Below are 60,948 nucleotides of genomic sequence, written 5' to 3'. Positions count from 1 at the left end.
GTTATGAAGAGAAATTTGTTTTTGTTTTTAACTAGAGCTCATTTCCAAATGTGAGGACAAGAGCTGTCATTAATGTGGTCTACACTTGACCATGGTGCAAGATCAAATTTAAAACCTTTAAAATTTGCTTATAATGAGATAGCTTAAGAAGGAAACCTGTAACACATACCTTAATATTCACATTCAGTTTGCAAGTTCTGGGAAGGCAGACCTGAAAGTTCAGGGTCAAACCCTAAGATTGGACTTCTGGCAGGGTTCCCAGTTGCCTTTCACAGAGGAGTAAAAGCAGAATCTTCATAGGCAAAAGACCATGGCTCAAGCTATCTTTATAACTCTTTAGTGCCTGGGCAGGCTTAGCTCTCAGGACTTCTGGAGGAATAAGCCTCAGCCAACAAAGAGGGCCATGTCAGGTGCCAGTTACCTTGTGTGTTGTAACGAAATGTTTCTTTGTGCTCCTTCTCAGTCCCCATTACATCTCTGTGTTGCAAAAAGTCCCCTGACTCTGAGAATGTGATGACTGAGCCACATGACAACTTTATCATTCTCTTAGTCACTCCCTTGGTGGCTCAGCCAGTCTCTGACGTGGGCCATTGATTAGGCTTTGTTTCCTAAGCTTTTCAGAAACTTTGGTGTAACAAGCACATGGTCTAAATTTGAGGGAAAACCTTAACCGATACCTACAAATGTAGCAAACAAAAGAAAACAAAACCCCTCAACTATTGAATCTTTACGTGAAAGCCATAGCCTTTCAGAGCTGACATTAGCAACCCTCTTAATTATAGGAAGTAGATATAGAATGTGTAAAGTGATTTGACCAGGAATCTATCCTACACCCCAAAGGTTAGGTCACTACTGTGGTGCACAGGAGAGATGGTGGGAATAGAAGGAGCGGGAGGGGACGTGGTTAAATAGATTTGGCAAAAATAATTTGGTGGTAGTGGCGGCCTTGATTCTTCACTTCTTTTTTTAAAGATCCTATTTCCTAGACAAAGGCAACATAATCTAATTCAGTATTTCTTGAAATTGCCAGATACTAAGAACAGCACACGACCACTTGTTACACACACATTCCCAAGACCCTCCACTGACGTTTGCTATGTCTAGGACGGGATCTGGGAATATGTGTTTCACAATCACAGCAATTCTTACAAATTAGGGTGTTCTGATAAAAATAGAATTCAGGATACCGTTTAGTGCAGTCGCTAGCTACAAGGTAGTATCCCACCCCCGCTGTAAACAGACGGTCAAGTTAAAAAACCCTGCCCTTGCGATGCATAAGTAGCTCCTTTTGTAAGGAACTGTCCCTTTCCCTCCTCTTCCTTCGGTCATTTGACTGGCACCATCCCAAACCTACAGCTGGAGTGGCTTTCTCCAGGCCCAGCTAGGCGGGAGACACACACTACCCTAAGCCGGGCGGTCGGGGAGCCCCGTCTCCGTCCGGCGTCCGGCTGGTGCAGCCGTGCCGCTCTCCCATTGGCTGGAAGTTTCCTCGCCAGTAGCCCGAGCGGCCCCTACTCGCCACGCCAGCCCTTCTGGGCTCCGACCGCCCAGGGGGCGGGGCGGAGGCAGGGGCGGGGCCCAGAGGGCGGGGCAGGAAGATGGGGCGGGGCCTCGCGGCGCTGCGGAAGTCTGGGCGGCCTATGGCGCGGGAGGGAGTCCCCGGCCGCGCCCCACGAGGCCGGGCCGGGCCGGGCCAATCCCGGGCGACTGGGCGGGCGAACGCGGGGCCCGGCCGGCCGGCCCGAGGGACTGGGGGTGGGGGACAATGGGCCGGTTCCTGGTGCGTCACGGGGGAGTTCCTTAAAGGGGAAGTGAGCGGGGCTACGGGCGGGTGCGGGGTGCGGTGGTCCGCGGGGGAGGCCCCCCGCGCTTTAAAATAATGCCCGCGGCGCCCGCGCGACCATGCAATGGCGAGCGCTCGTCCTGGGGCTGGTGCTCCTCCGGCTTGGCCTCCATGGAGTGCTGTGGCTCGTCTTCGGGCTGGGGCCCAGCATGGGCTTCTACCAGCGTTTTCCGCTCAGCTTCGGCTTCCAGCGCCTGAGGGCCCCCGACGGCCCCGTCTCTCCTGCCTTAGGGCCCGCGGGCCCGTCGGGGCCGTCGTGGCTGCAGCCGCCGGTCCCCGGGGCGGCGGCGGGGCGGCGGCGGGCTCCGCGGCGGCCCGGGCCAGGCATGTGCGGCCCGGCCCACTGGGGCTACGTGCTGGGTGGCCGGGGCCGCGGCCCGGACGAGTACGAGAAGCGCTACAGCGGTGCCTTCCCGCCCCAGCTGCGCGCCCAGATGCGCGACCTGGCGCGGGGCATGTTCGTCTTCGGCTACGACAACTACATGGCGCACGCCTTTCCCCAGGACGAGCTCAACCCCATCCACTGCCGCGGCCGAGGGCCGGACCGCGGGGACCCGTGAGTAGCCGGCGCTGGCCCGACGCCCCGGGCCGCGCGCACCACGCGCTTCCTTGTGTCCTCCGGGTTCCCCAAGGGATGCCATAGCGTTTAGGGTCCAGCGGGCCACACCCGCCCACCTGGGGCCTTGGCCCGACCCCCCTGGAGGTCCCCCTGGGCTTGGTGGGGGTGTGGATGGGTCCGTGGCTGTCCTCTTCCTCGATTCTCCCGGAATGTCAGTTACAGCACAGCTATCCAGCTCAGTCTCTTTTACAGATGGGGAAATTGAGGCTCAGAGACCGGAAGGGACAGTGGCAGTACCAAGGGGTAGCTTCGGGGGCTTTTGACTCTCATCTCCAACTCCTTCTCCAGATGAATATATAATTAAAATGAAATCCTGTGTGAAAACGCAGTTTCGAAACAAGCCCTTATTTCCCCGCACCTGCTCGCATCCCTGGCTTTTCTGTATAAAAATTCGAGAGTTGATTCTGGGAAAGGACTTGCCTAAAGCCAGGTAATGAGTGCGAGGCAGAGCGGGGTTACAACCTTTCTCCTTCATGTACAGGGGCTGCTTCTTAGGCTGAGGATACTTACATGAAAGGGAAAGAGAGGGAGAGGGAGGGAGGCAGAGAGGCTATCTAGCTGAGATTTGGGGTCCTGATACTCAGGCTGTGATTCCCTGGCTGCAGAATTGACTGCCACCTTTATCTGTCCCATAAATTCCTCCCCTCTGGTGGCAAGGTTGTCACGGAAGTTCAGCCAGTGTTCCTTTCCACCAGCCTTGTCTGTGGAGGCCAAGCTTCCAGGGTCACTGCTGTTGACATCAGAGTCCAAGAGGACAGCACACTCAGCTGAGGACCTTCCACCTGGAGGGAATGGGTGTGCTTTGTCACTGACCCTGTTAGACCACATTGGTGACTACCTTCCTCTGTGTGGTGAGGGTGGACCAGAGGAGCTGCTCAGTGTCCTGGCCCCACATCCTGGGGATGGCTTTGTACTTCTGGGGGATGTACTTTCCTTCACCTGGGGAAAACGAGTCCGATCCTTAAGTTCTGAAAAGGAAGCCTGTATACTAAAGGGATTTGAAGGGTTTTAAAAAATGGTTTGATTATCTCCAAAGTCATATTTTAAATGACAGTTTGAGGAGCATGAGTTTCAGTGATGTAAGGGCACATTCCAGGCTACTTTCAAGGGACTGTGCCTTTCTAAAATTGCAGGAAACTGATGAGTTATTTTTCTTGCTTCACTAGATCAGGCTTTATGCATATAAATATCTTCTATCTTAATTTTTTTTTGAGAAAAATTTTTCTTAAGTTTTGAAAAAAAATTGCTGGGCCTTTCCAGATGTTTGGAAAGTAATGAGTTGTTTGTTGGTATTTAACTGTACCAGGCTTTATGCCTGTGTATTTTCTGTTAATTTCATTTTTTATTGTTGGAGGAAAAAAAATTAAAATTTGAAAAAATGAAAAAGCCTAAAACCCCACCAGACATTTAATTTATTTTTCCTTGCCAGCTCCTGCTCATATGCCTACACATTTTTTACATAGTTGAAATCAAAGTGTGTGTACACATTTTGGATCTTGATTGTATTTTCTCGCTAATGCTCATGGTATTACAGGAAGGGAGAGAATACTTTCAGTAAGTGCCCTTATTCTCTCTCGAAGACTTTTTCCTCAGATTTTCTTTTATGGCAAGGACCTAAGGAAACGGTTTAATGAGTGCTTGTGATCACACTTTCAGTTGGGAATATGGTGGTCTGGAGAGTTAGCTGATGACATTTGGATGCTTTCTTAATGAATCTTAGGAACCCTTTGGGGAGTTGGAGCCCCTCTCCAGCAACGTGACGTGTCGGTTGATTACCCTACTGGGCCCTCTGGTAGTTCCGGGTGGCGTAGGCCTTTGTTTCAGACTAAGTCTGCTGATGAGTGTCTTGGTTTGATTGTGTAGTGGCGGTGTGGGTAAACTGAGGTCAGATTGCTTTGAGACAGATATATTGCTGTTGGAAAGATGGAGTTTGAAATGTCGAGGGGGTGGCATTTGGGAAGGGTCATGCCCAGAGGTTAGTAAACCTTTTGGTTGATAAACCTTTGATGTCTTTGAGGAGATGAAAGAATTCTGGTGTTATGGTAATATTGAGTAGATCCTCACATTGGCTGCTTCCAAGGAGTGGAAAGGTTAATTTTTTTACTCCCCTTGCTTTAACTTAACTCCTTTCAGACTAGTATTTGCTTTTCTTCTTTTTTAAATCATATATTTTTTTAAAAAAGATTTTATTCTATGCTTTTTATAGCTTATTTATTTTTGAGAGAGAGAGAGCGTGAGCAGGGGAGGGGTAGGGAGGGAGGGAGTGAGGGAATCCCAAGCAGGCTCCATGCTGTCAGTGCGGAGCCCAATATGGGGCTCAAACCCATGAACCCTGATATCATGAACTGAGCTGAAATCAAGAGTTGGACGCTCAACCAACTGAGCCACCCAGGCACTCTGAGATTTTTTTTTTTTTTTTTTTTTTAAGTAACCTCTGCACCCATCATGGGTTGCAAACTCACAACCTTGAGATCAAGGGTCACATGCTGTACCTACTGAGCCAGCCAGGCACCCCCAGACTAGTATTTTCGAAGAAAGTTTAGAACCAGAGTTTTGGCATTCTGGCTCTGAAACAATAGGATAGTTTATATCCCCCAAGTAAATAACCTGCAATAAAAATTTTTCAGATTTTAAAAAATCAAATGTAGTCTAATAATTGTTTTCAAGCGTATTCTAATGATACATTTAAAATATAGAGTGACAAAGCCATTAGAATGTTATGCAAAAAGTACAGAAACAAAATATGGGTGCTCAATGTGTGTATCTTTTCTTTCTAGTCACATTTACCTGAGGCATATCTTGCCCGTCATGTTTAACTATAAATAGAGTGAGGGTTTAACATGAAGTAAATGAAACCCGAACGCTTTAAAATAGAAAATCTTTCTGTTCAGCTACAGATGACTCTGCAAAGTCAGTCACTCTCATATCCCCAATTTGGGTTGGAGGATCCAAATTCAAAAGTTTCCTCAGGTGAATTTGAATGTTCTATTTTTTGTAACCTTGTGAATAATAACGATAGTTCTGGCCTTGGGCACGTGACCCTTCTTTGCGTCCTCCCCAGCCAAGTTGCTGTTCAAGTAAAAAAGCAAATCGCCTTTGAATCACCCCAACCAGTATTGGCCCCCAAACCAACCCATTCCTCAGCAACCAAGCTTAAGATGGCCTCCTCTGCATTCTTCTTTCTTTCTAAAATCCTGTCCCACTACACAACTCGGGCCTAAGACTTTTTCTATGATGCCATTGAACTTTTGAAGACAAGTTTCTTTGATTTACTCGGTTCTCCTTTCAGTTCCTTTTCTTTGAGCTGCTGTTCCACATTTTAACATCACTTGAGAATTATGTATTCACCTTCCTTTCCCTTTGTCTTGTCTTCCCAGATTATCAATCCCTTGACACAGAGACTGTTTCTTGTATTACCTCTGTGTCTACCCAGCACCAGGTATATTTCTGAACAGCTGGTACAGGTTAAGTGTATGTGGGAATTTTTTTTTTGTAAACATATGTTTGATTTTGTCAGTTATGTCATCAGAAATTTTCTGTCAAAGGTGTAGTTTTCTCCTCTATCTCTGTTTTGGGGTGATAAGAACCTTAAGAATTCACAGTAGAGTGGGATCGCCTGGGTGGCTCAGTCAGTTAAGCGTCTGACTTTGGCTCAGGTCATGCTCTCATGGTTCATGGGTTCAAGCCCGTGTCGGGCTCTGTGCTGACAGCTCAGAGCCTGGAGCCTGCTTCAGATTCTGTCTCAGTCTCCTTGCTACTCTCCCACTCACACTCTGTCTCTCTCTGTCTCTCAAAAATAAATAAATATTAAAAAAAGTTCACAGTGGGGCAAATGTCATGAACAGTCACACATGGTAAATTAAGTGGAGAGTTTAATTCTGGGTCATCATGGTTCAGCCAGCTGGTTATGTGGAAAGATGTGTACTTGTGAGCCTAGTTTTGTACTAGAAGATTGAGTTCTTGGCTTGAGACACTTAGCAGATATGAAGTCAGGCTGGCCATTGGTCAAGAATACCTACAAAGAGCAAGACCACAGTCTTACATACTGGGCTGGCCTAAGTGGAATCACAGTAATATGGTGCTGCTAGGCCAAGAGCGTTCTATGGAGTCTACATTTCCCTTCTCACTCCTCTTCCTTTTCTATTTTGGCATATTTTAAAGACTGTATAGCAATTACTCGGTAGAAAATAATTAAAAGTGTTTTAATGAACACCTTAGATTTTTCAGTCAAATCCTTTAGGGGGATTTGTCTGAGTGGAGAGAAGGAACCAACTCCATTATTCCAAATATTTATTTTCTTTTACTGTGGCATTTCTTATAACTGTTAATTGTTAGTGACTGCTTGGGCACTGTATTGAGAAGTAGGTTGAAATTGGGTCCATTTTAGTTATTAGCCTAAAAGGAAAAGTGTTACAAAACACATGAAGGAGTGCAGTGATCGAAGTTAGTAACACCTTCCACCGACCTGTGTAGGTGGAAAGAGTGGTGTTGGCCCCAGATGAGGGTATAGCTCAGGAGAGGGTGTGTTTCACACGTAGTTTGAATGCTAAGTGGCGAAGGAACTATTTTCTAATGAGGTGGGTGTTGGAACCCACTCTTTGTTTCTGAGCAGTAGAGCAATGCAGTTAAATATTTAAACCCAACAGGATGTTCTTGAATTGGCAGAATTAAGCACAAGGATCTTCCTGTCTACTTTGACCTTCTCCTCCAACTTTCGACATTTCCTGTATGTTTTCTTGCTGGCACTGCCCTTGAAGTGCTTATTTTTACCCCACGGCTCTCGTCTTTAGAGGACCTTTTGGAATTATATGAACATATTTAGAAAGAATCTACAAATAGAAGAAGCAGGTGCAGTTTTTCAGCCATGCGGTGTGCTGGCCTCATGGCTTGTAAGGGGCAAAATAACCCTGGTTCCTAGATAGCCCGTTCTGTATGGCTTGTTTTCAAAAGTGTGTCTAAAAGTTAGCTCTGAATTCTTTGTCCTAGATTTAGTGGGGTAACAGCATATAACAAAGCAAGTGGAAGGCTCACGTGAGATCAGATGTGAAGTGTTGAAGCTGTGTGTGCCTGCTTCATGTAAGGCCACTGACCCCGACCAGGGCACGCTGGAGGGTACATTTTCAGAGAGCGTAGCAAGCCATCCAGGACAGGGGAAGTGAGACCAGGTCCTGTAGGTGTGACTGAGGGAGTAGCTACGGTGGCCTGGGACGTGCTGCAAGATGTTTGAGTTTTGGTGAATATGTTGTCGAAGATGAAACTCGGGCTTTTCACTTTGGTCTTTAATAAATGTAACCTTTTTAAAATTTTGATTAAAAAATTTTTTTAATGTTCATTTTTTGAGAGAGTGCTAGAGTGAGTGAGTGCGGGCGAGGGGCAGAGAGCAAGGGAGACACAGAATCTGAAGTAGGCCCCAGGTTTCGAGCTGTCAGCATAGAACCTGATGTGGGGCTTGAACCCACAAACCATGAGATGACAACCTGAGCTGAAGTGGGATGCTTAACTGACTGAGCCACCCAGGTGCCCCAATAAAAGTAACCTTTAAACAGCTGTCCCATTTCTCCTTACTCCAGCCTTTTCAGGCTTCTGCAGTTACTCTCGGGGCTGGTGGGAAGGAGAGAGAAGAATGACTGAAGTCCCTGGAATTTGTCAAGCTGCACTATTTCTCCGTCCTTGCCCTTCCCGGATGTTTTCGTTGTCCTTGTCATCGTTTTCAGTGTTACAAGGAGCAGTCTGAGTGACTGGGGAGCTTTACTTTCCCTGCAGGCCTGAAGGCAGTGTCTTAAGATTGCTCCAGGAAGGGAAATCAGTGTTGACTATGGGGGCAGGAGGAGTGCGGCAGACAAGTCCCACCATGGCTCATCTCCTCAGAATGGGTGGAGGTGATGGGGATTCATTGGTTGAATGAATGATAATGAGAAAATGAGATCAAGAGGTTAATTTATTCCCCCAACCAAAGCACCGTGGTGATAATGGGAATATAACTGAAGGTATTTACTTCTCTTTGTGTGTAACCTGCTGGAGTGTCTGATTTCTATATTTAAGGTCACATGACAGGGTCTTCCTAGTTTCGTTAACAATGATTTTGAAATCAGAGCTTTTTGAAGCTGGTCAGAGAGATGATTTGTGGTGATAAAACTGTGTCTCAGGGCACACGATTCTGGTTCACCGTCTCCTGACTTCCTGTTGCATGTTTCCTCAGTAGCATTAAGGGTGCATCTATTCTGTGAGTTGAGTCTACTTACAGACACCATAGAAAGGGTCACTTATGAGATGGAAAGACTGTTGCCATACTGATCCACCTGAACTCGGCCCTGAATAAATGAGAGTTTCTAGCAGTTTTAGTTTCTAATGGATGTTTAGTTTTATTGCCCTTTTTCTCTTTTAAAATAAAGTACCTTTGTTTAATTTTAATTTTGTTTCTTTTTCAGTTCAAATCTGAACATCAATGATGTCCTAGGGAATTATTCATTGACTCTTGTTGATGCATTGGATACGCTTGCAGTAAGTGTGTAGGCTTGTTATTATTTTTGTAATTAATTAAGGCATTTTGGAGTTGCATACCCCTAGTTTCCACCATTGAGGGAATTCCAGGAAACCTGATATTCAAAATGTATTCATAGCTTTGATAGCCATTGTTTATTTTAATGACCTTAATGCTGAGAGCAAGAAAAGCATTCAGGGTTAAAGGGACGGAAATGTGATTCCCCTAAAAAAAATGGAGAAGAAAGTATGATTATTTTGAGGGAACATGTTTTTCTCCCAGTTTCCCACTGTTTTATTCCATAAAGGAGCAATGGAGCATTCCATTAAAGTTGACAGTTACTGTAGTTAAGATTTCAGAAGTAAAAGATAAGCTCAGGGTGGGTAGGGCCCCTGAGATAGCATTCAGCTACTTGGTCCCCTTGTGTGTGTCCTGGTCCCTGGTCCCAGCCCCTGCGTGAGACCCCTAGAAATGCTCCTCTCCTATGTGGAACTCTATAGTTTGTAGACACTCCCTACTCCACATTTGGGCTGCCAACTTGGGTGCCGCCTTCACCCCCCCCATCCCCTGTTTCCTTCGCGGAGTCTGGGGAACTGGAGCTTTTTGAGTAGATCTGCAGAAACACACTGAAAGCAGGATGGCACTGTGGCATGGTACTTAACCATTGGGCTGTGTCGTGTGCCTGGTCTGCTTCTTGGTTCTTTGCTTCCAAGAGGCTGTCTTCCAGAACAGTATGTTAAAACCTCCTTGATCAAGGTGATTTCACAACCTCTTTGCTCCTCGTCATTGTCCTGCACGGCTTTACCATTAGAGAATTCTTACCATAGTCGAGCCCAAATACTGCATTTAACAACGTACTCTTGTCTGTTTGGACGTCCCTGAGAAGAATTTAAAGCCGTCAGGGGTTAGAAGTGGGTCATGCTAGCTAAGTTTGCGTTACAGCTGCCCAGTGTCTTGCTGGCAAAAGAATCACCAGAACATGGGAAGAGCTTGAGTGATTGCTCTGCATCCTCACAGGCCCGGGGTCTGCGGGGACTGTGGGCTTTCATTCTGCCAGGCTGTGATTGCATAGCACTTTTGGTTTTCCAGTCTCTCTGGGGTTCTTGCTGCTGCGCTTCAGTCATCTGTCATCCATGATCACAACGTGCCCAGACAAGTATGCTCAGCCTAATTGGAATTAACTTGCCGCATATACCAGAGGCTGACTCAGACCATAGGCGTTGGTTAAAACAGAGTCCCAAAACTCAGATATGTTATGAAAGGCATAACATCTCTTCTCCCTGACCCCTCTTTTTTGGCCTGTTGTGTCTTTTTATCCTCCTGCTGTGCTCATTAAGTACAGAGACCTCATCTCTATTACTCATTGTCCTCTCCACACCTCATGTGTCTGATACATAGTAGGAGTGCAAATATGTGTTCAAAGAATGAATTCCTACAAAGCCAGCATTTCCCAACACCGTTTTCAAGGGTGTTTTCCCTGAAGGAAGAGTTGCTTTCTCAAACGAACTTGAGAAATTCTTCATGCCTGTCCTACTATTGGAGAACCACAACATACACCAGCCTTTCAGAGGCTCTGAGAAGTTCTTCAGTAAAGAAACTGTTTTAACTCTTTCTTTCCAACCCACATTTTCTTAAGCCCGAGTGAATGATTTCATAGCCTGCTTACTCTGTTCCGTAGCTGCCTAAAAGGGTAAATTAGAGTATGTAATTGAAAGTCACTGGCTTTCTTCACCATGCTCCACTTGATCTGAGATTGTATCAGCCTCTGCAGGTGCTAACAGATATTGTTGCTGGCGAACATCTGTAAGGAAACAAAGCCACTTCTGTGGTTTTCATTGTAGAATATCCGGTGTTGAGTGTGCTAGCACTTTAGGCTTATTTTTCAGGTGTTACTTCAGTTGAGGGTTTCTTGATCTCTTGCTAACATTTTAAATAGGCTCTAACAGATGTGCTATGGAAACATTCAGATGATAGCAATCCCCTGACCACTGACTGCAACTTGTGGCATTATTGCATAATCTTTTAAAAAGAAAGAACTAAAAGTCAGGAAAGAAACGCCTGTACTCGATCTGCCTGTTTACAGTGAAATAACAACGAAGAAGGGACAAAAAGATGAGCTGGACCAATAAATACTGGGAAGTACGGGACACTTGGAAGAAGTAGTATCTGGATGAAATTTTTTGTTTTCCCTTTGTGTGTGTGTGTCCTGATGATGTCCTTGTAGTACCAGGATTGTCCTGAATTTTTGAACAGGATGAAACCATTTTGGTTTAGTTAATCTGTAACATTTTATGCCCAATTTGCACTTCCTATAGGAGAGAGCAGCTTAGCATGAGATCATATTCATGAACCCAAAATAGAAATCGTAATTTTAGATCACTCTTTAAAAAGGACATGGAGCTGATTATTTGTTTGTTTGTGTGTTTTGGATGCCACTGGTTTTATGCTGTGCTCCAAAAGATAATGCTTCATGTTCTCAAAGCGTTTAGACATCTGGACAGCAGGCAACAAGTCCATTTTCCCCAATGTTTTGGTCTCCCGGGAGCCAAGCCCCAAGCTGCCGATTTATTTGAGGAGCACCGGGAGAGTTATATTTTTGTTTCTTCAGTTTTGGAATTTATTTTTACTCATGTTAAGAGTTTTAGGAACTCGGGCGCCTTGCTTGCTAAATCGGATCAGACCGAAGTTTGAGGGAGAGTGGAGTGGGAAAGTGAGGGCTACTCATGGTTCATGAGGAATTACTTCACAGTTTTACCATTCGGAGATCGGATTCTTGAGTTGCCATCTGTCATGGAATATGTTCTAGGAGACAACTGTGCTTTTTCTGCCTTTTGTGTTTCCACTCCTCCCGTGGGTGGCGAAACCCCGTGCAGACTTTTAGGCGAAGTGGTCCAGCTCCTGCCCTCTCGGAGCCTCGTTCCATTACAAGCTATGGTAATGGTTTGTGTTCCTCTTTTTAAAGATAATGGGAAATTCATCCGAGTTCCAGAAAGCAGTCAAGTTGGTGATCAACACAGTTTCATTTGACAAAGATTCCACCGTGCAAGTCTTCGAGGCCACAATAAGGTAAAATAGTATATAAGATGGATTGAAGACTTCTTTTGTAAGTGTGGAAGGAGAGAAATTCCTGCGAGGATTTCCCTGTGAGATCCAGGTAGAGAGTCGTTGGAGACCTTATGAGCCCTGTGTCCATCTTGCCTCTTCCTTTTGGGCTTTATCAACAGTGGGACCCTTGACATTTCAAAGTAATTACGTTTGGGGCTGAAGAGAAAGACTCACCTAAGCTTTAATGAGGGTGGGAGTTAGGTGTGCTTTTAATGTAGGTTTTTACTGTTGCACTTCATGTCTGTTTTCGTTTCCTTCCTTCGCAGTGTCCTAGGAAAACCCCTACATATTTCTGACGGAAATGAAAGTTTCCCATTTTACCTACCACCCACAGAGGACCGCTGCTTACCATTCGAGTGTATTTCCCCCTTTTCCCTCTTAATGCAACTCCCTCTTCTCTCTCCCTCCCCCGCTCCGTGTTCCACACTCCGATTTGTTTCTTGTCTCTTTTAGGTTGATATGTTGTGACTATTTTACTATTTCATTTAAACTTTTGGAAAATTATATTACTGCACACCATTCTAGATGTATCATTTATTTCAAGTTAAAGTTATAAAGCCGTTTGTGCCGAAACACGTCACGATGTACTTGAGATCATCGGAGTGGTACATGAATTCCTGGCTCTTAGGGACGTAGATCTCAGCTGGTGGCCGTCTGCCTCTGAGCAGGTCATTTTCTCCTCCTCACCTTCTTCTCTTCCTCACCTCACATCCTCACCAGAAGTTGGGTGATTTCTGAGCTGTTTGGCAGCCCAAACAGGGAAAGTGACTTAGTGTTTTTTGTTTTGCCCTTTCCTGTTTCTTAGATGGTTAATTGTGTTCCCCATGTGAGAGAAATCAAGAGTAATTGATTCATATTGAAAGGTAATGTTTATTCTGAGGACAGCTAGTATACTCTCTTCTGATGAGATGGCTGAGACTGCTAGCCATTAGTTTTTACTTTATGTGAGATTATTCTTGGAAGCCCCAGGTGAACGGTTCTCTTTCTCCCGGGCAGTAGTGTGGTTAACTAAGAATCGGTTATTTATTATTAGGTCTGAAAAGAACTTCAAGAAACCATTAAATTCAGTTTCTCTGATTCTCGGCCGCTCTGAATTCACGAGGGATTTGAGGCTGCTTCTGTCCCTTGGAACTGGATTGTGTGCATTGACGAGCAACATGATTTTATTATTTTTGTGTTCTTGTCATCTTGTCTTCTAGGGTCCTAGGAAGCCTCCTTTCTGCCCACAGAATAATAACTGACTCCAAGCAGCCCTTTGGTGACATGACAATTAAGGATTATGATAATGAATTGTTGCACATGGCTCATGACCTGGCTGTGCGGCTCCTCCCTGCTTTTGAAAACACCAAGACAGGAATCCCCTATCCTCGGGTAGGTAGACTAGTTTGATGTTTCAGCATCTTCCTGAATTGAAACTCTTTTAAAAAAAAAAATTATATTTATTTATTTTTGAGAGAGAGGGAGAGACAGAGCATGAGCAGGGGAGGGGCCGAGGGAGAGGAAGACACAGAATCTGAAACAGGCTTCTGGCTCCGAGCTGTCAGCACAGAGGCCGATGCGGCGCACGAACTCATAGACCGTGAGATCATGACCTTAGCTGAAGTCGGACACTCAGCCGACTGAGCCACCCAGGCGCCCCTAAAACTCTCTTTTGATTATTTTATTTGGAGAAAGGAGGGAGGTGATGTGGAAGAGGAAAGCTGTGTCCTAGAGAGAATTTGGCCCTAAATGCGATGTAAATGTTTTCTAGTTTGTTCAGCATTTACTGAGCATCTACCGTGTGCCAGGCACACAGTGACATACCTGATCTTTCTCTTAAAGAACTTAATGTTCCTGTGCTCAGTGTTCTTAAATTCTTCTGCATGTGAGGTTTATATCCCCTGCTACAGAATAGCATGGGGAATTTGTCTTTCTTTCTGACTTGAGTACATGTCCCCAAAGACTCTGATGTGTATATTGTAAGGATCCTGGTGAATGTTCTTTGGAGTGCTTCACATGGATCTTTCAAATAAAAGCCTGCACAGCCCAACAAGTTAGCTGCTGATTTACATGCAAGATCTGGAATGAGATTATATGCTTGTGGCACCCGATTTGCTGAGCCCAGAACTCCCTTGGGAATTGAGTCAGCCTTTGACGTAACCAGCAGAGAATTGCCAGACCACAGAGCCTCAGGGATGAAACAGGCTGTCACATTCTCCCTGTGTCTCCTTTCTCTCCTAGTCTGCAATTTGTTTATGTTTGCTGAGCAGGGGTGAGTTCCTAGTAGGTCACTTAAACTTTGTAAGGGGTTCCACAGCAGAGCTTTGTTTCTAATGCCAAAGCCTGGTGCCCTGTAACCATGAAGAGAACCCACTGGAAAGAGACGGGTTAGTGAATAGCATTGTGACGATGCCCCTAAGACTTACTAAAACAAGGTGGTGGTGTTCTTATGGTCTTGTAGGTGTGACCTGGAAAGTGGTGAGCTGAGTCACACTGCAACAAGTTTGGGTCATTGGTGGAGTCTGGTGGCTGGGACCTGGCCTTTTGGCCCTGGAGGGTTCCTCAAGTTTTGCCACAAATCCTTTGTCTCTTCCTGTCCCCAGGTGAACCTGAAGACTGGTGTTCCTCCCGACAGCAATAATGAGACCTGCACAGCAGGAGCTGGTTCCCTCCTGGTGGAATTTGGGATTCTGAGCCGACTCCTGGGGGATTCTACATTTGAGTGGGTGGCCAGACGTGCTGTGAAAGCCCTTTGGAACCTGCGGAGCAATGATACAGGATTATTAGGTGTGGTGGCACCTTCTCAGGCCATTGGGACTGTGTACCTATGACCCCCTTTCCTTCCCTCTTCTCTGGGGCTCTCTCCCCTCTCCACTCCTTCTGTCTTGCACCACGAATCTGACAAATGACTCCTCAGAAAGACCGGCCCTCTGTGTCTGCTGTATCGGTTTCTCTGTGGGACTTTCTGCTTAGAGGAAGGCTGTAACATTCAATGGGAAAGAATCATGCTTTTGCTGTTTGAGGGTTCCCTTCTGATTTGAATCCTTTGGCAATTCCACTTGAAGATAATTGTTAATGGAAATGCTGTAAGAACTGCCTCTAAGGCAGATTATATTGTTTCAATCTAAATAGAGGGATTTAGAGTTACTGGTAGAGTGGCTTTCTCCTTTAAAAAAAATCTAGGCACATGGTAGGAGGTTGAAAGGCCAGATTAAACTTATATTAGGTGTTTTGGTTTTTTTTTTTCCTCCTTTGGGAATGTTTGGTCAAGATGTTATTTGAAAAATTATGGGGCCGCCTGGCTGGCTCAGTTTGTTGAGCATCTGACCCTTGATTTTGGCTCAGGTCATGATCTTAACAGGCTGGGGAGTTTGAGTTCCACTTTGGGTTCCTTGCTGACAGTGTGGAGCCTGCTCGGGGTTCGTTCTCTCTTTCTCTCTCTCCCCTTCTCCTCCCCCCCTCCCTTCCCCCACTCATGCTCGCATTTGTGCATGCACACACTCTCAAAATAAGTAAATAAACTTAAAAAAAAATTATTATAGGGGTGCCTGGCTGACTTAGTAGAGTGTGTGACTCGATCTCAAGGTTGTAGGTTTGAGCCCCACGTTTGGTGTAGAGATTATTTAACAATAAAATCTTTAAAAAAATTATTATGGAACGTTTCAAACATGCAGTCATAGGGAGAAAGTGTAATGAATTATAATTACCTATGGACTCATCATTCATTCTCAGTAAGTAATAGTTCTTGCTAATTCAGTATTTTATTTTAAACTGTCTTATACTGAGAAAATTTTTTTGTGTCATTGAGAAGTAACTTGATTGCTTCTCCTAGAGCCATGCAATGTCATTCCAAGAGCACTACTTTTTATTTTTATTTATTCCCCCAACCTTTTTTAAATTTCAATTTTAGTTAGTTAACATGCAGTGCAATATTGCTTTTAGGAGTAGAATTCAGTGACTCATCACTTACATAGAACACCCTGTGCTCATCATAAGTGCCCTCCTTAGTGTCCATCGCCCAATTAGCCCATCCCTTACCTACTTCCGTGCAGCAATCCTCAGTTGGTTCTCTGTATTTAAGAGTCTCTTGTGGTTTGTCTCCCTCTCTTCTCTCCCTGCCCTTGCCATATGTTCATCTGTTTTGTTTCTTGAATTCCACTATGAGTGAAATCATATGGTATTTGTCTTTCTCTGACTGACTTATTTCACTTAGCATAATACAGTCTCCCTCTCTCTCTCCGTATATATGTATATGTGTATGTGTGTATATATATAGACATGCACATACCACATCTTCTTTATCCATTTATCAGTCAGTGGACATTTGGGCTCTCTCCACAATTTGGCTATTGCTGATAGTGCTCCTATAAACATCGGGGTGCATGTATCCCTTTGAAGGAGCATTTTTGTATCCTTTGGGTAAATACCTAATAAGAGCACTCCTTTTTAAAAATGATTTTTTAAAAGTAATCTGTATGCCTAGCTTGGGGATTGAACTCATGACCCCGAGGTCAAGAGTTGCACGCTTCACTGACTGAGCCAGCGAGGTGCCCTAAAAGTGATTTTTGATTATTCCTTAAGTTCTGAAATGTATTTATGAATTTGTTGTATTTAACAACAGTGGTAGAAATAAAGTTGCCCAAATTGTCACCCTACCACCAGATGATTGGCCGGTGTCAGCACAAATTGTCACCTTTTAAATTTCCCATAGGTCCTTTCAGCCTGGCATTTGTAAGGTTTATATACCTTCAACTTAAAATATAAATAAACATTTTATTCTGCCTCACATTTGGCAGTTCAGGTGTTTTCAAATTGTTGCCTTGTGTTTATAGCTACTGTCTTTAAAATCTACATCTAGTTCATTAACTCTTCCTGTGTTGGACACTTGGATTCTTTCTGTTTTTTCTTTTTTTCCCCCCATTTTACAGTTAATGTAAATCATACAATTCATAATTCTTGAAAACAACATAATACTTTTATTTAGAAACATTTTTTTTTCATTAAGGATAAATTCCCAGGAATGGCAGTACTGAGTCAAAGGCTTTGAACACTCATTTGGTATTTGAAATGCACTGTTAATCTGGAAAGGCAAAATGACAAACTTATTTTTCTTTTGCCTTCAATGTTTTCCCCATTTTTGTGCCAGTGTTTAAACACTGTATTTTCAGAAAGATCTCCTGGCTGCCTGTGCCGCTGCTGGGACCAATAAAACTGTGAGGGCCACACGTTCATTCCTTCCCTTTTCTGCCAAGGATGAGGGTGTTGAAGCACATGGGGCTGGAGGAGAAGGGCACCCTGGAGAGGGAGCCGCCCCAGGATAATTGGGCCCTGTGGGCTTCGTTTGTTTTTGCAGGCAACGTGGTGAACATTCAGACGGGCCACTGGGTCGGAAAGCAGAGCGGCTTGGGTGCTGGACTGGACTCCTTCTATGAATACCTCTTGAAGTCTTACATTCTCTTTGGAGAAAAAGAAGACCTAGAAATGTTTAATGCTGCATATCGGAGTATTCAGAACTACTTAAGAAGAGGGTGTGTGTCCCTGACATCTGTTCTCTTGCTCTATGAAACAAATAGAATGCATTCAGAAACTCCCCTACTTTTCTCAGCATGAATTTACGGGGTCTTTTGGTCTCTGCCTCAGTCGTGCACTTCCTGGCTGTTGGTCAGACATTCGAGGGCGAAGACCTCTGTTGGCTTTCTACTGTGCCATAATAATTACCCCGGAACTTAGTGGCTTAGAACAATAAACATTAGCCCACACAGTTTCTGAGGGTCTGGGAGCCAAGAGCCACGGGGTGGATCTGGGGTCTCACAAGATTGTCATCTGGCTATTGGCAGGGACTGTAGCCGTGTCAAGGCTCGGTCGGGGCTGGAGGACCCACTTCTGGGCTCACTCTGGTGGTTGGCAGGCTTCCATTCCTCACTGGCTGTTGGCTCACAGCTCCTTGCCACATGGACCTCTTTGTAGACAGGTCTATGGCAGCTGGCTTCCCCCAGAGTGAGTGATCTGAGAGAGAAAGACCTAAAGTGTGCTTTCATGACCTAATTTTGGAATGACAAACCAACACTTCCATCCAGCTCTGTAGGTCCTACAGACCAACTCTCATACAGTGTGGGAGGGAACCTTTGTGACTGCCAGGTCACGGGATCTTTGGGGCCATCGTGGAAACTGGCTGCCACAGGGAGTGACATTATGCCTGTGTTTCACTGTGGCTCTAATTGCAGATAGAGCTGTAATACAGGACAATTACTGAGTTATTTTGGTTCTTTTACTTTCCAAAGAATTGTTAGGATTGGTCTTTATCCCTAACGAGAGGAAGGACAATTATGAACCCCCCTCCCCCACCCGTTTGTTTCAAACACCGTTATTTGCTACTATCCAGTTGTACAATCAGGAGGGCGGAAGAGAAGTGCTGTTTGAAGCTTCTACCCCGGGCTTCTACCCCGATGTCACCTCACTCCCTTAGGTCTTTCTTTGTATGCTTTTGTATATTAAGTGTCCAGTGCAAGTGATAGCTACTGGGTTGGTGCATGCTAGGATTTTCTTAGACCCATAAGAAAGCTGTTGTAGGAATGCATAAGCTGTTGTAGGAAGGCATTACGTGAGTGCTGTGTTTTAGTAAGAGGCCACTTTGCCAGGGTTCAGTCCTTTTTGCTTTTTGAAGTCCCAAAGTAAATTGAGAAATAATCCGTGAGTGTCTTGCTCTGATGTGATCTTCCAGGCCGCTGGTGTAGGACCTCATTAGAGAAGAGACTGTGTGTGTGTGTAGAAGTAACTAGGCCTCCCCACTCAGGTCAAATCCAACAAAGACCCATGCCGTATGCCACATTACGTGGTGGTATTCTTAAGCCTGAATATCAAATGCTTTCTGCAATATAGAGTGAAATCCCCGGTAAGTTACACTGGCTGACTTTGGAACTTCTTTCCTATGGCACCTGTTACTTTCTGCTAGATCCTGGTATGGACAGGTAGAGGCAGTTGATTCCCAAAGGTTTAAAGAATGAGGTAGGGGAACATGTTAACGTTGATTCCATTTGAGGTAAAGGCTGCTGGAGTAGGGCTGGAGCTCTGTCAGCAATCTCTCTTTTCACCTTTGACCGCTCTGCTTGGGTCACCAGTCGGGAAGCCTGTAACGAAGGAGAAGGAGACCCCCCGCTCTACGTCAATGTGAACATGTTCAGTGGGCAGCTGATGAACACTTGGATCGACTCGCTACAGGCTTTCTTCCCCGGCTTGCAGGTGTGTTGCGAGGAAAAAGCAATCATTTTTTCTTTCTTTCTTTTATTCTTTTCTTTTTATTCTGTTCTTTTTATGATACCAGAGCATTCTCTGGCTCCTCCGGATTTGGGAGCTTATTAGCACAATATGTCTTGATTATTCTGTTTGTGAGATTAGTCCCCAGAATGTTGAACAGAGCCACAGGAAGCAAGCACAAACCATGGTAAAAAAGTAACCGTATGTGATTTTTGGATCATCTGTCTCTTAATTGTTTATTCTTTGTTCATTGGTACAGTTAACCTGCTGTCCTGTGCAGTTCACATCAGTTTGGTGTTGATGGTCACATAGGGAGGGCATCCTTTTCTCTGGGCTGCTACTTTCGGGTTGGTTTAGTCTCCACCTGTGTTTGTAGGACAGATGAGAACTGGTGGGCAGAGGGAGAGCCCAGGGCCTCTGTGTTCTGCCTTGCCACGCTGAGAAAAGTGTCTTAGCCTAGTGACCTGTGTCTGCTCCTCAGGTTCTGATAGGAGATGTGGAAGATGCCATCTGCCTCCATGCCTTTTACTACGCCATATGGAAACGCTACGGGGCCCTCCCTGAGAGGTATAACTGGCAGCTACAGGCCCCTGACGTGCTCTTCTACCCGCTGAGACCGGAGTTAGTGGAATCTACGTATCTACTGTACCAGGTACTAGGCTTTGTTGACCAGTAGTTTGTGTTTAAATGCTAGCAGGACTCGTAGCAGTTGGGTTTTAGCACACATTTACTTATTGGTGGAGAATTGTGCTCTTCATAGTGACTCTGATACAGCAACTGCCTGACCGTGGGCTTGTCAGTGTTCCACGTGGTCATGGTCCCACAGGACAGAGAAGGCATCTGTGGCCACACGCATCGTTGAGTCTAACCTTCTGCAAAGCTGAGCATGCCCGTACCATAGGACTTTTCTCTCACGCCCTCAAACATTAGAGAGGATTTAGTACTTGGTGTTTACCGGATCTGTTTGGCCAGATAACTCTTTTTTGGGCTACAGTTCTGTACTCATGCACGGTGGAACCCTGGTCTGTGTAATAATTATTCAGACAAAAGGAATTCTTATTCTTGGTAAAGGGAATCCTCTGGGATTCATCTGAATGCCTATTTTTGTTTAACGCTTAAAAAAAAGTATAGCATTCATTTTTCCATGCAATTCAGTGCCAGAGGGAATGTCACTTTAACTGTGAGGTCTGCCCTGCAGGCTGAGGCAGGTATTTGTCTGTCTGTGCACACGGAGCATCTGCACGTGTTCACAGGTCCTGCAGCTTTCTACAAAGATGGCCTTCAGTGCACTTCAGTAGACCTGTAATAGACGCCCACGGTGGGCAAGCCCTCACAAGAAGATACTTAGTTTCATGACTTCTGAGAGTAGGATTAAGACTCTGGTTTAGATTTATTAAAATAATAATAATAATAATAACGCTAAAGCCTTGCCCTTTGCTTCTAGATGAAAAAAGGGAGAAATGCTATGAACCTGGTCATAGTCCTTGAGTGTAAAGAGAGCCCTCGTGAGTTTTAAATGACCTCTCAGACAAGGAAGAGATAGCCTCTGAGCTGGCTTCTCTGACCTGGGTGGGCGGTCAGGCTGCACGTGCTGTGAGGAAGTCATGCCTCGAACCGCTCGAGTCCTCCTCCTAAGCTGCCTGAGTCCTCCCCCTAAGCTTAGGTCTTTTGCCTCTGGGTTTACACCTCTTGATTTCTGTCCTTGCGTCTTTCCTGTTTTCAGCTTCTTCCTCGCGTTGCCTGTTCTCTCAGAATCCACAGAAATGTCTGGCTTCGTGTCCCTGCCTTCTGAGCCATCTCCCTGTCCTCCCCTTACGCGCAGCCTGCTACCTTCCTAGCGGTTTGCATTTGCTGCTGCAGGTTGGCACTGGGCACGACTTAAAGGCGATCCCTAACTTTTAAACCGTCTGTGGGGTACAGGTCTCATCTTCTCAGAGAATTGTCTTCCTAAAGAAACCATCTGCAAGCATGTGACAGCAGAGTAAGGAGCCCCAGGGACTAGGTTCTCAGGGCAGCTGGAGAGCAAAGTGTGGGGGCCTCCTGTGTGAAAGCCTTCTTGTTCCTGTTAGCTTTTCCCGGGAAGGCCCTAAGTGGATTGGGGGCAAGATCCTGCTTCCCTGGGCCTGCATCTTAAGTTGCTAGAGAGTTCCGAGGCAAGATAGAATTAGATTGGTTCTCCCAAGTGGTACTGTCCGTGAGGCAGCATTTCTGATCACGACGGGGATCAGGGGCGCCCAAGCAGGGTATTGGTCTGCCCTCAGACAGATTGTCTTAGCCCTGGTTAAGGTGAAACACATTGTAGATGCACTTTGACGTGAGCAATGGAACACCTTAGTCCTGTTACATTTGCGACCCTTCCAGATAAAGTGAGCTGGGCGCTGCACCTGCTTTTGGCCAGTGACTCACCTGCTCGGGAGATTCCTGCAGTCGCTGTGATGTTTGTTGATGGCATGTTTTCCAGGCCCTTGCTGGATCACATTCTCTCGTGTTCTCTCTAGGCAACCAAGAATCCCTTCTACCTCCATGTAGGAATGGATATCCTGCAGAGTCTGGAAAAGTACACAAAAGTCAAGTTAGTTTTCTAAGTTCCTTCCTTTTTTCTGGCCCTTTTGATTTATTTTCAGTCGTTTTGGGGAAATATTTCACTTTGCACTTTAATTTATAAAACAGGTCAGTACTGTTCTGTAGGGAAATTGCCTATTGTTTGTGTGGCAGGACTGGTCCATTATAATGGGAATTACTTTTTATTACCTTTTTTTTTCCCCGTAAGGTTCCAGCAGACTATGTATGTTCTTGTTAGTAATTTATTTTCCCTAGTTATACAAATACATGTGCTAAAAATTTTAGGGAGTACAGAAAACATGGAGGTAGAATATTATCACTGTATTCTCCACGTGCAGATAACCACAGTCCACATTTAAGTGTATATACTTTTTTATATATTTATATGCATAATGTGTTTATGTGTGTGTATATAAAAAATCTCTATATTTCAGTTTTGTGACCTGCCTTTTCACCTAGCAGTATAAGTATTTTCTTACAAAATAGTATTTTAGACTGTCCAATGATAAGTCAGTTCTACAGGTACTGGGACAAAAAAAATTTCATTCAGTCCTAAATTTGCTGCCTGTCATTTTCTTGGTGTCACATTAAGCACTTGGCATGTCCCATCCACCACCCCCACTCTCTCTTCCCCCTACACCTAACCTGATGATTTAGCAGCCAAGCCACATTTTAATGAATTTGCAAATAATTTCTGGGCTAAAAAAAGGATACCTCTTCAACCTAACCTAATTTGCTTTTCGTATGGCATTTGATAATTTGGTTGATTACTCCAAATTACTATTTTTGCTTTTCAAATCAATAAGCAAGTAGGAAGGAGCAGAGGCAGGACTAACTGGAAAATTGTTTTGTAGGTGTGGGTATGCTACGTTGCATCACGTCATAGATAAATCCAAAGAGGACCGGATGGAGAGCTTCTTTCTCAGCGAGACCTGTAAATACTTGTACTTGGTATGTGTGTTACAGGGTTATAACCAAGAAATGTTTTTTTTTTTTTTTTTAATGTTTATTTATTTATTTTGAAAGAGAGAGAGAGCAGGGGAGGGGCAGAGAGAGCAGGAGAGAGAGAATCCCAAACAAGCCCCGTGCTGCCAGTGCAGAGCCCGAAATCAAGAGTCTGGGGCTTAACCCCAGGTGCCCCAAGCCAGGAAATGTCGATCACTGCTTGGAGCAAGCATTCATTCAGAGTTCTGTCCAAGCACATACTCCCTGGGCACTGCTCCGGGCTGCACATGTGCTGGCCTGGGGACACAGTACTCTGCACACAAGAGCATATTGCCGTCCTCCACCCTGGTTTCCAATGCTGTGGTGCTTGGGACAGGTTCCCACGAGGACAAGAGCAGTGTCTGTAGCTCTTACGTCTCTCGATGTGTGTGAGTTTGGCCAAGACCCCCAGCCCGGCTGGCTCTCTGTCCACACACACATACTCTCGTGTGTGCGGAGAGTGACAGAATCACGGGCCCTGGAAGAAACCTTGAAGGGGTCATCTTGTCAGCGTTCATTCTTCCCCTCACGGGAGCTGCTGTCTTTGTGGAGAGGCAGGTGTGACTTGCCTGGATTTTCGGGGTGACTGCATGGCGGAGCAGAGGCTTCAGGCCCGGTCCTGACTCCTTCTTCAGTGCTCTTCCCCCTTCCCTGCTCTCCTTCTGCTCACACGCATGGTGGTGGTGTGTGTGGGTACCTACCTACTGTCCTGCCTTGCCTGCCACTCTACTTACTGTGGCTGCATACCAAAGGCTGCTTCCTCAGGGCACAGAGTGTCAGGGTCCCCGGTGGGGAAACAGTGAGGGGGCCGACATTCAAAGGTAATCGAGCAGTGGTGATAGGCTGTGTTATTGAGGCCGCTGGTTCCCAGGCCCCGGGGCCAGCTGGATCAGAATCACCCTGGGGCCCTTGTTAAAATTACAGCCCTGTTGAATCAGAATCTTTACATTTTAGATTCAGAAGTGGGCTCAAGAATCTGTAATTTTGACAAGTGGCTTGTGATTCTGCACAAAGCCAGGGTTTGGACCTTCCAGTCTAATCTGGTGTGACTTCACAGAAGACTGCAGAGGGGGCGTGTCCACTAGCAGGCCACATGGCCCATGGCATGATGGCTGTCCTGCTGTCAGACCCCCGTGGGGGCCTAGGTCTCCCTGTCAGAGCACGCCTTGGACTTGGAGCCAGGCCGGCCGCTGCAGGCTGATGGGAGCCCTGCACGCATCCCTGTCCAGCAGCCATTGGTGCGTGGGGTGTGCACTAGAGTGAGTGAGGGAGATCCCCTAGGCCATTCTAGAGGAAAGAGCTCAGGGTCTGGGGCCAGAAAACCTAGGCCTACCACACTCTTCCTTAGCTGAGGAAACAGACCAGCCATGCTGAGTCTTTCCTTATCTGTAGAATACTTCAGGTGACTGTAAGGTTTCTTATGTCACAGAGATTCCTGTTCTGAGAGTTGGCTCATTTAGCATTTAGTGGACACCTGCCTTCTCCACCCACCGACCTGTCCCCTCTTCGGTTAGGTGTTCTTTCTGGACACTCCTGCTGCACGCCTCCTGTTGAAGGAGGGCACTGCCCTGTGTGCCTCTGTCCTCAGGGTCTGGCCCATGCCAGAAGCAATGGGATGGTGGTACAGGGTCAGGCTCTGTGCCACACCCTGCGATAGGGTGAAGGCGTGTGCCTCCTCCCTTCCAGCATTTTCCGGTTAGGGCCTAGGTGTGTGTGAGGTGGGTGGTGGTTCTAGAATTCCAGTGTCAGAACTCTCAGGGGAGCCTTGGAGGGGAGATCATCCTGAGAGCTTTTACAGACTATGCAAGTTTGGGTCTCGTCCCTCAGATTTCTCAGTCTTTAGGTCTGAGCAGGGTGGGATGGGATGGGAGACATTCAGGCATTTGGGTTTAAACAAAACTGGTGATTCTGTTTGCAGCCAGAATTGGGAACCACCTTTTCACCCATTTGTTGCTGAAAAGCCTGAGGACCCAGCAAATTCTGCTCCCTGAGTAGTCTGGGACACTGTGTCTGGAGTTAGTTCCCAAAGTGCTACAGTTACATTTCTTTTCTTTTCTTTTCTTTTCTTTTTTTCCTTTCCCACCAGCTATTTGATGAGGAGAATCCAGTCCACAAATCTGGAACCAAATACATGTTTACAACTGAGGGACACATTGTATCTGTGGACAAACATCTTCGGGAATCACCCTGGAAGGAATTCTTTTCTGAAGACGGAGGGCAGAACCAAGAGGGAAAGTCTGTGCACAGGCCTAAATCTCCTGAGTTAAAAGTCATCAATTCCAGCTCCAATGTAAGTGGCTTTCTCCAGTGGTGGTTTCTGTGCGGAAGAGGAGAAAATAATACAAATTGGTCATTTAGAGTCCCTGACAGAAGATTGGTGGCACACTGAGACTGGGTCATCTGAGAAGAGTTTCACGAAAGACCCTTAAGGTAGATAGTGTAGATAGCGTCAGGGTGCAGGGAACCATGGGAGCAGTGCCTCATTGTCCTAGCTGCAGGGGCTCGTGGCTTCAGGAACCGGGGTGGGGAGAGGCGTGCTGGAGGGGGCAGTCTCCTGGCAGAAGCCATATTCCGAGCTGGCCTCAGTGACCTTGCAGGAAGGGAGCCAGCGGAGTAAACACTGACCATTGTGCTTCCTTCTAATCTGCTGGAGCCCCTCCTTGGCTGTGTGCACCAGAAGGCAGAGGCCACTGCGACCTTTCGACCTCTGGGTATAATCTGCCAGCTTGGCCTCTGGCACCAGAGCAGGATGGGAAAGGAGAGTGATTTGGAAGGACAAAAGGAAGAGATCCAGCCAAATCACTGAGCAGCAGGGGAGGGAAAAAACGCAGTCATCAGTCATCCTGATTTTTAGTGAAATGCTCTTTGAGGTGCAGAAGAACCCAGTTTCGTTTAAAGTAGGGTTTCACTAAGCATGCCTCCCTCCATCATCCTGGTAAGTACTGGGAAAGATTTGGAAATGAGTCCTGGAGTTTCTGGTAGGAGTCCTAGGTTAGTTGTGTTGGTTTGAAGCATATAGGATGGTTTGTAAGTGAGGATGCGGAAAGAGGCATCAGTCGAAATACCAAACCACGTTACCCCACGGTGCAGTGGATGCCACCTGTCTTTCCAGAAAAAGCCTCTATTGTCAAGACCCCTACCACCCAGCCCCACACTGCCTTGGTGAGGGACACCCCTTCATCCCAGGCTCCTTAATGGTCCTGCTGAAGGTCTTTGCCATCAGTCTGTGAACTGTGTGGACAGCCCAGCACAGAAGTGAGTCCCCCAAATCTCTGTAAGGCTGTGGAGTATAGATTAGGTGAATACGGGCCTAATTGAGAAGGAAAGGGGAGCAGGAGAGTTAGGAGGACAGAGATATTAATAAGTCACCTTTTGCATGTAATGCTTACCGTTGCCCAGGCCCCTTTTCCAGGTGGTCGTGTGGGTGAATTTCTCACAGCAGCCTTGTGAGGTTAGGTGCTTGGTATCCCCACTCGACAAGTGGAGAAAGGGAGGCACAGAGAGATTCAGGTTGCGAGGTGGAGGCAGGAGATGGACTGGAAGGAGACTCATCTGTTGGCGCATCCCAGGGGCCCCAGTGGGCTCCCCGCCCCGGGTGTTTGTCACTAAGGCACCGCGTGCGTGAAGTGCTGGTGAAACAGAGAGGAGCTAATCTCCCAGGGAAGATAAAAATAGGCTTCATCATGGAGGCTGCTTTTCAGAAGTTCCTAGAAGGGTGAGGAGAAGCTTCCCAGGAAGGGGTGTTCAGGCAGCAGGAATAGCACCTACAGATGCCTGGCTGGGGAGCTTTGGGACCCACTGAAGGGCCTGCTGGCCTTGATCTCATGAGGATGGGGAGTAGGGCATGGGGGAGTCAAGTTCAGAGCAGTGAGTGGGAGTGTGTGTCTTTGGGGACAAGTGTGTAATGAACGGATGTTTGCAGACAAATGTGTTTGGTTTACAGACTCGCACCTCATTTGAGGGGGTAAAAAGCTCTCTCAAGCATTTAGGTTTTAGCTGTGGATCCAAGAACCATAAACTCAGAAAAACCACCCACAGCTGACTTGAACAACGCAGGTCTGAACTGCATGCGGGTGTTTTTTGATAAATAACGGTGCAGTCCTGCAAGTGTATTTTCTCTTCCTTATGGTTTTCCTAGTAACATTTTCTATCCTGTAGCTTATTTTAATGTAAGAATGGAGTATGTAATACACACACCATACAAAATTCGTGTTCATTGACTGTTGTTACCAGTAAGGCTTCCAGTCAACCATGGGCTGTTGGTTGGTAGGGAAGCAGAAGTTACATGTGGGTTTTTGACCGCTCTGGGGGGCCGTGCCCCAAGCCCTGCAATGTTCAAGGGCCAGTTGTGTTTCCAAATAGCCGAGGTGTTTTCTGAAATTCTGGGTGGATTAAATGAAGGCCCCAAGGGGATGAACTTTTCGTCCCGGTCACTCTGCCCTTGGGCACATGTCCTTTAGCTGCCCTGAGTCTCCATTTCTTCACTTGGGAAGACATTAAATTATATCAGTGGTCCTCACCTGGTGTGGTTTTCTCCTCACAGAGGAGGTTTTCTCCTCTGTTCAATGGAACAGAGTCTGGAGACAATCTTGGTTGTCACACTGGGGGAGCAGGGGCTTGGGGGCGTCTAGCGGGAGACAGCAGGGACGCTGCTAACCATCCCGCGGCGCACAAGATGGCCCCCATGACAACGGTGTGCAGATTGACAAACCCTGGTTTAGGTCATCCACCTGCATTTCCCGGGCAATTAATACCTGGATTTTTAATTCCAAGTTGACAGTTTTCTTCTTCTGTTTTCTTCCTAGTGCAATCGTGTTCCTGATGAGAGGAGATACTCCCTGCCCTTAAAGAGCATCTACATGAGACAGATTGACCAGATGGTTGGCCTGATTTGAGGTGCTCTCCTCCGTGTGGCCGCATCGGAAACTGGACGTAAACAGCTGAACCCAGGCCATGCCGAGATACGTTCTGAAGTGGAAGTGGGTGGCAGTCTGGCCGTCCACGACGGTGTTGGCATTTCTGGCTGGCTCCGCACACACGTCTAGCAGAATCGTGCATACGCTATGTTTCTCTTCTGTTCAATAAAACGCCCTGTTTTTCTTAAGGATATAATTGGAAGTAAGAAGGTACACAGAAGTTGGCTTCCTATGACATGCTGATTTCCTAAGCACAGTGTGGATGGGGCATCTTTGGATGGATCTTCCTAGCCTCACCCTTTGGAATCCAACGAGTGTGTTCCCGTCTCCGGCACTTGTGACTGCAGTATTGCTACCTCTCTGTTAGAGGACTGTGAATGAAATTTCCGTGCAAAGGGCCTGAGGTTCATCCCTATTTATTGCATTTTGTTATCCTTTCTCTCTCTCACTAGATAATTGGGCTCTCCCTCCACCTATGATTTGGGATCACATGGGGGAAAACCCCCGAGTTATTCATTTGCATCCCCAGTAATCTTCACAGTGTTACGAGTTAATTGCTTATGAATAACTTTGACCTGAATTTCAAAAGGCAGTCTCTTAAGTTGTCACAAGGCTAGATCTTTTGGACGGTGTATTACATTTATTTTGAACTTACCTGAGGAGCTCCTGTAGTTCCATAACCAGGTGCCTTTTAGGGGGAGAGAAATACCTAAGAATGTCTGAGCTTCCCTCTGTGTTGTATATACTAACCAAGGATTCTCAGTTCTGACCGTGTTTGGGTTAGAATTGTGTTTTGTTTTTGTTTTCTGTGTCTAGTGCCAATTAGCTAAGTCAGGGAGGAAGAAATGATCAGATGACTCTCTGCCCCCTTGAGCCGTTTCTCTGTGTAACACAGGCGTTAGATTAGTGCCTTATTCGATTTTGGTGGGGGCTGCTGGTCGTCACAGCTGCTGGCACGCTTGTAACAGGCTTGTTTTGTATTGCCACATGGTGGGACCACAGTGAAAGGGGGATGGGATGAGTATTACGAAGACTGGAAAATTCTTGGCCGGTCCTTGACTTTCAGCCTGATATTTTTAAGCAAACCTACATTAGGAGGAAGTTGTGCTCAAACGCCTTCTTTGTTGTTGTTTTCTTAGCCAGAACAGAAGTATCTGTCTTTGAACTTACACTGAATACTCATACGAAGCAGAGGTGGATTTGAACCCTCAGCCTGGCTTTGTGTAACATCTGAGGTTGAAATGAACCCCAGTAGAAAGGCTGGGAAGTCTCTTGAACACCTCCACCCTCACCTGTCATGTTGTGCACCTGTCCCTGCTTGCACACTTCCAACGATTTCCCGTTCATCTTTTTAAAACTAGAAGTGTGGTCTAAGCCATTGCATATCAATCAAAGGGAAAGATTTTATTCCTTCTTGAAAATTTAAGTGTTACTGTTTTTTTTGTTTTTTTTTTTTTTTTAAGACAGAATTCAGTTCTTGGAGATTTTTAAAAAAAGGATTTTCAGTAATAAATGTGTCACCTCTACCTTTTAAATATTTACTATGCAAATTGTTTTAAAGTAAACACAATCAAATGCTTCTGTCTTAACTTTTTTCTTCTTTTCAGAGGCATTCTCTTTATCGACCTTGTCTTATCTACTGAATAGAAAATTTTCTTTGAGAATATATTTTAATTGTTTTCTTTGACTCAGTCAAATCAAAATGCCGCGTTTACAGACACATGTGCACACAGGCCCGAGCGTCCCTGTAGCTCTTCTCCAGGCACATTGACGTGGGACTATAAATGGCCCATTTGGGAGGATGGGGCACATCAGGGAGGAAAGTGGGTCCTCCATGCATCCGCCCTCTCTCGTGGCCTTGCTGGGTTCCCTCTCCAGCTTCTGTGACAACATTGATGTGTGGCATTCTGACATCACCCTCTCCTCCAGGCCCTTAACCTGTCACCTGCTCTGGTGTTGCAGCCCCCTCGTGCTCAGGAATGGGGATGTGTGCCTGAGTGCTGCTGATGTACCCCAGGGGCTGGAGGCGGCCCGGGAGGTGTCTTGCACGGAGTCAAGACCCTCTTGCCTTTTGGGCACTGCCTTGTACCAGTTGGCGAGCCTGAGGGTGAGCGACATACTGTGGACTCATCCTGGTGGTTGAGCTCACAGACTGCCCGGTCCAGAGTGATGCTGCCTAGTCCGTGCTCTGTGGGGCTACATGCAGATGAGCACCTAGTGCCAGCCACGAAACGAAGGTTCTTTGAGCCAACTTCAAAACTTGCTCGTGTTCTGGTTGGAGATCAGAATGTCCATAGCTGTGTTACATCTTGCAGGGCTTTTGCTGTGTCTTTTATTCTGTGTCGCAGGATATGGGGTAGAGAAAGGCGGAGGGGGGAGTGCTTTGCCCCAGGACTGCCCTGATTCTGAATGGATGCCATCCTTTGGAACAGCTGTGGGCCTGCATCAACCTCAAGTTCCCCTGTGTAGCCAGGGTCTAGAGTCTGCTCTGGTCGACGTGAGGAAGATGGTCTTAACAGAACTGCTGTAGAAAGCTGCCTGGTAGTTAGGCTGGGTGGAGTCTGAATCGCCTCCCACAAAGTTCTAAATCGGTACAGGGCAGGCTCAGTGTGACAGGGAACTCTCATTTCCTGAGGAGTAGGTGACGAAGGAAGTCTGGCTTACAGTTGCGCTGGCTTTTGTGAAGAACCAGCTTCCATTTGCACATCTGTCCTGCCGTTAGTTCCACCGGAACTTGGTCTGTGCGATTGAATCCCAGGTTCTCAGGCCGTCCCGGATCGGGGCGGGGGCACACACACGTCACTGAAGTCGTTGTTGTTCATGCACCAAGGTGGTGTCTGTGCAGGTGAATTTTAGAGGAGGGTCTGTATACAATCTGAGGGCCTGAACCTGTTTCCCTCACCTTCTGTCCCCTCCCCGACCAAAGAAAGCCTCTTAGCTATTTTCTTAGCTTAGTTTACTGAATGATTGCAGACAGTCATCCTTTGCTTTGGATCTTGTGGAATTAGCATCAGACATCCTTTTCTTCTTTCTGGAGGGCTCCGGGGGTCTTTCCCTTTTGACACTTTCAAACTGAATGGTGAAAAGGTAGGGTGCATGATTGCTCTAACCAGAGTGCCTGAGCAGGGACTTCTGAAGAAAATCTTGGTCTTTCCTTTTCCGTTCCCAGACATCCAGTTCCTTCTCTAGTGCCTGTTCCCTGCAGGGCAGGGACCCTTGTGAAAGAGAGAGGGTGGGCTGGCTGGGTTGTGTGTCCCCAGGTTTTGCAGGGCTCAGGGTTCTGTTCCTGCTTGAGTTTGGACGTGACTCCGGGAAAATGTACCTGTGGAGCTTCCTGATTCCTTACCCCCTTTCCTTCTTTCTGAGAGGCAGAGAAATACTATTTTTTAAAAGGTATTTTGTTTTAGTTTTAAATAGCAAAACACAAGCTGCATTTTTATTTATTATGCACAAGAAAGGTAAATCTGTTTTTACAAAAAAATCTGGAGTTGGAAACTCTGGGAAAACCAATTAAAACATACACATGCTTCTCTCTCTGTAATGTGCAATATGCTTTGCAACTATAGATGATATTTTATGTTTAATCTGTAAATAAGAAATGTATTTAAATTAAGAGGGAGCTTTTTGTAAAAGGACCAAATGTTCTTTTATAAATGTACTAAGAAATATCTTGTTCTTAGAAATTTATTAGGATTTTTATGAATAATTTTTATTAAAAGATTCTTTTTTTTTTTTGAATTGTCTTTTTGTTTCTCCTTTATAAACTCACACATACACATTACATGCAGGACAAACCAGGGGGGAAACCCTTTAAAAGGAAACCATAAAGCCAGATGATAACTTTATTTTGTGTGTTTTTTGTTTTTCACAGCTGAGCCCTGACTAATACCACTCTGTTTTTGTCTGTCACACGTTCCATTTACCTGTCCTTCCCATGTGGGCGAGAGCCACACGTAATGATTTTTGTCCTGTCTCTGCCCTCCTCTCTGCATTAGCCTCCTTTGTCCCAGCCACTGACCTGTTCTCAGTTCTCATTGCCGTTTATCTGAGTCTTTCTACGTTCTGGAACCAAGTCTCTGTTATCTTAAGGCAATTCATTCCTGCTGGCCTCCTACAGGTTGAGGTGGGGTAATGGCACATGCGGTCAATGTGGGGGCAGCGGTCTGCGGAAGGCATGAGCCAGGAGGGTTTCAGCAGGACGGCCCCCATCCCTGTAGCTACCTGAGTCGCGATGGGGTCTGGAAGGAGATCGTTGGTTCTGCCCTGTGCTACCTTGGTGTCCCGCCTTTGTGGCTGGGCAATTCTGACGGTGCTTTTAAAAACCTCTGCGTTGTAACAAGGAGAGGAAGCACCTTGCTGATATTAAAGCACACCGCCTTCGTACACGTTGGTGGTGGTTGTGTCTTTGAAGTCTCTTGGGTTTGTCACCCTCTTGACAAGGCCAGGTGGGGCCCCTATGCCAAAGGTGCAGCTGAATGGCCTTGATGGTGGAAGCACCCGTGCCCTTGGTCAGCGGTGGCACGTGGGAGCATCCTGTCTAGACACTGCCGGAGAGCATCAGGGCCGAGAGTGGACTCTGGACCCACGCTGCAGGAGGTGTGGACCTGACTCCGCCGATGAGCCTTGTGCCCGGTTGTACAAGGTCCACAATCTTGCTGGGCCTCAGTGTGCCCATCCGTTATATGGAATGACAACAACAGTCCATATGTACAGGGTGGATTGAGTGGATTCATATGTGTAGCATGCTTAAGATGGCACCTGGCACCCAGGACGCCCTGCCTGTGCACTTCCTAAGGTTATGGTCGGGTTGGATTTGATACCCAGGAGAAGTTGTAGGATTATTACCCCAACCCTAAGGAGGGATAAGAACTTGGACTGGCATGAAGAGGCCTGGGCCAGAGCCTTGGCCTGTCCTTCTGGATTAGCAGCTTGAGTCAGGGTCTCACACTGTTTACTCGTTTGTAAAACCAGGGGCGCCTGGGTGGCTCAGTCGGTTGAGTGTCCAACTTCGGCTCAGGTCGTGATCTCAAGGTTCATGAGTTGGAGTCCTGCGTGGGGCTCTGTGCTCACAGCTTGAAGCCTGGAGCCTGCTTTGGATTCTGTCGCTCTCTGCCCCTCCCCCACTCATGCTCTGTCACTCTCTGTCTCTCCCTCTCTCTGTCTCTCTCTCAAATACAAATAAACATTTTAAAAAAAACAACAAAAAAAAACCCCCAGATTCTAGCACCTTAACTCCTGGTGTTCTTGTGAGAGCAGAATGAGCTACGTTTTAGCAAAGCCTGTTAGGTGCCAGCTGCTAACATACTTATTATATATGTGACTTCTCTCCAAGTTAAAATTTTTTTTTTTAAATTTCATTTTAGAGAGTGTGAGCGGGAGAGAGAGACAGAGGGAGAGAGAGAATCTTAAGCAGATTCCACACTCAGCGCAGAGGCCGATGTGGGGCTGGATCCCACGACCCTGGGATAGTGACCTGAGCCAAAATCAACAATCAGACGCTCAACCAACTGAGCCACCCAGGGACCCCAACTTCTCTCAAAGTGTAATCATGGAAATGTGCTGCTGTTCTGTCCATCGTAGGACCCCAGAATGCGAGGTGCAGGGTGGTTAAGAGAGATGCCTGTGCCCCACACTCCTTGGGCATTGTGGGCAAGTACCTGGCACATTCTGGCACATCATATAGTCCTTCATGTGTGTGTTTGTGCATGTGTGTCTGTGCACATGAGGCTTAAAACCTACCATATTCAAGCATCACCCGACTCCTGGGAGAGAAGTTCTATTATTCTATTTCTACAGTTGAGGACACTAGGCGGTAAGAACCCTACCCTAGGTCACAGTTGAAACACTCTGAACCCGTGACTTCAAGCTCTCTTAAGTAGCAGAATGAATAGCTTGGCTGTAGCCCAGGATGGAGAGAGGGGGGTCTTTGCTGCAGGGAATAGCCTGGGCCATTTCCAGAGGGATGTTGTTCAATCCTTGGTCTGAGAACCCAGTGGCCCCTTCCACAGGGTGGGATGGAGGAGGTTGGGACAGGGCAGTAAACCTGCTTCTGGATTCCGAGGACCCCAGGCTGAGGCACCCAGGCCCTCCCAGCTTCTGGTAATCAAGACCTCTGAGGCTGCTCTGCATTGCACAGATCAGAATGTTCTCTGTACTGGTGGGCATGCGTGAAGGAGGCAATGAGCCTGCCTGCCCTCCAACCAATAGAAAGCCCCTCTGCAAAAAAGATTTGTTACTCAGTAATTACTGTCATTCTCTTAGATAAAATATACCCCATAAAAGCCTTCCACGATTTATCAAATTCACTGTACCTGTTATTTAAAAAAAAAAAATTTTTTTTAACTTTATTTATTTTGAGAGATAGAGTGGAGGAGGGGCAGAGAGAGAGGGAGAGAGAGAATCTCAGGTAGGCTCTGTGCTGTCAATGCAGAGCCTGATGTGGGGCTTGAACTCATGAACAGTGAGATCATGAAGCCAAGAGTTCTGAGGTCCTGAAGCCAAGAGTTTGAAACTTAGCCAAATGAGCCACCCAGGTGTCCCTCATTGTACCTGTTATTTTTAAATTTAGAGGCACCTTACAGAACTGAAATACTCACAAAGTGCGAGGAAATTAAAAAATATTAACTTCAACACATCTCTGATCATACATTAAAAGAAAGTGTCTTTGTCTTGTTGCCTCCTTTAAATATATTTACATCAAAACTCCGGAGCTGTAGACTCACCCCCTCATTTGGAGGAAATATCCACCCTGTAACTTAATTGGCTAAGCAGGTCCTGGTTTTCACACTCTTCTGCCCTAACAGGCTTATTTGCTGATGGGAAAAGTCTAACTTTATTTTTCTGTCCTAATGAACATGTTAATTAACACGAGACCCCTCTCATGTCTGCATTCTAGCACAGAGCAAGGCGGCCTGAAGTTTTGCTGTGTTTGCTGCAGGAACAGAACGAGGCACTTGGGGCTCTGAGCAAGGTATTCCTGCCAACAAGCCAGGAAGGGAAGAGGCAGAGTGTTTCCTGACAGATATTTCCCATGGTCCCTTTGGTGCTCCAGAGATTTCTACACGCCAGGGCTGTGCACGCAGAGCAGTGAGATTCCAGGTCTTTGAGAGGTGTGCCCTCCCATCGGGTCCGACAGGGATTGTGGGGACTGAGAACTGGTAGGTCACAGGTCAAGCCGTAGCCGAGCCATTTTCCGGTGCAACTACAAATGTGTACTTTGATGTTGTGTATGGTAAGGATTTGGAAATGTCCCTTAAAGGCGGTGGATGTTAGACGTTAGAGTTCCTTGGAGTGTTTATAGAAACACAGATTGCTGGGCTACCCCCCAGAGTTTCTGACTCAGTAGGTGTGGGGCGGGCTGAGAATTTGCATGTGCCAACCAGTTCCTGGGTGAGCCTGATCGCTGCCAGTGTGGGGACCACAGTTTGAGAATCTCGCTTACCGTTTTTCCTGAAGACACGTGTACCCCTTGGAGAGTCTTCCAGTGCAAAAGACACTCTTAACTTTCCCATGTTTTGTAGGGGGCGATCCAGGTTTTGGAGGGATGTCTTTGAGAAAAATAAGATAAAATTACGAATGCAAAACTAGACATGCCGAAGTAAATATGTATGCGGGATAAAAAAAAAAATCACAACAAATTTTGAAAAGCTGACAAATACCATAATAGCACACATTTCATAAAAATGACAATGGTTTCATTAAAATGACCTGATTTACTTCTTTTCCTAATGTTTTTGGGTTATGTACTCTTTGATTATTCTCTATACTTATACTAATCTGTATAGATTTTGTGCCTCACATTTGTATGCCCTTTCCCCAACATATACCCTCAACTGTCTGGTTCTAGAACCTCAGCTTCCTTCCATTCCTTCCAGCAAAGAAGGAATGTAATTGGGTTGTTGGCCTTTCATCATCTAGCCATGCCAAACCTACGTCTTCAGTAGAAGACAAGTGGTTCTGAGCCAGAAGAGTTTATGTAGAGTTGTAGAAGGGCCATTCCACTATTTTCCTGATTATGTTCTTAAAAAACTAAGATGGCAACAGCTAACATTCATGTCTTTGTGACAAACATTTTTTTTAACACTTATTTAATTTTGAGAGACAGAGACAGAGCACGAGTGGAAGAGGGGCAGAAAGTGAGGGAGACACACAATCCAAAGCAGCCTCCACGCGGTCAGCCCAGAGCCTGATGCGGGGCTCGAACCCACCCACCGCGAGATCATGACCTGGGCTGAAGTCGGACGTTTAACTAACCAAGTCACCCTGATGCCCCACTAGCATTCATTTCTTAAATTTCATGTTTGTAACATGGCAAGCTTTTCCCATGTATTATCTCATTTAACACTTGACTAAGTCAATGAGGGAGCTTCAGTCAAACATTCCGAGAAGTGTAGCATCAGCCCAAGGTCTCTCAGCCAGTGAGTGATAGGGTCAGAATCTGAGCCCAGGATTTGAACATCTGACTGTAGCACCTAAATCTTAACCACTAGCAGCATTATATATGCTCCACCTGGGGTAGTTTGTGTCGGGTCTCTGTAAGGTGATTAACATTGAACAGTGGTTTATAGTCTTTTTAAAGAGCTTATAAAAGTCTTCAAATAAAATATGTAGTGACTGAACTTATAAAACAGATGAAAACAACACCACCACCGCAAACTTGTAGCTTTTGTTAAGTATGGGTGGGAATGGGGACCCTGAACCTCCCATCTCCTCCAACCAGGTCTGTTTTACAAGAACTAGGGTTTCTGTACAAACAGAAACACAGAGACAGCCATTCACACTGCTTTCTTCACTAGTAGGGTTTTTGTTTTTCACGTTTTAATATTGTCTGTGGTCTTTCACCCATTTGCGGGTTCGAGTCCTGAATCAGCCTCGACCACCAGTCTTGGTTGACTGTCTTTTATTAGTAGGAGGATCTTTCTAAGTTTAGGGGTATGATTTGAAATACCCAACAGTCCCCTCAGCAGTATATAAGTATGGATTTGTGGGAAGGGGCAAGAGCGAGTTCAAAAACACGGGCTTCTTGCCATTTAAGTGCCCAAGGAGAAATGCATGATCTTCACTTTACAGGAAAGTAGTATTTTCTTTCTTTTTTTTTCAATATATGAAATTTATTGTCAAATTGGTTTCCATACAACACCCAGTGCTCATCCCAAAAGGTGCCCTCCTCAATACCCATCACCCACCCTCCCCTCCCTTCCACCCCCCATCAACCCTCAGTTTGTTCTCAGTTTTTAAGAGTCTCTTATGCTTTGGCTCTCTCCCACTCTAACCTCTTTTTTTTTTTTTCCCCTTCCCCTCCCCCATGGGTTTCTGTTAAGTTTCTCAGGATCCACATAAGAGTGAAAACATGGTATCTGTCTTTCTCTGTATGGCTCATTTCACTTAGCATCACACTCTCCAGTTCCATCTACGTTGCTACAAAGGGCCATATTTCATTCTTTCTCATTGCCACGTAGTATTCCATTGTGTATATAAACCACAATTTCTTTATCCATTCATCAGTTGATGGACATTTAGGCTCTTTCCATAATTTGGGTAGGGAAAGTAGTATTTTCATCAGAAATACATGAACTCAAGACTTGTCTACTCTTCAGCGAATTGCATAGCAAAACTATTGCATACCCATGCATTTGGCAAAATTAATGAGACCAGCCCCTGGTAAGGATGTGAGAGATGGGGACATTTCCACACTGCTGGTGGGAATGCAAACTCATGCCTCCACTCGGGGGGGAAGAGCTTGGTATTCCCCAGCACCAGTGAATGGGAACATGCCCTGTATGGCCAGGCTGTGCACTGCACCAACTGGGGCTGCCATGGAGTCACGCTATGGGCTGGCCCCGGCAATGTCACTCCTAAGAGTCATCTTTAGCAGGAGTCAGCAGACTATCGGACCATGGTCCAAATCCGAGCTGCCTCCTGTTTTTGTTTGGTTTTGTATTTTTGAATAAAGTTTTATTGGAACACATTCATGCTCATTTGTTTACATAGGGTCAGCATTTGCTTTTCCTATACAACGGCAGGGTTGAATAGTTGCTAGAGGCCATCTTGTTCACAAAAACCCCCGAGTTCACTGTCTGGCCATTTGCAGAAAACGTTTGCTGGTATCTAGTCTAGATGATCTCTTGTATGTGAGAAACTGGTGACACTTGTGAGACCATTCATAGCAGCATGGTTTGTCAAAGGCAAAAATGGGAGACACTATCCAAATGTTCATCAAAAGTAGTGACTTGTTCAATGGAAATATTATAGAGCAGAGACACACTTCACAATGGTCCATTTATACACACTTGAAAAGCAACCCAAACTGAATTTATTGCTTAGATGTGTAAACACATGTGGAAAATTATAAAGAAAAACAAGGAATTGATTATCATAGAAGTTAGCCTAGGGGTCATCCTGGTGTGGATGTGATAGTGGAGAGGCACAGAGAGGGGTACTGGCAATGCTCATTCTCATCCTGAGTCCATTTTTAGTGGTATGACTGCTTACTTTTTCTTTTTTTATAATTAATTTTATTATTTTGTTATTAAAAATTTTTTTTAAATTTATTTTTGAGACAGAGAGAGAGAGATAGAGTGTGAGTGGGCGAGGGACAGAAAGAGAGGGAGACACAGAATCTGAGGCCAGCACAGAGCCTGTTTCAGGGCTCCAACTCACAAACCGTGAGATTATGACCTAAGCTGAAGTTGGGCACTCAACCAACTGAGCCACCCAGGCGCCCCCAATTTTCTTCTTTATATGGTTCACATGTTTTAGATGCTCTTTGGTGTGCATGTCAAATTTCATGATAAATGAATTTTAACATTGTATATGAAACTGGTTTTTCAAATTGTGAAAAAGAAGTCATAATTCAGTTTGTTCTGATATAGTGTGAAAAATGGCAAAATGTTCTTCAAAATAGGAAAAAATAAAATCATGTGCTTCATCCAGTGGAGAAATCTACCAAGGATTTTGTGCCCCCTCAGACCTTTTAGGTACACCTATCCTAGCCTTAGTCTTTTTTTTACCTTTCATGGACACAAATGTAGACCAGGGCTTGTCAGTGAGTTAGCAGCTGAGTTTTGAACAGCAGTCCAGGGGGGAAGGTCTTTCTTCGGAAGTGGTATTTGGGGGTGCCTAGGTGGCTTGGTTGGTTGGGCGTCCGACTCTTGGTTTTGGCTCAGGTCATGATTATCACGGTTTGTGAGTTCAAGCCCCACTTTGGGCTCTGTGCTGACTGTATGGAGCCTGTTTGGGATTGTCTCCCTGTTTCTTTGTCTTTCTGCCTCTCCCTGCCTCTCTCTCTCGCTCTCTCTTTCCCTTTCTCTCTCTGAAAATAAACTTAAAAAAAATAAATAAAGCACTATTTGAAGAAAACACAGTAGTATACACCACACGTGTCCAGTAAGACTACCGGAACGCCCAATTTCAGAGAGTATTTCTAGAATACCTGCTGTTGACCCACCTGGGTGATTGAGGAGCACAGACTAGGAAGGCTGGCAGTGGACGGAAGAGACACAAGTATTCATGGCCTTGAGGAAAGGTTGGCAAGCATGGCCTCGGGTTTTAGGCATGCAGTTTCAAAACCCATCCACACTGAAAACAGGCCAAGTCCCTCTGGTGGGCTTCCAAAGATCCTGTGTCATTCAAGCTCTATTAACTATTGTAGACACCATGACTTCCACAAGAGGCCACTCTTGTTTCACTTTTTCAAAGGGGGCCTTTGAAAAATAGTTTTAGCAACCAGTGGTACAGGAAAAAAAACACCATTGGCATGTTTTAAACTCAGCGTGCAAAAATGTAATTTCATGGTCTTTTGGAATCTTGCATCGAACTCTTGGTGTGTGCTTGCTAACTGAAACACGAGTAATAGTGACGATGGCAGTGATGGCATCAGATGTCTCTATGGGGTCTTCCTCCAGAGAACAAACTCTTTTGTATGTATTATTCAGGGAAGACTCACAATGCCATATGTCTTGGGGTTCTCGTTTTCTGAGAGCGAGACCAGGTAAATACCACAAGCTGCTTAGTTAAATGGTGGTATTTCAGAACCAGGGGTAGGTAAGTAAGAAAAAGGGGAAATGTAGAGTTTTTCTTTGGGATGTGCCCCAGGTCTGCCTCGGCAGCCAGGTGGATGGTTTAATTTTCATCTTGTGAGGTTGTTTTTGGCTTGCTGTGAATTTGGGTAGATACAGTTTCTAGAAAAAACTTGGGAGGTTGTGTCTTGGCACCCACAACTGGGAGATTCCCAGATGACAGCTTCCGTAGGCTCTCCTTCATGGTTTTTCACCTTGAGCTTGTACTCTGGATGTGAGGCACTTCTGGGTCCTGTTGAACCTTCCCTTCTATTAGTTACTGTCCTGCCTTAGGTTTTGGTTGTCCAATCTGGCAGACAGAAAGTGGCAAAGAAAGTCAACTTTGTAGGTTTGAATCTGGACTCTGCTCCTTATTAGCTGGGTGAGTTATTAAGCCTCCCTGAATCTCAGTTTACTCATCTGTAAAATGGAGCAAATTATACTTATCTCACAGGGTTTCATGGGGATATCCTTCCCTTTCTTCCTCCCGCTGCCATCAGATCAGCTGCCTCTGTGGTTGTGAGCCCTGGTTCAGAGAAGATTCACAGAATGTTCGCTACTAACCTAACTATGTTCTGTAATCCTTGAAGGCAGTGGTTCTAACGTTTAAATGAGAATCTCCTGTTCAATTCTAATACGGCTGGCCAAGCTGGGTCTCTATGGTGATCTCCCTCCTGGAAACGTGGCCAGGCCTGGGCTCTCTGCCACCTTCACCTGTGGTGAGTGGCTGAGCAAACAAGATCATCCTACCCATGCCGGCAGGCATCCAATCTGTTGAAGGCCTGGATGGAACAAAAAGGCAGAGAGAGGGCAAATTTGCTGTCTGCTGAGCTGGGACGTCCATGCCCTCCTGCCGTCAGACTTTAGGACTCTTGGCTCTCAGGCATCTGCCTGGGAGCTCCCTCCATGGTTCCGCTAGTTCTCAGGCTTTGGGGAGGGGACTGAAACTGTACCATCAGCTTTCCCTGGCCTCTAGCTTGCAGCCGGCTGATTGGGGGGGGAAGTTAGCCTCCATACTCAGGTGAGGCCAATCCTTCATAATAAATCTTTCTACAGATCTAAAAAAAAAACATCCCCAGTGTAATGGCTCAACAATTCCTGATGGCCCTGAGCCAGAGTCTGCCTTGTAACAGACTCTCCAGAGGAGTCTGAGGCTTGTGGTCAGAGGATCACAGTTTGAAAACTGCCTTGGGAGTTTGCTGGGGGGAACCTGCACCACATCCTGCATTTCCAGGCTTACCTTTGGGACTGATTTCATGAAATTTGCAAATGCAGCTCATTTAGGCCGCTTCCTGTCCTACCCTTCTATGGCCTCCTGCCATCCATAAGCTGCCCGCCAACCCTGGAATACAGTTAGAAAATGCAGTCTTTGTGGGAAAGCTCCTTCTCAAAATGTGGTTCCTAAAGCAGCAGCGGCAGCACCTGGGAGCTTGTTTGAAATGCAAATTCCTGGGTCCTATCCAAGATGTACAGAACGGGAAAGTCTGGGGGTGGGAATTTGGCAATTTGCTTCAAACAAGGATTCTGCACTTAAAAAAATTTTTTTAAGTTTATTTATTTATTTAGAGAGAGACAGAGACAGCATAAGCCGGGAAGGGACAGAGAGGGAGAGGGAGAAGCGAGAGGATCCCAAGCAGGCCCCACACTCTCAGCACAGAGCCCAACATGGGGTTCGATCCCTCGAAACATGAGACCATGATCTGAGCCAAAATCAAGAATCAGATGCTTAACCAATGTGTCACCCAGGTGCCCCAAGGATTCTGCATTTGAAAGGTGGGTGACCTTGCACAAGGGAGGGTTGGTCTTCCTCCCAATCGGGTGTAGCACATTCCAGAACCTATCCACTTCCTGCCATTCTTGGGCTGGTAGAGGTGGGAGGTGGGGTTGTTCTCCACTGTTCCCAGTGTGCAAGCGCTGAGCATTTAGGAAGCACCTCCTAAGAGTGCTGATCTTGTATCCTCCCCTCTGCTATGCCTCGTCACCTTAAACCATGTTATTTCTAGTAGAGAGGCAGGTTTGGTGTTTCTGATTCATTCACTCTTTTTATTGAACAAATACTCCACAGCCACTATGCGCCAGTACTCTTCTGGGTACTAGGGTATGGTGATAGGATTGTGCCAGCACAGAAATAAATCAATTTAAGCTATAATGTCAGAGCACGGCAACAGCTTGAAGGCAAAGCAGGGTGAAGGGCTGGCATGCTGGGTGGAGGAGGGGACATGGGGCTCTTCTGTTTCTCTGGGATGATTCAGAGGCCTGTATTTTGCCCTTTAATACTTGCTCTGGGGAGACCGTCTCCATCTTCACTCCACCCCCCTCAGTCCAAAAGGTTTCAAGAACTTAACTTACCCTTTTGGTGGAGTCACGTGATGCAGGCCCAGCCAATCAGCATTCATCTCCCTGCCTCCAAAACAGAGAGGATATCTGAGGTAGAACTGAGGGCAGGAGAGAGAGAGCTGATCACCTTGTTTGAACCACTAAATCCAGCCATGCCTAAAGCCTTTACTCCTGGACTTTTTAGCGTGGTGAACCAATCCTTGAGTTTTTCATGTGGAACCTTCTTCAGTCTTTTTTTATTTTATTTTTTTTTAAGTTTATCTATTGAGAGAGAGAGGGAGACACAGAATCCAAAGCAGGCTCCAGGCTCTGAGCTGTCAGCACAGAGCCCAGCTCGGGGCTCAAACTCATGAACCATGAGATCATGACCTGAGCAGAAATCAAGAGTCAGCTGACCAAACCGACTGAACCACCCAGGTGCCTCACCTCCTTCAGTCTGTTGAAACGCAAAGGGTTATAATATGAAACTCAGGGAAGGTGGCTTCAACTCCAGACTCTGCCACTTTCAGGCTGGGAGGTGTTCAGTAAGGGGTGGCTGGACTGTAGAGAAAAACCAGCCTCAGGCCAATTTCTTTTTACCTTAGCTTAGTGGTATTCACATTTTGTGTTTCAGAGACATGTGACTGAATTCCCAATGACGGGGTGACTGGCTGTTCTATTTTTCATCTTATTCCGACAGCCCAGATGGTAAGGGCTCTTGCTCCTTGTCTTTCCCTTTCTCCCCACTCTAAGACACATGTGTGCCAGTAGAGACACTTTTTTCCTTTTCTCAATGAAATGCAATTACATTGAATTCATAGCATTGATGATATTCATTGTTTCAGATTACACTGTTTCCTGGTGCTGGGCTGAGAGCTGTATAATAAGGTACTGATAAGGATTTTCTCTTTCTAACCCAAATTGTATGCAGATAGATGACACCCCCTTAGGACACTTTCTTATGTGTGTGTGTTTTCAAAATTACTGAAAAATCAGTCATTTTGAAGCTCATTTACATTGCATGTGTTTTTCACACATCCATCAATTTCAAAATAGACTTCAAAGAGGAAAAAAGTAAAGTTCTCTCAGCTCAGACTTCCGAATGACTTGGTTTTAATAATATGCAAAACAGGGATGGGGGTGAGGGAGGGCTGGCCAGGCTTAAGCGCACTGGCAGCTGAAGGAGGCCAGAAGCGTTTCCACGGTTCCATGGCTGAGAATAGCTCTCACAAGATCCCAGTACTGACAGCCTGGGAAGGGGGTGGAGGTTCTGGAAAAACCATCTGGACTGACCAGTCCCTAGACTGGGAAACTACCCAAGTCACAGAAAGAACCCGTTTCTGTGTTTGAGCCATTTGGAATGCTGGGGCTCGGTCACCACCATCACTGCAGGTGGTATCCATCTAGGGCAGTGTTCCTCAGCTTTTTTTTTTTTTTTTTTGCATTGTTGCCCCCTCCTAAGGAGACATGTAGAGTTTTCCTAATCCTTCTCAACCCCTCTTCCCATTATGAAATTCTAATACCAAAGATACACTATTTACCTGTTTATGCACTGGATATAAATCTATGCTTATACATAAAAATAGTAAGTCTGTATTTTTTTTTTTTCTTGCTTCTAAGAACCGTTTTTGCCCTCTTGGTGATATTGTCCCCATTAAGGACACATGACCCAGTGTTTGTATGCATCAGGCTCTCTTCTGAGTGCTTACTTACATCAACTAATTCAGTCCTCACAGTGACCCTAGCAGGTATCACCATTTTGAAGTTGGGGCCCTGAGGCACAGAGAAATGCCTAAAGTCACAGAACTAATAGGTGTTTGTTTTGCATTAAGCAAACTACAAAGGTTAAGGGAACAGTTTCCACACAAGGCTTCCCTCACCTCTGATACCAAAGGGAAGGAATTCTGGGCCCCTACGAAGTTAAAGGGAGCAATGCCCTTCCCAAACCATCCTTGGGTTTGCTAATTTGCTTGAAGTGCTCACAGACCTCACAGCTAGTATACCTACTCCTGGTTAGAATTTATTACAGTAAATGGATACAGGTGAATCAGCCAAAGGAAGAAAGGCATAAGGCACAGTCTAGAAGGGCTTCAGATGGGAAGTATCTATTGTCCTCAGGATGTGTTACCCTCTCGGCATCAACGTGTGACAATATTCATGGAATATTGCCAACCAGGGAATGCTTACCCAGGCTTTGGTGTTGTTTTTATTGGGCCTTCGTTACACAGGCATGATTGATTGACTGATCGATTGCTTCTGTGGTTCAGCTCAGTCTCCAGGTCAATTGATAGAGCTAGACCAAAGCCCTCAGTCTAAATCAGGGTTGGTCTCTCTGGGCATGGCCATCCCTCACCCCATGACTATCAAGAATGGACAGCCCCACTCCAAGATCCAATATGGCCAGTCTCTGCCCTAAACAAAGACACTCCTATGACATGGATTATCTCTCAGAAGCTGAGGATGAAGTCCAGAGCTGTCTCAGGGGAAGGCCAAATTCTTCATTGCACAGGGCTGGGGCTGGGATTTAAAGACAATTTGGATCCTTGTGGAAGAGAAACGGGCCTTATATTTGAGTTTTATAATCACTGGAACAATACCGTGAGGAGACAGGCGTATTCGCACTGCACAGGAACTGAGTAAACTGAGTATGGTAGGCTGAATAATGGCTCCTCCAAATCTAGGTCCTAATATCTGGAACCTGTGAATGTTACCTTACATGGCAAAGTGGACTTTGCAGATGTGATTAAGTTAGACCCTTGAAGGGGGAGAATATCCTGGATTGACCAGGTCATTCCTGAATGTAATCACAAGTGTCTGTATAAGAGGGAGGCAGGGGGTGAGTTGGCTCAGAAGAGGAGAAGGTGATGTGAGCAGAGGTAAGAGTGATGAACTTTGAAGATGGAGGAAGGGGCCAGGGGGTTCCTCCAGAGGAACCAGTCCTGCCTACAACTTGTTGTTAGCTCTGTGTAACTGATTCTGGACTGGTGGCCTTCACAACAGTAAGAAAGTATGTGTGTTGTGTTAAGCTGCCAAGTTGGTAGTGATTGGTTACAGCAGCCATAGGAATGCATTGAGACTGAGGAGTTGAATGTTGCTAAAGGCTCTGGGGCTAAGAAGCAGCTGTTTGAGAATTTTAACATGGGCCTCCCTGACTCCAAAGACTGTTCTCACTTCTGCAATCCAGAGATGGCTTGTTCAAGGCATTCTGTGTTGCTGTTTCACTCCTGTGTTGAGACTGTCTATTGCTAATTGATTATAATTCTCTTCTCTTGATCTGGGGGTGAAGAGCAGAACCCTTATCAACATGATGCTTTTGGTGGCCATGGTCTAAAGATGGACCTTGACCTACCTCCTTGAGAGTCTTAAGGAGACTATCAGCTACATTCTCGTCCTTTTTTTTTTTCTTTCTTTTTTTAAAATACCTGAGTTTGTAATGCCAACTCCAACACAGCAAATACTCCGTATAGGACCATTGTTTTTACTTCCTCCACACCAACTCCTATTGCTTGGATATTTGGTCTTTACCATTTGCAATAGTGTGCCAGCACTTGGCATATGCCCTGGGGGACCAGCCCTGCATCTTGTACCTTTTATCACTCTTTTAGGTCAGTTCCCTAAAGCAGAACTTGAGACAGGAATTTGGATTCCCTGAGTGGGGGATAAAAACGTATGGAAGGGAGTGGGGGAAGGAGGATAGTTAAGAGGAAAGAACAGGGCAAGGTTGGAGATACAGGGAATCTGGTCCTGGCACCACAGTGCTGTCTCCTTGCCAGGCAGTCGGCCACCTGTGGGTGGCAAAAGCCTGCAGCTTTCTGGGAGATGGGACTTCTAGAGAAGAGGGAACTGTACCATGAGTGGCCAACCTTCCCACTGGGTGCTATGGGGGATGGAGGGATGAGTGATCCTCGCAGGAAGGGGGATCTGGGTGGGGTGCCAAGGACATGAAGGTCAAAATCAGGACCTAGTTGACAAGAGGGCTCAGAAGAACCTGAGTAAAGTTTGGTCAAGGAGGGAGTCCTTGTTACACAGGAGTCCTAAATCCACTCTGCACTGAGGAGGGACAGTGACACTGCCTGCAAGAACTTTTGCAGGATGAACTCCTGCCGGCAGAGATCTCTGACGATGGTCACCAGTGCTGTCAGCCCTCTTGTCTGCATCAGGCCTGCTCAGGAAGTACCTGTGTAGAGAGAAGAGGTTCACAGAAGGTTTGTGAGATGACCCTCTGCTTACTTGCAGTGGGGGAAGGAGACTGCTCAAGTTCCCTTCATAGTGGAAACACCTTTGGTTCCACAACAAGAAACAAAGTTCCTGCTGAAGAAGCTTCTGGGAGAAAGGCTGCATGACTTTAACTGCAGCAATGGATGGTATGCGATTGATCTAAGGGTTTGGTAGAGGAATGGTGAAGTGCAAAGGCGGTGTCGAGGGGGCCTAGATACCTTGGCAGAAGCAGCAGGAAATAGAGATAGGCAGCTATACAGGTCATAGTTTCATGGTTTGTGAGCCCTGTGTTGAGCTCCGGGCTGACAGCACGGAACCTGCTTGTGATTCTCTCTCTCCCTTTCTCTCTGCCCCTCTCCCATGCATGCACTTACTCTGTCTCTCAAAATAAATAAATACACTTTAGAGAAAAAAGTTAAAAAGAAAAAAAAAGGAATAGGCAGCTACAGATACTGAAGACAGAAGGCGGAACAATTTTGAGTCTTGAGAGCGTGTCTGCAGGGAAACACATGTTTGTTGATCAAGTGGCATGGTCTCCATTCTGTGCTGTTATCCTTCCCTCTGAATAACTCCCTTTTGCTCCTCCTGGGACTCTTCTCCTAACTCCCTCACCCTGTACAGAATCTCACTGGTCCAATTCTTCCTTATGTTTATTTGTTCATTTGTTAAACAAATATTTATTGCCAGAAATCATACAACATCAAGTGTTAGGGTCCAGTGGTGATTCAAGAAGCAGATACAGTTCCTGCTCTCATGGGGTTGACAGCCGAGAGGAAGAGAGAGACATCAACCAAATAACCACTGAGATGCATACTTAACAAATTCCCACACAAGCTGAGCCACAGACCCTTGCCACTACTCCGGTCACCATCTTCACTAAGAAAACTTTACTGTTGACTGTGTGTAACAGCACACACGATGCCAGAAGCCAAAATTACAAATAGCTGTGTTGTTTGTTTGGGAAAATCTATTTATCCAACTTGGGTCTTCCCAACTAGCTGTCATTAGGGTAAGTGTCCCTTTCTCAGGGCAGTAGGTTGTTTAACAAGGCTCATCAAATGACTCTTCAGGACTGTTTCAAAACCTTTGCCCTGCTATGTTCACCAGTCCTAGGTGATTCTGTTGTGAAACTTGCAAACGCCCAGTCAGTCCCTGCATTGAAAAAGCTGCCTTAAACCAGTCCCCCCAAATCTCCTAGATATTCCAGTTGTTCCCTCTCCCTCTAAGATATGACTATATTTCTGGTAAGACTGTGTTCTCCCTTATAATGAAAGCAATGAACTTGAAGTTGACAGGTAATGGTGTTCTGAAAGGGTGGACTGTAATCTTTTACCACAAAGAACTGGGAACCAATCTAGAGGCTTCCCCAGAAGTGTAATGCTTGAGCTGAGTTCTAAAGGATGTATAAGAGTAAATAATGCAGAGGGAGAGAGGAGAATGAGGGAGGGCAAGGAATGAGAAAGGAAGAATGTGCAAAGGCCCTGGAGCAGAAAAGAGTGTGGACCTTGAAGAGACAGGGAAAGGCTAGAGTGGCTGGAGCCCAGGGTCAAGGATATTGTAGTGAGGGTTCATGCTGGGGAAGTAGGTGGGAGCAGGCCACACAGGGTATTATAAATTGGCCACATTAGTGATTGTGGGTGTGTTTTGAGAGAGAGAGAGAGGGTACAAGTGAGGTGAGTGAAGGGCAGAGAGAGAGAGAGAGAGAGAGAGAAGCAGGGCTCACCCAGAGTGGCACTCAAATCACAAACTGTGAAATCATGACCTGAGCTGAAGTCAGATGCTTAAGCAACTGAGCCACCCAGCCGCCCTCAGTGATTATGTTTTTTTTTTTTTTTTACCTGAAGAGCACTGGGAAACTATTATAGATTTTTTTTAGTCTGATTTTTATAAGTGCTCATCACCCACAATTAGCAGGGATGATAAGTAAGTGGCCGTGGTGGCTATCCTGGGGAGAGACAGATTAGAGTGCTAGCAGACAGAAGGAAAGAAATGGTGGATTTGACAGTCTGTAGGAAGCAAAACTGAGGGCTGGATATGTTAAATCGCTTGACCAAAGTCACCAGAGGCTACTTAAATAATTTATATCAATTAAAATGACCTAAAATCAAGCATTCCACCTTTCTCAGGCACATCAGCCATAGTACAGGTGCTCAGCAGACACATGTGGCTACCTTATTGGGCAGGCAGCTTACAGAACATTTCCACCGTTATAGAACAGGCTAATGGACAGTGCGCATGCGGAATTCAGGACTACTGGTCTACTGCAGCTCCTTGCCTAAGGCACAGCCTGATTTCCTCCCTAGTCAGTTTGGAGTCTCTAAATGTTTGGGGGCTGAGGTTGGCAACTCTAGGCCGTGCTTGACCTGGAGGTGTTCCCCAGCCCTTAAAGCGGAGGGGAGTCCCAAGCCGTTCAATTATTTCTGCCCCTTCACACCCACCTGAGAAGCAGGAAGCGGCTGTTACTAACTTGCTCCTGTGAGCTTGATCACAGGGCCGCAGGGGCTGCTTGGAGGCGTGGGGATGCCAAGTCCAAATCCTTCTTTACGTGCAGTCAGCATGCCGGCTTTTGCCCAGCTTCCGGGAATATTGGCATGCAGCACACACATTTCATGGCTGGAATTGCCCATTTCTGAATTGGATAAGAGATGTCAGAAGAATAATAAAGTTACTTTTGGTGAGTACATATTATCTGTAACGAAATAAAATGGGGATTGCGGCAACTACAACTCAATCTTCCATCTCAGGTTTATTAACGCTAATCCCCCTAGAATCAGGAGCAGGATCTGAGAGTGTAATAAAATGGACTCATTTTTCACAGTTTTTTCTTCCCCTGTCAAGTGCTAGTGGTGTAAAAAGAGCAATATTAAAAAAAAAAAAAAAAACAAAACCCACCACACACAAGCATTTGTTTACATTTTCTGCTGCTAACTTATGACTGATTTTTGGAACAGTCCTGTTGTTTTTGGGGATAGTGGCTTTCCCCTCACCTTAGGTCAGAGCCAGGATGACAAATCCATAGCCTATGTCTTTGCTCCCTGATCCCTTGCAGACATCATTAATCAATCATGAGACTCTTACCCATAACTCCAGACATGGCCTTAGAATCCTTCTCTCCCTACAGTCCTCACGAGGAGAAAATAGGTCAGAAACCTAGTTGCTATCCATGGAATAGGAACAGGCATTTTATCTGAGCTGGAGTAGGATAGATACTCATTTCTCAGAACAGCAATGGGAAATGGTTCAGAGCTTTCTACTCCTGGGAAAGAGGGGAATACTTTTGCTGTTTTGGGGGGTAATTAAGGAGAAATGGCTTACCCCACTCAACCCTACTCAATGGTAGTAATAGCATCATAAAGAATTATAGGGACCCTCAGCATGATGATGAAAACATTTCTCAGCATTTCCATTGGGCTGTTTCTGTTCCTAGAGAACTTACTCATTAATATTTTTATAGCGGAAGTCTTACTGATGAGACCTGGGCTGTCTTTCTGCCAGTGCTTGGACCACTGCATCATGTCACTTCTGGGTGAGTTGGAAGTACCTCGCATGACATCCTTTTAGAAGGGATCCCAGATTAATTACATCTATACTAAAGACTATTATTAGTATTTAATATAAACAGAGCTGGCTGAAGCAAAGTGTCAGAAACATGCTACCAGTTCTATCTCCCCACCCCCCAGCTTATTACTAGCAGAGGCTCCAAGTGTGAGGTTTTTGTTTTCCCTGCTGAAAGATGAGTACCATTATTTTTGTTTCTAAATAGTTGTGCACAACCTCTTCAACTGATCTAAGACTTTTTCACGAATCCTGGCTATTCGACTCCTTGGACACAATGAGTATCCTAAATTGTGAATATGATTAAGGTACAGAAAGGATTTGGGGCCTCCTCTTGGACCTTATTAAAAATAATCCAAGGTGCTTATTTAAACTATATGCAAATGTCCCAGGAGCCCCTCAGGAAAGTCCCTTACCCTTGAGACTCCTAACACCATCATGTAGTGACTTTTTTATTTAATGGGTGATCAATGGAATTAACAAACTGGAGCTAGTTTCTAACAGTCTTTTTGTGGGGTTTCCTAAGCTTTCTGTGTCTTTTCCTGGATATGGGCTGCAAATCTGCCCACACAAAGTAAGAAAATTCTTAATGTTCGCAAACTGTCTGCTGAACTCCCCTTCATTTAAAAATCATGCTTGCTTGTTATATCTGTTCTCAGGTATGTTCTTATACATATTACAGAGAAGCTTTTACTTTCTATGCCAAAAAGGGCCCAAGAGAGTTTTGTGATGGACTAGAACTACAGCTTTTAAAATTTCTTTCCAGGGAAGAGCACTAAAAGGCATCAAACTCTCCCTCTCCTTCAGGAACAGTTGCCCTAAAATGGTACCTGCAAAGTTTTCTGTCCTGCCACTTTGCTGAGGAGATCCAGCGCTGTTGACAGTATTGAAGGAACCAAACTTTCCCAGAGGTTAGGAGCAGGGTGGGAAAGTCTTGATGTAGATTAGCATGGCTTCTGGCAGGCAATAATGAGAGAGGAAAGCCACTTTTGCTGAGTCTTTATGTCCAGCACTTTCTGTCTTGGTGTGATCGCATTGGCTTGAAATACTGTTTAGGCCGAGGAGGGAATCAGCCCATCTGATTGATTTCAGGACATTGCAGGTGGCCTTGATTATACCACTTTGTCTCTAGACTTTGACAGAATTTATTGGCCCTCCCCGGGTTTGTAGGTGAGGTGGCATTTCGTTCTGTTGTTCTAGGTGCTAAAGTTGTGTAAAAAGTTACTGCAGCACATAGAGTGACTCATACCCATGGATTCTGTGGGTCAGGAGATCACACGAGGCACAGTGGAAGTGGTGTGTCAATATTCTGGGATGTTGGGGTCCCAGTTGGGAAGACTCAAAGGTTATGGTGATGCCAGTGAAAGGGGCAGGAGTCTCCTGAAGGTTCATTCTTGCACATCTAGTGCCCAGAGTAGGATGGCTCAGAAATGGAGCTGTCTCACCTGTTGACCTAGCCTCCAAAGCCATCTGTGTCAACTCTGAGCTACTGTATTGGTTGAAGCCCATGCAACCCTACCAGGATTTCAGGTTGGAGAGTCACAGTGTAGAAGAGCATAGTACGGCCACCTTTGACAAACACAATCCTCCCCCTCCCTCAGGAGCTCAGTGTGAGGAAGCCAGGCTAGGGAGGGGGTGACAGCTTCCACTGTATGCACTAGGCAAGTGCCCATGTTTCCTGCCACTGCTCCGAATTTCCTGGAGTGCTGTTCCTTCTGTAACAGGGAGACCTCCGCGGGGAATGGTGATTCAAGCCAGTTAGCACCCTGGCTAGCACGTAACAATTTCTCCTAATGCTAACTTGCCGAGGGGGTTGTTAACCTCCATGGGGACTTTATATAAATTAGAAAAAGATAGCATTTGGATGTGGGGGAAGGGCAAGCAAAGCACAGCCCCTTTGGCCTTGGGCTGGCCATGATTACAGTGCATGTACCACACAGCCAAATGTAGCCGTCCTGGTTTGTAGTAGGTTTTGCCATTTAAAAACACAACCAATGCATTTAGCAGTCTCCGTGCCAAGGGTCCTCCTGGTTGCTTTCACCAGTGCCCATTCCTACCTGCCCTCTTTACTAGACCTATGCTCTTCCATTTCTGAAGCTCCCACAGTTTCCCAGAAACAAGACATTCTCTGTAGTGGACCATGAACTTGGTGAGCAGGGGCACATTCCTAGGAATGTTGATGGCTTAATGGGACTACATATGCATTTAGCAATTTCTAAACAATGCTTTTATTTTTCATTTCAAATGCAATAGATGTGTTATGAAAATTCAAGCAAAAAATATAGAGAGGTAAAAAAGATAGTGACTCCAAAGTCTCTTGTGGGGATTTTCAGCAGTATAGAAGATCTACATGAAAGTAGAGTAGAGGGGTGTGTGTGTGTGCGTGTGTGTGTGCGTGTCTCAAAGAAAGAGCGGGAGAGAGACAGAGACAGAGAGAGAAACAGGTGTGAGGAGTTGCCAAGTAAAAGACAGGTCCCTCGGTTAAATCAGAATTTCAGATAAATAATGAATTTCTTTTTAGTGGAAATATGTCCCAAATATGTTTATCTGAAAGTCTACTTTAATTGGCATCCTATATTTAGTCTGCTAAATCTGGCAGCCTTTGTGTGTGATGTGTGAGTGGGGAGTATATGGGGGGGTGTGTGTGCATGTGTATACGTGGTGTGTGTGTGTGTGTGTGTGTGTGTGTGTATGATGTGTGTGGGACTTCTGTTTGGGTGGGGAATGGGAGGTCAGAAGAAAGAAAGAGGAGATACAGGAAACCCGAAGGTGGTTTTTAAAAGTTTTCCCCATTGGCTTTGTAATATACAGATTTTTAGTTTTGCACTTTTAATACTTTATTGTAATTTATTGGTTTACATGTCCAGATTCCTATGAGACGCAGGGGTCAAGTCTTGTTTATATTTAGTCCCTGAATGTGGCATAGAGAAGACATAGAACAGATACCTGTCGATTTTGCTGCCGTCCGACTTCAGAAGAGTTAGTATATTAGTGTGTCGGGGCCGCTGTAACAAATACCGCAGACTGGGTGGCATAGGAACAACAGAAACTTGCTTCTCCAAGCTCGCAAGCTCGAGGTAGGAGCATGGTCAGGTTTTGGTGGCAGCCCACTTCCTGGTCCAAGATGGTGCCTTCCCGCTGTGTCCTTACATTCCAGGAAAGGTGAGGGATATATGGAGAAGGGCAGAGGTGGAGCCTCTTTTTTTTTTTTTTTAATGTTTATTTATTTATTTTGAGAGAGAGAGAGAGATAGTGAGCTTGGGAGGGACAGAGAAAGAGGGAGAGGGAATCCTAACCAGTCTCTGCAGCTGTCCAATGCTCAGAGCCCAGTGTGAGGCTTGAACTCATGAACTATGATAGGGTGACCTGAGTTGAAATCAAGAGTCAATGCTTAACTGCTTAACCAAATGAGGCACCTAAGGGCTCCAAGGTGGGGCTTCTTTTATGAAGTCTCTAATCCCATTCATGAGGGCTCCACTCTCATGTCCTAATCAACATCCAAAGGCCTCACCTTGTAATACGATCACCTTGGGAATCAGAATTTCAACATATGAATTTTGGGAAGACACAAACATTCAGATTCTAGCAGCTTAGGATTTAATTCTGGTGCATCAGTCTCCCTTAATATCAGCCATAAAGCCATCCACTGCTTGCATTGAATATCTAGTTTTTGGTATGTGACAGAGTAGTCTTGGTTCCCAATGTTGGGCCATCAGAATCACCTGGAGAATTTGTTTATTTTTTAAAATTTTAATGTTTATTTTTAAGAGATAGAGACAGAGTGAGCAGGGGAGGGGCAGTAAGAGACAGACACACAGAATCGGAACCAGGCTCCAGGCTCTGAGCTGTCAACAGAGCCCGATGTGGGGCTCAAACTCATGGACTGTGAGATCATGACCTGAGCTGAAGTCGACTGCCCAACCAACTGAGCCACCCGGGCACACTGAAAATTTGCTTAAAGTACAGTTTCCCAGGACTTACTCCTCCAAGAATTTCAGGAAGCCTGGAGTGAGAAGGAACAGTGTACAGGAATCGCCTGGATGATGACTGTTGACATTTAATTATCTCCTATTATAAAAGGAAAAAAGCAACAGATTCAGACCCATGAGCCATGCTGTGAACAACTGAATGTGTGTGTGTGTGTGTGTGTGTGTGTGCATGCACATCACATGCACCCAGGCAGCACAAAGTGTAAAAAGTAAAACTTGGTTCATTGATATTTTATAAAGATTTTTCCTCTATGAATTTATATTGGTGCTACTAATAATAAATCACTTGCCTTGAGCAAGTAATGAAGTCATAAAGATCAGTCTGCAATGAGCTGTGCCCAAAAATGTCTGTAAGGAAAACCAAAGGAAGCAGAGGTTTTATTTTCTAGCAGCAAAATCCCAACTATGCTTCCCAGAGCAAATGTGCATCTTTCAGCTAAATGAAGTACCTCTGTACTAACGCTAGGTATGGAGGACTTGGTGGTGGAAAGGGCCCAATAAGTGTGTCCAAAAATAAAATTAAACATGTACAAAGAAAGGAGCCACAGGGTGGAAGAAAAGTAGCAGTTGATTCTTTGAGTTCAAAGTTCTTGAGTTTAGACGGTCTTTCAGATTTTCTCTATGGCTTTTCCTCCATAAAGACCATTTTAAAACAACAGAATTGTGGTTACTCAAAAGGAAGTCAACTCTGTGAATGTAGTAAAAACCACTGAATTGTGTACTTCAAATGGGTGAATTGTATGGGTATGTGGATTTTATCTCAATAAAGCTTTTACAAATAAATTCTAAACATCAGGAGGACCACATTCCTTAAGCGCTAAGGATCAGGTCATTTCACAGTCTGGTGATGAATCGTAGGGCAATTTATCTTCCAAGGATGACCTTGTTGCAGACTTACCTAGGAAGGTTTTGTAATTGAAGTACATAATACAAATTTAAAAAATACAGCAAGATGAATGGCACTGTTTCAAATACTAAAAAGGTAGATTTTTAGAAAACACTAATGGTCAAGAGCATCAAATTGTTTCTTCTGTTATCTGTAGTTAGTTTATTACCTGGTGCCCATTTGGGCTTGGGAGGGAGGGAGGGGTGGCTGGGGATGAAAAATACTGGTGAGTCGGCAGCTGTTAATGTTTCTCCTAAGCCTCATTTCCTGAAATCTGTAATTTGAACAAGGCCGTTCTTTGAAATGCTCCGGTCTCTCAAAGTTCAATCAATTTCTTAATCATGTAACAACAGCACGAGTCACTGAAAAAGACAAGAGCTAAAGAAAACTACACATGCCCCTTTTCCCAGTGTAGAGAATATGGAACCCAATACCTCCTTCACAAAAGCTCTTGTGATCACACTGCACATCCGAGTGGTCAGGGGGAGGGAAATGGAAAGTATTTTTAAATGAGAAAAAAAAAGAATTCAGAAAATATCACTGTTAGATGAACAACACCAACAAAAATCAAGAGCTCCTGGTGAAAGGCAAATTATACTATTCGCATTGATCGCTTTTTCTCCCCATTTTCAAATGATTTATTATCCTTTGATATTACAATCAGTTAGCTAGCTAGCTGAAGCATAAATATTTGATCTTGGCTTAATGTTTTTTTCAACTGCTTTTTGCTACAGTCAGACATCCTTGCTTTTTCCCTCCATCTTTCCTTGATGAAACCAAGGAGGCAAATATTAGGTGTGCAAAGAGACTAGAAATCACCGACTTGTTAATTATTCAAGGGAGGGAAAGCCCCAAGGATTAAATAAAATACGGGCAGGGAGGAACTCCCAAACGGTATTTTTTGAGTGCTCCATTACCTGTGTCTGCTTTCTGGGGAGAATCAGGATACTGTGGAATTCATTTTGTTTCCAGATCACTGTTTTGCGCTGTAGTTATTACTAAAAGCGAGCTGTACGAAGAGGGCGCTGGATTTTCAGACAGTCATTATATGTGTCAAAATTCGGTTGGGAAGCAGTAGCTGAGTCAGAGCAAACATTCCGTTGCTTTGGGGTACATCCCCGTGCTAATTCTTCAGAAAAGGGTGCCCCTGTGAGAACGTGTCACTAGCATTCCCAGCAACTTGGCTTTGAGAGGACTGGCCTGGGAAGGGGTATCTGAGTGGGGTGCTGGCAGCCTGCACTGCAACCACTGATCTGAGTTCTGTTTTCTGAGGTCAACAGATCTAACCCAGCCTCCCTAAGCAATAACCCTCCAAATACTTGCACTGTCCTATGCCTGCCTCTGTTGCACTCTTTCCTCCAGGTCAACCGTGTTCTGGTCAGTGCTCCTCTGACATGGTTTTAAGTCTCCCTCATCACTCGCCTGGGCAGCCAGCATCCCAGATTGAAATCGGGGTTCCACTTGGGTCTCTGCGAGGGAGGGGGTGTTCCATCCCCTTATTCATCCACAAAGCAGGGGTGCAGCACCGATTGCCTTAAGGGGAGATGGGAAGAGGACACGAGAGCTGCTCCTGGAGGGCTTAGCAGCGCCTGGCACTCATCGCTGAGAGCACAGTGAGGATTATTACAATTCTCTTTTATAGAGCCCTTTGAAATCAGTCCTAGTGGCTGCTGGCCTTTCCCCCTGGCCCGGAAGGCTTGTCTTTTTTGTTCTTCCTGGTTCTGGTCCATCACCTCGCTCTGACCTTGGGTTTCCAAAACAAAGCTGTGCACCACAGCTAGACGCTGATGCGACTCGGTATTAGTCAGCATTGTCACTTGCCTCGGGCAATTTATTTGAGCTCTTTGAGCCTCGGTTATTGCCTGGAAAAATTGTACCTTCCTCTCAGAGTTGTGGGGTCAGATGGGATGACTTGGAAAGGGGCTGGTGTATAGCAGCCAATGATTACTGTCATTCTCCCTACCACAGGCCTCCCTTCTGCTTTACTCCTTTTCCTTCCTTCCTTTGTTTATTCTCATTTGCCTCAAACCCAAGTTCAAATGTCACCTTTTCAAAGAGGGCTTTTTGTTTTCTTTTTTTAATGTTTCTTTCTTTATTTTGTTTTTTGTATTGTTTTGTTTTTAATTTTTTAAATGTTTTATTTTTGACAGAGAGAGAGAGAGAGAGAGAGAGAGAGAGAGAGAGAACACGAATGGGGGAGGGGCAGAGAGAGAGAGGAAGACAAAGAATCCGAAGCAGGATCCAGGCTCTGAGCTGTCAGCACAGAGCCGGATACAGGGCTTGAACTTGTGAACGGCGGGATCATGACCTGAGCTGAAGTTGGATGCTTACCCAACTGAGCCATCCAGGTGCCCCTATTTATTTATTTTGAAAGAGAGAGAGTGTGAGCAGGGGTGGGGCAGAGAGAGGGAAAGAGAGAATCTCAAGCAGGCTCTGCACTGACAGACATGGGGCTCGATCCCACACACTGTGAGATCATGACCTGAGCCGAAATCAAGAGTCAGATGCTTAACTGACTGGGTGACCCAGTGCCCTGATGATACATAATTACTGAAGGAAGATACCGTGATCATCATCACTGTGATGGAGAAAGGTAAAGAAGGACTAAAGTGGTTTTCCATCACTAGTATTTTCAAATACAGCATGCTCAAACTTGTATGGCTTTAAGCCAACTCAAAGGCTACGTCTGTGTTTCTCTGAACATAGGGCTGAATTGATCCTCATGAAATGGGGGTCCACTGCGTGTAAACAGGATTCTGAAATTCTATTCTCACACCTAAGTCTCCTCTCCTATGAACACACTCTTTCTGGGTTTCATCCTTACCCTTTTCCACTCAACCACCAGTTTTCCTGCTAAAAATGGCTAATGTTTGTTCAACATTTATCATGTGCCAACCATACTGCACAGTGCCTTGTAGGTGTTATCGTCCAAATCATAACAAACACATTTTGTGATTGAATCACAAGTATTCCTAGGCTAACAGAGTTACTAGTTAGTTTATTCCTAGCAACATTGGGCTCTGACCATGGATCTTGAAAAGAGAGAACAGGAAGCCAGGAGAAAGCAAATATGGGTAAGAATGGAAATAGAAAATAGTTCTCATAAAGTGGTGGTTGAGATAAAACTGATCAGAAATCAATCAAGAAAGCATAAGTCACCAATCCCAAATCCAAGAAGTTAACCTGATGTGGGGGTCCACCTTTCCCAGGGACCAGGACCAAAGGCAAGCAGAATGTTGCCAGTCTAGACAGTGGACACTCAAAGTCATCCTGCCCAGGCAGCACATGACATAGAGATCATGGTCCTTTCTTATTGGGGCACTCTCCTACAGCTGCGGCCCCACTGAGGGTCCAACCCCAGATTTGCCAGTGAAAATGGGGTGGGGGGAAGGCAGAGAGAGGATGTGAACCAATTCTACTGGAGAAGGGAGGATTCATTGGTAGTCACTCAAGATAGAAAACATTATTTACTTAAGATTCTTTTATTTTGAGAGAGAAATAGAGAGAGAGTGAAAGCATGTGCATGGGGGGAGGGGCAGAGAGAGAGAATCCCAAGCACACTCCATGCTGTCAGCACAGAGCCTGATATGGGGCTCGAACTCATGAACCGTGAGATGGTGACCTGAGCCAAAATCAAGAGTTGGACTCTTAACCTACTGAGTCACCCAGGCCTCCCTACAAAACATTTTTAAAGGCATCTTCACCAGGGTTGTTCTTTGAAAATGGGACAGAAACCTCCCGAATGTTTAGAGATTTTTTTTTTTTTTTTTTGCCAAGGCAACAGAATGCTGAGGATTGCAAGTAAAGATTCTTATTACAAAAAGGTGCTAAATTCTGGATTAGGGTTTAATTATACCTGAGGTATTTCTGACTTGGTGTGCGTGTGGGAGGCTCTGCCTCTGTCTCTATTGCTGTTATTATCTCATGGGTCTACAGTTTAATTTTTCTCACCATGGGGCTCCTTAGTCATCTTTCCAATCCCCAGCCCCCTCTGGGAGGCAGTTTCTGGCAAAGCACTCAACTGCCAATAAAAGTTGCCCCCTGAGTCTCTGACTATTAGCGATCAGATTCCTGGCCATGGCTAATCATCAGGTTTAATCACACGTTAATCATCTGCCAGATGGCGTAGGGGCAAGCTTCAGATATTCCCTGAGGCTGGACCTGTACGGTACAGATATGTTTGTTAGAGAAACATATCTGCTGAGAGCCTTTGTCTAACGGCATGCAAGAGCTGAAGGCAGTGAGAGGCATGGTTGCATTTCAGGCTGCCTTGTGTGATCTCTCCGAATAGATTCCTCTTCTCACCGGCTGGCCTATCTTTAATGCTGTATTTGATATGGTCCATCTCTCAACCTCTCTGGCAGTTCTCCATTTGTTTTGCTGGCTTCTTCTGAAGGTGTTATAATCGAGTATTTACCAGGGCCTCCAGAGGTCATCGGGAACCCCATCAGCAGATTTGCCTTCCATGGATGTCCGTTCATCTAGCTGGGCGAGCTCTCAGGAGCAGGTCAAGGCCATGTGCCCTTTACTCAAACCCTCCAGGGCCATCCCATCTCATTTGGTGGAGGTCCAGGGGCCTGGCCAAGGCACACAGAGGTCTGTGTTATCTGGCCTCTGGCTATTTTTCCCATTTCATCTTCTCAGCCCTCTTTGCTACTACACTCCTGGCACGTTGGCCTTCTCGCTGTTTCTATTAGTTTTCTGTTGCTGTGTGGGAAATTGCTGCAAGAGGAGCAGCTCAAAACATACCCCTATTTATTATGGCTTCACGGTCTCAAGGTCAAAAGTATGGGCAGGCTCAGTTACATTTTCTGCTTAGGCCAAAGTCAGCTCGCCTGCTGGTATGGGCTCTTATCTCACGGCTCTTGGGAAAAGTTTACTCCCAAAGTCATTCAGATTTTTGGCAGAATTCGGTTCCTTGCAATTGTAGGACTGAGGTCCCCGGTTCCTTGCTGGCTGTCTGCTGAGGGCCACTTTCAGCTTCTGGAGGCCACCCACACTCTTTGCCATGTGGTGCCCCCCACATCTAAGCCAGCAAGCGTGCACGGGATCCTACGAGCCAGCGATTGTATTGGATCCTTCTCCTGCTTTGAATCTCTCTGACTTTCCTTTCTGCAGATGACCAGAGAAAGCTCTCTTGTTTTTAAAGTCCTCATATGGGGGCATCTAGGTGTCTGACTCTTGATTTCGGCTAAGGTCATGATCTCATGGTTCATGAGTTCGAGGCCTGCATGGGGCTCAGGGCTGACAGCGTGGAGTCTGCTTGGGATTCTCTCTCTCCCTCTCTCTCTCTCTGCCCCTCCCCACTCTCTCTCACTGTCTCTCTCTCTCAAAATAAATAAATGAATAAATAAATAAATAAATAAATAAACAAACAAAAAAATTTAAAGCACTCATGATTAAGTTAAGCTCACCTGGATAATCTTCCTAACTAAATTAGGAAATCTTAATTGCAGCAGCAAAATTCATTAAATGTATATAATCACGGGAGTAACACAGGGGAGGGGATGATCACAGAACATCTTTTTAAAAAAAAGGGTTTTTTTTGATGTTTATTTTTGAGAGAGACAGAGACAGAATGTGAGTGGGTTGGGGCAGAGAGAGAAGGAGGCACAGAATCCGAAGGAGGCTCCAGGCTCCAAGCAGTCAGCACAGAGCCTGACGCAGGGCTGGAACTCACGAGCTGTGAGATCGTGACCTGAGCTGAAGTCGGACCCTCAACTGACTGAGCCATCCAGGTGCCCCGATTACAGAACCTCTTAGTCCTGCCTCACATGTTGTTCCTCCAACATGCTGTGATCAGTCTCACTTCAGGACCTTTGCACTGGCTCTTTCCTCTTTCTGGAACTCCTCCTCAGATACTCACATGGCTTGCACAACTGACGTATTATGTATTTACATGTTTATTTGGTTATTCTCTCTCTTCTCTCACTGGCACAGAGGCTGTTGGAAGATGGGGGCTTTGCCTGCTTTAGTCAGGGCTGTATCCTCAACTCCTGGCACTTAGCAGATGCCCCACACATGTAAATAAATAAATGCATAAATGAATCTTTAGCTCTTCCTTCTCTCTCCCTCTAAGACATGTCTGAATTTTAGAATTCCCATAAAATGATCACTATAAGGGGTTTTTCCCTCACTGAACTCAAGCTTTATCTCCATTTATCAGCCTTTCTTACAGTTGACAC

General features: G+C 45.6%; 1 protein-coding gene across 1 annotated transcript; it reads left to right on the top strand.

Moving 5' to 3' along the window:
- Window positions 1–1,753: 1,753 nt before the first annotated feature.
- EDEM1 (ER degradation enhancing alpha-mannosidase like protein 1) lies at window positions 1,754–31,477 on the top strand. Its single transcript, XM_015076705.3, has 12 exons — window positions 1,754–2,399; window positions 8,891–8,963; window positions 11,906–12,009; window positions 13,248–13,419; window positions 14,631–14,814; window positions 17,381–17,555; window positions 19,146–19,266; window positions 19,763–19,933; window positions 21,780–21,853; window positions 22,698–22,794; window positions 24,914–25,117; window positions 27,633–31,477. The coding sequence occupies exons 1-12, from the start codon at window positions 1,903–1,905 to the stop codon at window positions 27,720–27,722; spliced, it is 1,962 nt and encodes a 653-aa protein (XP_014932191.2). The 5' UTR covers window positions 1,754–1,902; the 3' UTR covers window positions 27,723–31,477.
- Window positions 31,478–60,948: the final 29,471 nt, after the last annotated feature.

The sequence above is a fragment of the Acinonyx jubatus genome, chromosome A2 (genome assembly GCF_027475565.1).
Source record: "Acinonyx jubatus isolate Ajub_Pintada_27869175 chromosome A2, VMU_Ajub_asm_v1.0, whole genome shotgun sequence".
Taxonomy (NCBI): domain Eukaryota; kingdom Metazoa; phylum Chordata; class Mammalia; order Carnivora; family Felidae; genus Acinonyx; species Acinonyx jubatus.
This window is presented reverse-complemented; position numbering and strand designations above follow the sequence as displayed.

Coding starts and splice junctions, on each gene's coding strand:
- EDEM1 (XM_015076705.3), top strand. CDS start 1,903: ATGCAATGGCGAGCGCTCGTCCTGGGGCTGGTGCTCCTCCGGCTTGGC. Junction 12,010..13,247: donor GTCTTCGAGGCCACAATAAG/GTAAAATAGTAT, acceptor CTTGTCTTCTAG/GGTCCTAGGAAGCCTCCTTT. Junction 17,556..19,145: donor CAGAACTACTTAAGAAGAGG/GTGTGTGTCCCT, acceptor TTGGGTCACCAG/TCGGGAAGCCTGTAACGAAG.